Raw genomic sequence first — 56,212 nt, forward strand, 5'->3', positions numbered from 1 at the left:
TTCAGACCAAACTCACCCAAAAACATTATAAAAAAACCATCACTGTATGAAAACCCCTAACTCACCCATGCCACTATCTAAGTATCTAACTAATCAAAATTTGTTTGTTTTAACATTTGACGTTTCTTAAAAAACCGCTGGTCAGTTTTTATGTTTTCCAGCCCAGAACAATCTCACTTGTTGTTGGGCCTCTTCGTCTCATAACTTTTGGTTATTATTATCTTTATGTTTACATGAATAATAAAAACGATATGATTCTTCAATTTATAAACTCTTAGGATCTGTTTGGTATGAAGTAATGGAATAAGTGGAGGAATGAAATGGATGAGGTAATGGAATGAAATGGATCATTACCATTCAATTGTCTTGTTTGGTTTTCATATGGGAATGAAATGATTCATCACTTTGTTAATACTATTATTAATAGTAATAATAATAAATAATAATACAAATATTAATAATAACTAGTTTTTGGATTTATGCATTGTGGTGATATTACCGAACCAAACAAAAATAATCGTAAAAACGTGATTCACGTATGCACGTTATGAAATGTTTTTAATTCACCAAAGTAAATTAATAATAATAATGTTGATAATATAATAATATTACATTGTATTATACAAATTAATAATATTAAAGATACAACGGTAATAATAATAATAATAATAATAATAATAATAATAATAATAATAATTGTTGTTGTTGTTGACATTTCCATTCCTTGAAGGAATGAAAAAAAACCTTTTACCAAGGAATGAAAATGCTTAAAGAAGGAAAGAATTTCATTCCTTAGAAATAATCAATTCCATTACTTCATGACAACCAAACATGTTTAATTTCATTCCCTTGAAATGATCTATTCCATTTCACCTTCCATTTCTTCATACCAAACACTATCTTATTTTAAAAACGATATATGTAGTATATTAGTATTAGACGGGTTAAATTATGTTCGTGGATAATAATCTTTCATTTGATCGTTTAATTTTGCTCGTGAATAAATAATATTTGGTTTCACTACTAGAAAAATAGATGTTTTGATCTACAACCGAATTGTAGGAAATTTGTTGGAAAAATTTAGTTTCTAACAGTTTTTCAACAAAAAAGTTGTTGGAAAAACACATGCTTGAAAATCGTTTTCAACCATTTTTCAACAACTTTTCTTACAAAATTGCTACAAAAATGTGGTTGTAAACTTCTTACAACTTTCCTACAAAAACTATTTTAACTTATTATTATATAATATTGTAGTAAAGTTGGAGTTTATTTTTTTTGTTGGAAATATGTTGGAACTATTTTTCGTAGGAAATTTTTGTGAAAAAATGACTTGTTTTCTAGTAGTGTTTGATCGTTTTAATTTTGTATTCTTAGTGTTAATTCGTAAAATACACAATATGCATTATAACCAACTACATATAGGAAACCCTACATAACCTCATTTAACTTTTGAAGAAAATAAAAAGATACCATAACAAATTGGACCAGCTACTCACAGTGTCACATCTCAGAATGGGCCTTGTTGAGTTCAAACATACAAGACCCATTGGCCCATCATGCAATTTACATTTTTGTAGACGATTTTTTAGATGCAATAAATTTATCTATATCGTTGGTACTTGTATAGCTAGCTACATGTAATTAGTAATTTGTTTACGTGCATACACAATTTCGCAATTCATTCCATGTGGTATAATCTACAAGAATGATAATGTGTTCCTTTTGTTAGAATTACTTTGCCTATTAGAAGTCAGGCTACTTAACAAGTGAGCTAGCTAGCATTAGGGAAGTTAAACGAGCCAGCTTAGCTTGGCTCGCTTGCCATCAAGGTGAAATTTGAGCTCAAACTTGATTCGTAGAAAGCTCAAGTTGGATTGTTTTAGATTAAAATTTAGCATTCAAACAAATTTAATATTATGGTGTGTCTCTAGTAAGTCCATGAACCATATATATTATATGTACTTGTTTAAAAAGGAAGCTGGCACCCTAGCACAGTTAGCTAGGGTGTGTGTGCTCAAACCTGGTCCGGCCATCAAGCGCGGGTTCGAGTCCTGCTATCCGTTTTTTAGCCCTGCTTGCGGTGCGCACATATGATGTATATATGTGTGAACCCTCGGGTGGGCAAAAGTGAAATTGCACTAATTTTGACGTTATTTTACTAATCTCGTGAAAATAACGTTAAAAGTGACGGACGGTTAATCAGGCATCATGTAGTGGCGTTGATAGCCGAAAGACAAGGGTACATGCACCGATCAGCCGGTGTCCCGATGATTGAGTGCTATGTGCCTTATGTCCAAGGCTTGATGCAAAACTACTATCGAGCCGGGGGTCTCACCGGAAGCAGCCTCTCTATCCTTATGGGGTAGAGGTAAGGCTGTCTACATCTTACCCTCCTCAGACCCTACTATAGCTTTGCTATTGGTGGGATATACTGAGTACGATGATGATGATGATGACGACGACTTGTTTAAAAAGGAATCGAGTTATAAGTTATAACATATAAATATTATAATTTGGGTTTAACTGAAATAATCAAGACAAGCAAGACAACGAGCAAGCTTACTTTGACACGAGCCTGGCTTGTTTACAAACTGAGCAACATGGCTCAACTTGTTTATAAATGAGCCGACTTTGTGAGAACTTCGAGTTACAAGCTTTTTGTATAAACCTAGAGTCCCTTACGACATCATCACCTTGATAAGGATCTCCAAGCTTAATTTTGTGACTCAAATGGTTAAATGACGTTTTCAGGCCTTTTTTTTGGTCATTTTTTGTCACATACACATACACATACACATACACGTGTATGTGTTCATGTGATGGATTATGTAGACTTCGGTCTACTTATTTATGGGCAGCTAGCCTGTTTACTTATTTTATGGGCAGCTCTAATTGTATCTCTATATAATGTTGTCTTGTATATGTAATATGAATTCCTCAACAACAAAGATAACCCTAGTTGTAGCTTGTTGACGTGGGTTAGATTAGATCGAACCACCTTAAATCCCCGTGTTCTTTAATTTTCATATTTGTGATCGTGTGTATACCTAACACATATGTGTATGTACACACACGGATCACATCACAACACATTTTGAATTGTGAGTACATTAGTAACCAAAATAGTCACCTTAAAATGCCTACATAAATGGTATCTATTTCTCCATCTGTCTTTTCAACTTGAACCTTATATAGTTCTTCCAACTTTTAAGCATACGGAAACATGTTTTCCAATTGAATGGTGTGCAGTACTGAATCTAAATTACACTGTACAAGATTATATATATTATTCTCTCTTTTTTGTTTCTTTAATCTTTTTTTTTTTGTTAAAGAAAAGAGAAGTATTTTTGTAATTTAAAACAAGAAAAGTGGTGAAGAATTTCAGGAATATAAGTTGGTTTAAACGCAACACATGGAATAAACAACTTTTAGGAAAAGAAATGAATAATTTGATTAGTCTCCTTTATTATTAAGGAAGGCTGTCATGTCAAAATTTGAGCAACTTTTCTGCAGTTTTAACCTTTAAAACTTTAAAGCTTTACCCTTTTCTCTTTATGGGAATTTAACTTAATCTCACTAATTTGATTAGTCTTCTTTATTAACAAGGTTGTGATGACATCCTCCCATTGATGCTCTAATAGCATCTCCTTCATGGACGGATTGGACGCTCTCTTTCTACTCCGGAAAGTTGGTGCTATCCGCCTCGGATTTCTTCTAATCCATGAATGTTTGTATTTGAAACTTTCCAAATGATTTCCTTTATGCAGGGGTCAAGCCACTATGCTGATTGGGATGATGCGTTGTAACTCTTTGTGAAAGAGTACATCCATTTTCATTTATAATTTTTGAAAATGTTAATCTTGAATTTTGAAGATAAAGATCAAACATGGTGTAGATAATTCTTGGTGAATTATTTATTAAGTATGTTATATTTAAAGTAGAGATAATTATTAGTTTTAACTAATAAGGTTTATCTAGGAGTTTATTTGTTTATTAAAATAGAGTTTGTGTTGGGCTAGGATTAGAATGAGTTTAGTATAAATAGATGGTTAGAGGTATTGTAATTTGTGTGCTTGGTCTTATAATTATTTAAAAAGAGTCGAACAAGTTTGTTCAATCTCGAGTTTGTGTGTTCGATCAAGGGCCTGATTTCCAACAATTGGTATCAGAGCTTGGCGTTGGCGGTTTTGAGAGTCGACCTTCTAGCAGTGGAGCAGCCCCTGTAACGTCGGGGGCTGGGGAGAGACATTTAGTCAACAACGGACGGTTTTGGTGGTAATCTACGGCGTGGTGTGGCTTTGTTTTTATGTTTATTTTTGTTTAATGATATGGTGGTGAATGGCAAAGTGGACACCGTTCATGATCTCAGTTTGTGAAATTAGTCGGTGAAAGCTACTTTTAATAGAGCTTCAAGTCGGTGAAAAATGCAGGTGGCATATTTTATTTTTTGTATGGAATACTAACCAATTCATATGGTGGTTCCACTGATCATGCATAAAAGGAAATTGTGTTCTGGGAAAAGCAAAAAGAAAAGGTGATTTTTATTTCATGGAAACGAACCAATACCACGGGTTGTTAGGTGTTGTAAAGCGAGAGTTTCAAACCCGGTTGTTTGATCGTGTTTTATTGTGTCGGACACTCTTTCTGGTCAAGGAAAAAAGTCGCATCGAGGAGTTCGATTTTTATGGCGGAAAAACCAACGGGCGTGTCGCGGAAGAAACGAAAGAGCGGGGAGCTAAGGAATTCGTTTGACGACTGAAAAGACGGAATAGTGGGGTGCTATTGTTTTTGTTGGTGGTTGATATTAGTGTGTGCATATCAAGGAAGAGTGTGACAGGGTGGTAAAATTGCGATCAAATAAGGTTTGAATTTATTTAGCAGCGAATGGCGGGTAGGCAGACGGAAGAAGATTCGTCAAAGCGGGAGGCTTTGAATCTTGTCGTGTCTAGCAAGGGAAGAAGAAAACGGTAGAAGCGGGGAGCTTGTTTTTTCTTTGTTCGGTGGTCAAGAACGGTGTAGTTCTAGGACATGAAAGAGGGATTGAATTTGTTGATCATGGTATGGGTGAAACGGGTCCAATTCAAGATTAAGGGGGAGAATGAAGATGTTAATATTGAATTTGGAGATAAAGATCAAACGTGTTGTAGATAATTCTTGATGAATTAATTATTAAGTATTTTATATTTAAAGTAGAGATAATTATTAGTTTTAACTAATAAGGTTTATCTAGGAGTTTATTTGTTTATTAAAATAGAGTTTGTGTTGGGCTATGATTAGAATGAGTTTAGTATAAATAGATGGTTAGAGGTATTGTAATTTGTGTGCTTGGTCTTATAATTATTTAAAAAGAGTCGAACAAGTTTGTTCAATCTCGAGTTTGTGTGTTCGATCAAGGGCCTGATTTCCAACAATTTTTACAAATTATCTGTTATATCATTGGAAAATACCTATAAAAATAGGTTACCGCTATGTAATTATCCTTCAACCCTTTGGAATGCGGCCCTAGGCCCCACAAAGGGGGTTGGTGTCCCATGGAACCCCATGGGTCAGGATGTTGCATGTCTCTTAAAACTATTAAGGTTATAGTGCCTGAAATTAAACTAGACTTGATCGAACGTGTACTGTGTACTGGACACACGCTGAAATTAACTCGAGTAATTGTTTATTTCAGTTTTTTATTGGATTTAATTAAATTCAATAATATATTATAAAATAACATACCGATAACATTAAAATCACCATCACATGTTGAATCACTTGGAACAAATAAAGAAGTGGTTGAAGCTAATTAAAATCGGTTGAAACATTTGACTACTTATTATGGAATAGTAAATAGTTGGTATACATAAACTAATATTTAAACAAAGGAGGAACCCTATTGTGAAGCAAGATGGTAATTTTGATCAATATTACATATCATGTTGTCACCATAAAGTATTCCGATACGCTTGTGGGCAAGTGTTAAACTCACGAGTTTATTTTCTTATTTTCTTCATGTCTTTTTACTAACGAACTAACAAAATTGCAGGTTTACAAGAAATTTAAAGAAGCTTATGCTAATAGTATTAATACGATCGATGTTTCCACTAAGATCTGTTTGTAACATGTGAAGTAGCAAACTCGTTTTGGCGATAATAAGTCAATGGTGTAACATCAAACCATTTTTCATTTTTTCTGTTAAAGACATCCACAACTATCATAATTTCATATCCAGAAGTAAGGAAATGAAAAAGGCGTTAAGTGCGGTATTTAGAGTTGCATGTTAACAATACGATAATAAAAACTAGTCTACTCAAAATTTATAAAATTGTTACTATATATAATTACCTAGAGTCGAGGCCCTAATTAACTTCAAAACATTATTCCTTAATGACAAAAACACCTTTTTAAAATATAGTTTCTGGTTTTTCCTAAAAAAAGAGTAGTATGTTTGATTTTTCACATAACTATGGTTGAGAGTACGTACTTTGCTTTATGCAAAAGCAAATGAAGACTAATTATTAGACACTTGATAAACAGCAACAAAAGAAAGAAAGCTTCACTTTGATGCAGATATATGTAATATAGTCAGGGTTATATTTCCATTTATATGAGAAAGAGAGGGTGCATGTTTGTTTCATTCAAACACTCCTTTTGTAGCATTGGCCAGAAACACTTTGCATTCAAATTATTTGCTACTCTTTTTCTGTGTGTGTATGTCTTTTTAGGCCATCATCATATAAAATAAATTAAAGATTCATTCGTCTTTTTGACTAGATATGTATTGAGTAATCATATCATATCTAGAGACTTAGTATAAAGTTAGAAAAAATATCTGGTGGCCACTTGTAGGATCGATCGAACACAATTAAAATAAGAACGAATTGTATTATTGCTTGTGTTTGGTTCAGGTGAATTACAATGGTGGCACGTGGTGGTATTATCAGTCACGAAACTTGAACTTTTAAATTTTGTGTGTGTGGTGGTTTTTTTTTTTTTTTTTTTTTTTTGGGGGGGGGGGGGGGGGGTTGGGGATAAGTTTTCACGAGGCATCAAAATTTCCGGCTAAACATATACATACCCTATATACCCACGACATGTCATCGCTATAGGGATGCTAATTAATTCGATGAAAAAATGTCGTCGTGTCATATTGTCATAACAATTTTCTTGTAGTATTAATACCCACAGGAAAGGCACGCGACACTCTACCAAGAAACACGTCGCATCGATTCAATTTTATTAGTTACGAGTTTCCATACCTACCATATTAATTACATTGCATAAATGACATAAAGGGCACTAGCTACACTGACAAATTTTCTAAGTTAAACTAATGAGATAGCCAGATTGGGATTAATTCCAGCAAAATCTGTGGAGAACCTAGCTAGGCATCTAATGAAGCATATTATATCTCACACAATCAAATAATTAAAATGATAAGTTGATACTTTCACATAAATTTGTTTTGTTTATTATGAGGAGTAGATTATAAAGGTTCAAAAGAGTAGTCAGCTGCAAGAATTTGGTACAAATATTAATTGTTCCTGATTCCTTTCAAAGCTGAGTTGCCTTTGGGACTGATGAATTCTTCCTGCTTGTCAGCACATGCATTCTGCTTTCCACTACAAAATCCACTTTGGCCCTCTAAATCTTACCCCACCCCCATCTCTCTTCTTCACCATTTCAATATTGAACTTAAATCTTTATGTTATAGCCATTGATAAACTATCAATTTCTTCAAGAAAGTAACCATGAGAGCTGGTGGATTCACTATCCAACAAGCTTTAAGTTCAGATGCAGCAAATATTATTAAACAAGCCATCACACTCGCACACCGCCGTGGTCATGCTCAAGTGACCCCTCTTCATGTTGCTAACACCATGCTCTCATCCGCCACAGGCCATCTTAGAATCGCTTGTGTTCGGTCACAATCCAACTCGCACCCTCTTCAATGTAAAGCTTTAGAGCTTTGCTTTAATGTCGCCCTAAATCGTCTACCAACTTCTTCATCTAGCCCTATGCAAACCCCTAATCACTTATCACAACACCCGTCCATCTCGAACGCTCTAGTGGCGGCTTTCAAGCGTGCACAAGCCCACCAGCGGCGTGGATCGATTGAAAACCAGATTTAACATTGGTTTTACATATAATCTTGCTTCGTTTTAAACTTACATCATTGCGCAAAGAAAACAGGGCTGAGCGGGGCCACCCCTAGCCCTCACAATCCTTCGCCAACAGAACCTTACGGTTTAACATTGGTTTTTCATGTGATAAAAATCAAACCGATTCTTCATATCTTAATTTTTCCTTTTAATTATTTTTTAAGAATTTAACAATACTCTTTTTTATGCCCATATTTTAAAGCTTAAATGACAAAATTTAAATTTCGAAAACAATAGTTTTGGTTTTTAGCTTAAAACCGACCCAAACTAATATGTGCACATATAAATTTTGCTACATTTTGACTAGGTTTCGAATTGGTTCATCAATGCTCGAGTGAGACTATGGAAGCCAATGGTAGAAGAAATGTATCTCGAAGAAACTAAAAACACCCAAAACCAAAACACTTCATCTTCGCCGGAAAATCAAAACCCAGCATTCCGCCCACCCAAACACGAGCAATCCGTCCATCCACCACCGCCACTCACATCTCCGACCACCGTCACACCCACCACCATCAATTTCCAAAACTCCTCTAATTTTGGCCTTGACGGAACCTTAGAACTCGCCGGAATCGCCCAATTCAGCCCCAAAAAGCCCAGAAACGACGCGCAAGACGGTGGTTTTACAATCACCGGTAACAATTCAACCGATTTCATCGGTGGGTACCCGATCGGAGAGATCGGAAGGTTCTCCGGAGATCAGTTTCAACAACATTATTCCGGCAACGTCGTCTCGTTGACTTTGGGTCTGCCGGACGGTCAAAATTTAGCAATTTCCGGTAGCCATCAGATTTTGCCGGATTTTGTCGCGTGAATATAATCAAAAAAAATATGAAATTGAAGAAGAATGATTAGGGTTTTATATAGATTTAGAGTTTTAAGTTTTAATGAAATTGGTTAAGGACTTTTGTATCATTAGATACATAGTTGGATTGTATGTATCATGTATGTATGTAAAACTAGTTATATGTATATTTGGATTGGGGGTATACAAAAAAAACTATATTTATAATCATATATCATTTTCCTTGTTTGCATCAAAGTCTAAATTAGAGGTGTACATATCTATTTGTGGGTTCAAACTGATTCGGGTTATGAACTGAATCGGTTTGATTGACTTTGGTCAAAAATGGTCCAGGTTGGAAACAAGTTTTAGGAGAAAATAGTTGAACCCATGGGAACCGATTTGGGTCCGAAGAAAGCTGGTTTTTCTAAAGCCGATCGGGTCTTGGAACGGTTTGCGTCTCCGAGTTACAACAGGTATATGAAAAATCGGGTTGGGTTGTTTGACACCTATTTGGTTCGAACCGGTTTTGGTGTGTTATCGAGGCAGCTCTTAAACCAGTTTATCGGTCTAAAACCGTTTTTTCCCCCAATTCATCAACGGAAGAGCATATAATGAGTTGGCTACAAACCCATTTCCCAGAATTGAACAAACCGGATACCGACACGAGGCCGGAATAGGTCGTCCATGATGTGTTCTCCAGCCCATCTTATCGCAGACGATATGTTATACAAGTTCTTGTTCACGACGTCAACTCCGGGTTGCCATACTTGACACTCGTGTTCACATCGCCGGCGACGACTTCCCGGATATCATGGTTGGTGACTTGTTGACATAACATAGGGTTGACGATGTGTTTCTGGTGCTAACGCAGGGCAAACGATGTGTTAGGTATTAATGTGACATTCGTCATTTTCGGTTTAACTTTTATTTGTTTTTGTATTGGAAGCTCGAACCGTTTTAGTCTTTCGGGTCCTTCGTTATTAAAAAATGTTGGGTTTTATGTTCGTATATGATACACAAATGTCGGATCAAGAAAACATAATTTTCGGTACGTTAAAACACCACTTTATGGCTAAAAATGACTTAAAACAAACTTAAAGGACTTATTGTGTCAAACACCTCTTGTTGTTTTGTGTATTGTTTGACCATTTTTAACCAATGAAATGCAACTTCTCCAAACTCTCTCAATTTGATCCAAGTATTTCATTCTTCAAGTTCTTGATAGTTTGACTCTTCAAGGTCAAACTAATACTAATATTTGTTTCTAACTAATTCTTGTTAATTAAAGTTTGTTATTATAACTTGTCTAAAACATACTCCCCTTATTTCCTTGGCTTTCCCTTCTCCGGCCATGTCAGTTTAGGTGTATTGCTAGGCAAGACTTCATAGAGGACTATTATAGTCCTTGTTAAACACTTTAATTTATGTTTTAATTTATGCAAGCTTACTAATGTTGTCTAGTTTCTAATTACTTTAGTTTATAAATAATTTTAATGAGTTCTATGGTATTTGGTATGTGGCCACCATTCTCGGTTTCATCCCGAGTTAAGAGCCGAACCAAAACCGAACTATTGTTTAAATACTTTATTGTTAACATATTGTATGTAAGACTTGACTATTATCATTTTTAAGTTTGCTCTAATGAGCTCTATGGTATTGGATATGTGGTAACCATCCTCGGTCTTATTCTGAGTTAAGGACCGAACCAAGACCGAACTCTCGTTTAGATGCTTTATTTTTAAAATGATTTAATAATATGCTACATGTAAGATTTGTATATTATAAATTCTAAGTTCATTTTAATAAGTTCTATGGTATTGGGTATGTGGTAACCATCCTCAGTCTTATTCCGAGTCAAGGAACGAACCAAGACCGATCTAAACCGATATCACTCGCTTAAGACACACTAGTTGTGTTTTGGGCCACCAAATCTCGTATTTTTCTCTTAAACTATATTATAAACTAATTTTAATTATTTTCTCAAAATACTTGGCATGTCAGATCCAACTTGATCTCATAACAAGTTTTGGACCGACAAAACCAAACACTCTCTTAACGGACGTCGAGGTTCTCCTTAACAGAACTACACACTTGGTTAAGTTTCTTTTGATTTCATTGAGTTATCTCATAACATTTATTACTTTGGAATTTTGGCTTCGAGCTTGACCAATTATCAAGACTCGAACCGACAAATCCGAACACTCGTAAAATCTCGTTTTGATATCTATCTAACAAAGGATCTTGCAATATTGCAACCTTACCCAAATATTTACTTAACAAAGGTTAAGAAAACTAATTAATAGAATACCGAGACCCGATTTCGAGTAAGCTTACTTTTCTAAAACCATTACTTTAATTCTTATATATTTACACTTTAACTCTCAAACTTTAATTATTTATTTTACTTGGAAAGTTATTTTACTTTAAAGCTTTTAAAACCATCTACTAACTCAAGACCCTTTTTAATCTAGGTCTTGCCCGTTGAACTTACCCTTCCCCGTTTTATCGCAAACTATCTTTCAAGTTACTAATTTCACGTGAGTACATTCCATCCTCATTTTCTTTTTATACTTTGGGAGTAACATGCATACTTATTCAAAACAAGAATGATTTATAACACTCTATCCACAAACCACAAACTCTAGAGTGTATGATACTTAGAATACTTGCTCTTTTGTGTGTTATATGTTTCATATGCTTTACGTGCATGAGTGTTTATTTTTATGTTGTTGTGGAGCCTCAATAAGTATGATCATACGCACCCCTAACTACTTTAGCCTTGTGCTAGTAGAATAAGGCCTCATTATCCGAGTATGTCGGTTGTTACTGATTAGAAAGGATCATCATTTACTTATGATTTATATACCGCAATTGTTGCTTTTATTTATAGTCTCATATACGTTTGTGGATTTCGCCTCATATTATATATACTCAAAACTATGAATTGCTCACCAACATTCATGTTGACAAATATTATTTTATGCATTGTTACAGGTTTAATTATTGGTTGATTGGAGTTTGAAGATGCTATCTTATTTGAGACCGTTTAGGTTACTAGAAGAATAAACAATTAAATTCTTATATTTTGTGTTATTTGTATGAACAAAATGTGTACTTTTGGTGATTGAATGAAATTAATGAGTTTTTTAAATATTGTCACTTTAATACTGTCTTGTGCTCATGGGCAATCCGTTTCACCCCGGCATGTTTCGCCGCCTTTAGTCAGGGTGTGACAATTAAAACCGGGTTCAACTAATGCGTTTAGTATTATCAAGATTTGAAAGTTCATACTCGTATTTTGAGTTGAACCCAATTTTAACACGTAACGCATCCTCTACCCTGCGTCAAAACCAAAAATGTATCGTCTACCTTGTGGTAGCACCAGAAACGCATCTTTATGTTATGTCAACAAGTCGCCGACCACCGAGGAGTCGTTGCCGGCGATGCGAAGATGGGTGCCAGGTATAGCAGCCCGGCGTTGACGTCGTGAACAAGAACTTGTATAACATATCGTCTGTGATGAAATGGATTGGAGAACACATCGTGGACGACCTATTCTGGCCGGATTCCGACCATGTGTCAGTATCCGGTTTGTTTAGTAACACGCCGTCGGTGTTCGCTATCATGCCGTCGAAGACGAGATACCAAGGGACAAAGTTGGAAACATAAATTATAGGAAATAAATTTGAAATCACACTTAATAAATGGGTCATTTTAAGAATTATCCCTTTAAAAAATATCCAACGTTAGAGTAGCCAACTAACTTGGTATTTTATATTTTTGAAAGTTACATAACATGTGTACTACAAAGATAATGAAATGTGTGTTAGTACCATGACTTGTAACTTGTTAGTGCATACACAAGGAAAACAATATTGGGTCACATATAACTAGGAGCATAGGAGGTTACATCAATGTCCCACTTACACTTAAATTGTGGTACTTCAAGACCAATAGTTTCTTCATCATTTACTTTTGGATAATGGATCGTTTTGAAACCTTTATTCAAGAATTTTTCTTTAAATAATTTTCTCATAATAAAGTAGTGTTTACATCGAAATAGTAGTTGAAAGGTCAACAAATTGTGTTACCATCCATTTTTAAATAGCAAAACTAAGTCGTCTTAAATAACATTCATAGATCGTGTGATCATAACATTACTATTCATGATGTGACCTGTTGGACACAAGTAAGTAGTTTCACAGCTTGGGCGTTAGGAAATCAAATGTATCAAATGCAATTATGCAAATAGTATAAACACATGTTGGTTGTCAATACACACTTTCTCATGTTTGGTTACTTTGCATGAAATAACTTTAACGCAGCTTGACATGCCGTGAAAACATTACTCCTCAAGCTCATAAGAGGGGAAACCTCTATCACACTTTCTTGTGTTTGGTTACTTTGCAAGAAACAACTTTAACGCGGCTTGACATGTCGTGAAAACATCAAGCTAACAAAAGGAGAAACCTCTATCAAATCTATACACATGTACTTCCCATTCATCCAGCCAAAAACCAAAATGTCAGTTGATCTGACTATTGACCTTCCATCTAACGGGTCGGTCAAGAAACTTGCACGTGCTTCATTTTCGAAATTTGATGGCTTTCTTCGATAAACAAGACAATTGTTCCGTTATGCATCTAGAATATATGAGTCCATATAATCGTTGAATCTGACGCTATAAGGTTCTCATAATTTGCTCACTAATGAAGTAGTTAGGCCCGGCTTATAGGTAGAACAAGGTTTAGTCATGGCTTAGGGCCCACTAAATTAGGGGCTTCAAATTATGGGAGATGTCATGCGAGAAGTTAATTTATATAACAAGTGTAAGAACTAAATAATAACCATTAATTGTATTTAATGTCTTATAGCCTACATTCAAGATGGTACTTTTGTGATTCTAAGATTCTTATCTTAATGGATTTAAATGTTAGAGAATATTGTAGAAAATATATTATTAGAATTTTAGTATAATAGTGTTACCATAGTTAGGATATTGTATTTGAGTATGTTTCTTTGTATTTATCTAATTGTACATCTATATATAGTTGTTCAATAATACATTACACCTTACGGGGTTTTTCATTATTCTACATGGTATCAAAGCCCTTAGGGTTTTAGCCTGTTCATTTATTTTTTTTTCCTCTGTTCTTGTTCTCGTCCTGCCCCGGGGACGTCTTAACACACAAATATAGTTTACTAGCATTACCAAACCGTCACCGCTTTCGGATTATCCACAGTAGATTGTGGCATGTCTCTTTCACGTGGATTACGATCTATCGTTGCGATTTTTATAACTATCTATTTCTTTTTCTTTTATCTCTTTGTTTTGGTCCATGTTTAACTACAGTTGTCTTTTAGTGCTCAATTTTTGAATTTTTATAGTATTCTTTTATTTTCTCTCTATTTATTTTTGTTTTGGTCGTGAAATTTCTTACCCCATGGTGAAAGCTTTTATATATTTTGTTTATTTTCCTTTTACGAAAGGTTTTGCCTTCATAATTCTTGTAGCTTTTGTTTTTTTCCTCATCATTAGTTTCGATAAGAGGAAATTTTGTAGTTTCTATTTATTTATTTAGTTTTATTCTTCGGAAGAAATAAATGGCCGTCATGGGTTGCCAAGTCGTTGCTTCGGCCGACTCAATCATAGCTCCTGTTGCTGCAGTGGAAGCTCTTGTCATCAAAGTTTACCGTCCTCTGGCCACGGTCAAGACGCCGCTGATCTTCTTAGGTCTTACAACCGATCGAGTTTCTACTCTACGTGACAGCTGGTCGTATATCTTCACAAGCTTTGCGCTCCAGTCGAGCGTCCGATTTCCTACCGCTGTGACTACGAGGGAATGTTAGAGAATATTATAGAAGAATATATTATTAGAGTTTTAGTATAATAGTGTTACCATAATTAAGATATTGTACTTGAGTATGTTTCTTTATATTTATCTAATTATACATCTATATATAGTTGGTCAATAATAAATTACACCTTACGGGGTTTTCATTATTCTACATTAATATGGCGAGAGTATTCCGATATTTTATTGTTTATATTAATTTTAGAAACCCAAGTGTGTTAATCATCTAAATCTCGCATGCATCATAAATCAATTTCAAACTTTCTAGAAATAAAAGGATTGTTAAATAAGATATCTATGCATATGTATGGGATGTTTTGATGTGTATATACTAACGATAGCTCCTAATTAAAAGCTTAAAAACATATCTGATTTGACATCAACTAGGGGTGAGTAGGGTCTTACTCGCAATACCCGACTCGGACCCAGTTTAGGGTATTCTCGGGACCCAAGAACCGACCATGTTGTATATAATCGGGTTAATCGCTTCGAGGCTCGCGAGCATTACCTGATTTATGCTCACTTTTATAGGAGGAACAGACGGGTCTTGCCCGCTATACTCGGCCTGGACCCGATTAATAGTATTCTTTATACATGGGAAACAACTCTACTAAAATATGATTGGGTTTGATCAGTTCGGGTATCGTGAGCCTTGGGGGTCTTACTTGGTTTATTTTCACCCCTAACATTAACAGCTACGCCTAAAAGTCAAGTTTAGGCGCTGCATACAAATATTGGCCACATTAGCAAATGGTTAAGTGAAAGAGGTCTATTGTCCAGCATATAGAAGCGTCACTCACCTAAAAGGGTAAAGTCTCGCTTACAACTGAGGAAATGAGAGAAGCGTCGTACCCTTTGAGCATAGGAGCAATCCACAAGGAGCCGACTTGGTCAATGAGACCCATCATATAAGGATGTTTTTGGCATCCCAGTTATTCTCATTCTAAACCCGTCTCTCTTACTCACTACTCTCTTACTTCGATTATACTTCCTTAAGAACAACTAGCTTATTCTAACGCCAAAGATTAATTACATGAGATCACATCGTGCAGTGAGCTAACGCTTTGTTTATCTGCGCAGTTCCATTTAAGCAATTAAGCCATGGAGCCGTCTATATCATCCTTACCATTATGTGTTGTAACCACATTATGATGTATTATGTATATATTCTTACTACAAGTTTATTGTATTACGTATATATTTTTATTTCATGTAAAATGATTATGATGTACATTACCCGCTTCTTTAATTTGATCGACCTATCCGATATGTATGTCCAGTGAATCAGTAAGTTGTTGGGTTAGATATCTGGTCTGCTATCGTAAACATCGACTAAAACCATGCCTCTATCAGAAATGTTGAAGATGATAATTAATCCTCCATGTGTTAATAATAATAATAATAATAATAATAATAATAATAATAATAATAATAATAATAAATCAAGATGCTTTCATGGGAAAGCCGAAAGAAACTTGTAATGGTAAGGTACAATTCCGTAAATTAGTGGGGATAATAAAATATATAAACTTTTAAAGTGAACAACACTATATAAAAACAAAGAAAACCACAACAGCGTTTTATTTTTTTTACTTTAACTTCTTCTTCTTTCAATTTTTCGCTTTTTGAACCGAAAGTAAGCATTACCATTTCAAAGATAATAAATTTACATCTATACTTTTTAAAATCTAAGATGTGTTGTCAATTATCAGTTTATTACTTCTATTTTAATCTTTACAATTTTAAACTAATTAAATTTCAAAAATTCTTAATTACCATTTATTTGTTAATCGATAACACTATTAATACTAATCAAAAAGACGAAAACAACCAAACAAATAGTTAAATTGTTGTTTTGCATAATAATTGTCTCTTATTAATGTATTATAAATTTATTCTTTTCGTATTTCATTTAGTTATAAATATTATTTTTCATCAGTTACTTGTATAGTATACGTGTCTCAAGTTGACATATTTTATAATTTACTTATAATATATACAAGCAGTTTAAATAAACAAAGAAACTCTGATTTTTGGATTTTCCATAAAATTCATTCATAGCATTAGAGAAAAGTTTATACTGTAAACTGCAGATTTTGTGGTTATGGACCGTTCAAATTTGTTATTCAAACAAAATTTAAAGTGTGTCTTTTTGGTCCAGCAGAGTTTAATTTTTGTTGCAATTTCCGTCCATCTCGTTAACATATTTTAGACTAAAATAACTAATTTTAACAAATCATATAAACGAAAATTGCAATGAAAATGAAACTCTGAGGATAAAAATTGCAAATCTTAAGTTTTTTTTATTAAAATAACAAATTTAAACAATCCACCAAGATGAAAACTGCACTTTACTCAAGTTTATAATCTAAGAATTTTAAAGATATATATATTGTAACATAAACATAGACTCGTTTTGCTCTCAAAGCATTTACGCCCTGTTCTTGAGTTTTTTTTTAGGATTGAAAGGAAAGGAGTAAGAGGAGTTAGGAGAGATTAAATTGATGTTTTTTCCCAATAAGTTATCCTCTCAAAAATAAGATGATTACTAAGGATAACATTGTTATCCTTTCATTTCCTCTAATTTCTTCCAACTCAAGAACACACCTAATTAAAAAAAATTTCCTTCATTTCTTTTCCCTTTCTTATTCTTCCCTCTCACTTCTTTTTCTTTCCTTGATTCAAAAACTCAGAACAAGACGTGCATCCAATCGACCTAATTCATTTATCTATCGACAAACGTCGGTAGCCAGCCAGACTTCAAAATTTAAGGAGTATTACTTGGGTTTTAAAAGCAAAAGTTGACATTTAAAGTCAATAATTCAATTAGAAACAGGTCATTGTTGTGACTATTTACTAATATGCCTTCAAAGGTTTCTTTTTTTTCAAACTTGTCACTTTGTTTTTGGTTTTTTCAGTTTTAGTCTTTCAATTAAAGCTGGTTAGTTAATCATGATATTTTATACATTTTCAAGTTTTCATTTGTTCTATTAATGTAATTTTTATTAACACAAGTCCTTTTTTTGTGGTGAAAATAACATCAAGTTGACTTTAAGTTATTTATTTATATTTTAAAATGGCTAAAACCCCCTAATAATTTACACAATTTGTCTGACTTGGGTTAGAACACAAGATTTTCCAGAGTTTCAGTAAAAGGTAACAGTCTATATTGAGTGAGTTAGTTCCGCACTTACAACTTAAAGTGATGTATTTAAGATCGTTTTTAAAACTTTTTAAAATTTATAGACCATAATTTAGGTTCATTTATATGGAATTCACTTTAGGGCTTTAGAAAATTGAGCAGTCCCTCATTTAGAATCTTAAGGATTCTAGGACTTGTCTTGAATCTTCCATGACTACCATTTTCGTCTAGACTTATATAGTTATTTGTAGAGTGTTCTTAAGCCTTGACTTTAGTATTGCCCAAAAACTTATAGATTCCAAGAATTATAATCTAAATTTTGACGGGTTGACACCCAACTTGCCTCTTCTTTCATTTTTGTTGTGTGTTCCATACACATTATGAATTAAGAATCTGATCATCGTTTAATGTATCTCGTCTCTTCATCTCAATTTTATCATGTTCTATAAACACCAAAGAGGTATACGCTAGCAAAAAATGTCATGTAGTGATTAATTCTATCGCGAAAAATGTCATGTGGATCAAGAACGAGAAAACGCTGAAGGTAAACACACACCAAAAAAGAAGAATACACCGACAACAATATAAATAAAGTACGTAAAATAAAAACTTTTTGACGGCGGGATTAAACCAACGCAACAGCAATAAGTTGCAACGGTGGTTTGGAGTTATATAGTAGGTGGTGTAACATTCCAACAATTGTTGTTAATTCGATTCAAGACATCTTCGAGTTACATAAGCAAGTTTAGGAGATCGAGCATAAGAGGAGCATGGTGAAGTCGATAATAATAGTGGTCTGTTGGTGTAATTGGAAAACTTGAAACGAGTTGATTTTTGAAGACAAGCCCATAAAGATTGACAACATGTTTGGAGATGTTAATGTGCTAAGTTATTTGTGGATTAAAAACATATCGAACAAAGTGTTTAAATATATGTTGGGATAGACGAAAATGTTTGGCTATGTAATTTCGGTAGTTTGTTTGTCCAGTCCGGCTACCTTCTCGGTAGAAGGGATCGATGTTTCTTTCCTGATATGAAATTTGCAGTTAAAAAAGAGCAAGTTTATAAATATCACTCACTAAATGCAAAAATGACAAACTTGAATGACCTAAAGTTGCAATTTCTTAACAATGAAGTCTTATCCTTCAAAGTTCACACTTTGCCACCGCACTCTCACACATCCATTAATTAATAACTAACTAAAGTTGTCTACATCTCGAGCCTCACAACATCTTTGAAAAGTCAAAGCTCCTCTCTGTTTGACCAACAACTTGCCATTTTTTTCTTTATTTTGACTTTCAACCCAAAAAAATATTCCATTTTCTCACTTATTATATATTCCTCACCATATATATATTAAACCCACACATTACCATTTCATTTCCTCATAACACAAAAAAAAACACACAACTTTCATTCATTCATACCTCAAAAAAAGGCCCTTAAAGGCTTAAAGTTAAACCTTCATATATTCATTCATTTATTTTCCAATGGGTGACCCTAAAAATATTGAAGTACCAACCTTTTTCATATGCCCAATCTCTTTAGAACTCATGAAAGACCCCGTAACACTTCCAACCGGTATCACATACGATCGCGAAAGCATCGAGAAATGGCTATACACCAAAAAAAATAACACGTGCCCGGTCACGAAACAAGTCATTCTAGATAATATAGAGCTCACCCCAAACCACACCCTTCGTCGATTAATCAAATCTTGGTCCACAATTAACCCGATATCTGGTGTTGACCGACTCCCAACCCCTAGGATCCCGGTCTCCAAACCCGAGATCCTCAGACTGTTAAAAGATTTAAAGCACCCAAGCACACAAATGACAAGTTTAAAAAGGTTGAAAGTTATTGTTTTGGAGAGTGAAACAAATAAGAAGTCAATGGAAGCAGTGGGAGCAGTTGATTACTTAGCTAAATATGTTTTAAATGATGAGTCATGTTATATTAATCAAGATTTAGGGTTTGAGTTCATGAACACACCGGTCGATGAAGCGATAAATATTATTCATCACATGAATGTTTCAAAACCTTTGTTACAAAGTTTGTTCATCAAGACTGGTGACTTTGTTGAGACGTTAACACACGTGTTGCAACGCGCGGGTAATTATGAAACTCGTACCTACACCATCATGTTGTTGAAACTAATGTTTGAAGCCGCGGAAGCCATGCACATGCACGTAATATTAAAACCCGAGTTCTTTGAAGAGTTGGTTAAAGTATTGAATGATAATATTTCACAAAAGGTGACTAAAGCTACATTGAAGCTATTGATCATTGTTTGTTTATCGGGTAGGAATCGAATAAGAGAGGCTGAGGGGGGTGCGGTTTTGTGTTTGATTGATATGTTATTAGATACTATGGACAAAAGAATATGTGAAATGGTGTTAATGGCATTGGATCTTCTTTGTCAATGTGCTGAAGGAAGGAGTGAGTTGTTGAAACATGGTGCGGGTTTAGCGGTTGTTTCGAAAAGGATTTTTAGGGTTTCGCCTTTGGCGAGTGAGAGGGCGGTGAGGATTGTGCATTCGGTGGCGAAGTTTTCGGGTAATGGTGGTGTGGTGGTGGAGATGTTGCAATTAGGGGTGGTGGGAAAGCTTTGTTTGGTGTTGCAAGTGGATTGTGGGAGTAAAATGAAGGAAAAGGCTATTGAGATACTTAAGATGCATGCTAGGGTTTGGAACAATTCTTCTTGTATACCACATACTTTGATTGCTTCATATCCATCATGAAATTGAAATTTTTGAAGGTTTAGGTTAGATGATTTTAAGAGTACAATATATACATGATTTGATTGATTTTGTAAAAAGATATACTTTGTGATTGTAGTTTGTTTAGAATTAACTTGAGTAAAAATTATATATGTATATCATAGTTTTGAACACACAAATTTGGTGCTCTATTAATTTCCATCAATTTGTTATGATTAAATTGTTGATTTTGATCAAGTTATTTTTTTTAATGTAAGCCATAAAGTTATATTAGAGGATTGTTTTAGGTTGACGGGATAAATTGTTCAACTCGAAGGAGTTTATATATTTATTTGTATTGTGTCGTGTTTGACGTACTGAAAATCGTGACAAGCTTTGAACCGGTCTATTTATTGGTGTATGCGAATATTAGTAATATATAATGGCATTGTAACAAACTAAACAACTAATTACTCTTGATCATATGAAACATTTTTGTAATTGGTGTCTTTTAAATTGTTTTTGTCTTCTTATCTATAATTTCCAGTTACAAACTTAGTTATATACATTAAGCACTAGATTAAAGGAAATGGATGATAGTGAATAGATAATTAATAAATTAGTAAACAAAGTTGTTGAAAGTTAGAAAGTGATAAAGATTTAAACACGGAAAATTACTATTGACTTCAAAAATTATTTAATAGTTAGAAAAACAAAAAATCTAAGTATTAAATTCACTTAAGTGTGAACATTGATCAGGTATTAGAAGCCGAAATTGATGGCCGCATTCAAAACCCAAGAGAATGGCGCCAGTGCTACCGATTAAGCCGAATGGCTTTGTTGATGACGCCTCAGATAGCCTTATATAGGTAAGCGTACATAATCCATTCTTTGCAAATTAGTGTAGCCCTATATAGGTAAGCGTACATAATCCCTATATTAATTGCCCATTTTAGTGTATCTGTAAAGGTTATACAATCTAGCAATATCAAGTAATTGGATAAGACTTTGCCGCTTTCATTGGGAGAGTCTTGTCGTCAAAAAAAACTTTAATTTTGGAATAATATTAAGAGTGTATGAATTGTTATTTAAAAGAAAAACAAATTTGTTAAAGTATCATAATAGAGTTATTAGTTAGGTAGGTTTCTCTTTATGTGACCCCATTATATCAATTTAGTTATTAGAATATACAAGTTCTTGTTAGCATGTTTATAATGTTTAGTTTGTTTTTAGGTTATTGCTTGTAACTTTTCCCTTAGAATAAATTAATAGAAAATGGTTCAAATAAGAATAAGGAGTTTCCTAGGAATGTTAAGAACCAATCAATTTTTGACATTTGGTATTACAAATGATGATGAAAGAATAATTCTAGGAAACTATGTCGGTTATAATGATTAAAGAGTAATCCTAGGAAACTATGTCGGTTATTGATGATTTCAAATCTCAACTATTGATTAACATGATCCAATGGCTATGATTTATTTTTAGTCTTCCTAAGAAACTCTCTCTTTTTATTTTAACCTACCCCTAAATTAATATTATTACATTTAATATTAATAAATAATAGTTGGGGGGTCGGGCCATGCCGTGTCGGAAGGACCAGAAATCGGATCTTGAAAACCTTACAACTAAGATTTTTCGGTGGTGTATGAACACATATTATTATATAATAAAGTGTTATATATGCGTGTGTTCTTTTGATCTGTAAGATGCATTTGTAACAACTTAAAAACAACAAATATAAAAATGTTTCCTAACATGACAAATTTAAACCATCATACAATTGGTTTCCTCCTTATTGAGAGGTATTGACAAATTTCTCCTCGTCATGGTCGAATCCGGGTCATCCCTATATAGGCATGTAAACGAACCGAACGTTCGGCGTATTGTTTGTGAACTGTTTGACGGGAAGTTTGTTTATGTTTCTTTATTATTAAATAAACGAACATGAACAAATTTATTGTGTAACATGAATACATGTTTCAATCGTTCATTTATGTTCGTGAATATTCGTTTATGTTTGTTTATTTATGTTCATTTATGTTTGTTTTGCATATTAATAGAAAATATTAAATGTTATCTTGAAGAGACATCTACATAATATTGGTTTTATGTTTGTTCATTTGTGTTCATTTAAGTGTGCTCATTTATATTCGTTTATGTTTGTTTGTGTTCATTTACATTTGCTAATATATGTTCAGTTATGTTCATGAATTGTTCGTTTAAACTCAAACAAATGAACATAAACGAATATTAACATGTACATTTTTTAAATAAACGAACACGAACATGAAATATGTGTTCGATCAAGTGTTTGTGTTCGTGTTCGTGTTCGTGTTCTTTTAAGTTAAATGAATGAACATGAACTGATGAGCATTCCCTAATTCGTTTTCATTCGGTTCATTTACAGGCTTAATAAGTGAAAAATTTTACAGAAACACCCCTAACTACAAGACTATATAGCCTGCTGATTCACATTGCAACTTCCTGATTGATGTATATAAATTAATATAATTTACACTTATATATCTAAGAGTCAAGATGAAGGCTAAAATTTAGGTAAAAGATAAGGAAAAAGGGTATGAATTTTTTTATATTATGAGTTTATGATTTATAATAATACCCAATTACGTACGTACCCATGGGTTGAATGTGAGCTTATTTATGAGTGTTCGTATTAAATGGTTGTTCATAATAAATATAAAATAGATAAATGGATGCTAAAGTCCGCCTGCCACCTAAATAATTTATTATTCAATTTTTGTGTTTAAATTAAAGAAAAACAGGTGGTTAGCCGCAATGTTGGAACAAGAAATTTCATTTCTAAAATACCAAACTCAGACTAACATTTAATAAATTTTAAATGTAGTTAACAGATTATAATTCTTATATACTTTCTAAATAAATATCAGGTTAATTTTCTAGCCAAGTTTCCACAAAATAAATATTGTAATTTTTTTATAATAGTGATCAAATATTTGGTAAACATATATTAGTAAGCATTTTTTACTAATATTAATAATTGTGAAATATTATTAGTAATGGGCCGGATTAAACCCTTGATTTCTACTTCAGTTTCACCAAAGGTTGAGTTAACCATTAATAACTTAAGAAGTAATTCCATCACCATTGCCTAGATGAATATGATAATTTGGAGAAATACGTTATTTTACACATATCATGGCTTTATTTTTTGAATTTTCTATTTAGAGTCGGCATGACATCAATATCATAATGAACCAAATAGATACATACTTGCTTTGGGTAAAGTTAAAATACAAAAAGAGACAAAAATGAGAAGTGTGAAAATGATTTGTGACCACACAAAAAACTCTTTAAAAATAAATTCAAAATAAACAATAAAAAATCATAACTCAAAATATAAATAAAAAACGAAAAAAAATAAAAAACTAAAATGTTTCCGCCATCATTCCCGTTTAAAAAATATAAAAAAATAAAAATAAATTTACGAAAAGACACAATGCAGAGATCAAAGACACAATGACAAAAATGAACAAAAGACACAATTATAACTAAAAATGACAAAATAGATCGCAAAATTTAACACAATGCCGACCAAAATATAGTGCGGTGTTGAGTAACATAAACACAATATAAAGAAAAAAAGACACAATATCAAGGAAAAAAAGACACAATCAATGACGAAAATAAACACAAAACACAATGATAAACAAAAAGATACGACGACTTTTTCACTTACCATTGTGTTTTTTTATGAGAACGAGAAAGACGTTGAAAACATTTTTGTGTTTTTACTTTTTTCGTTTTTTATTAAATTTTGAGTTATGATTTTTTTATTCATTTTTTTTTTAATTTTTTGAGAGGTTTTCTTGTGTGACTTACGAATTCTTCTCATCCTTCTCATTTTTGTTTTCATTTGTAGAATAATATGACCTACTTTTTTATGTTTTATTTGATAATCGATACAAAGCAAATTATAATATTATATATGAAGATTATTAAACTAAGAACAATCATATAATACACTCGAGTTCGTCTTCAAGATTTCGAGTGCCCAAGACAAGTATGAAAAATGAGTCTTAAATATACTTATTTTTTTCTCAAAAGATCGGGATAAGGACCCAATTTATCAATAATCTATTAGAACTTAGAAGTTCAAATCAATTATTTTGTTTATATTTTGACTTTTGAATAATCATAGACCCTTTATATAAACCCAAGGCCTTTATTAAAAATATTTTACATATTTTTTTTAAAAAAGTCTCCATAAATGGGTTCGTCATAATAGCCTAGCCTTGTATGGGGTGAGAGCTTGGCCTGAATACACTCAGAAGTTTTGCTTCAAATTCGATATATATGACGATTATGTAACCGCTTATCAAGCTCCATCGAATAAGTTATACTTACGGGATAAAAACACCATATTAGATTGGTTGATAGCTAATGCAGCTAATGCAAATGAAGAAAACCTCTGGCGTAAATAATTAAATTATTTCAAAGTCACAGATTTTCTTACATTACATAAAACTTTCATATTCAAAAATCATTTAATAAATCTTGTGTTCATTGGATTTTCAAATATTTCTTGAAGTTTCGAAGGAAGTCGAAAGTCTTGTGAGTTTATTAAAAGTCCAACCAAAGAATATTAAAGCCAAAAAATAATTAATAATTCATCACCTGGGCAATTCCAGCTACAAAATTTCGAGAATGTGTCATGTGTGTGACAGACGTTATATACTTAAATTTAATTATATATTTTTAAATGAAAAATATAACTATGAATTACTGATGCAAAGCAAGTGGAAAAAAATAACAAAAATGCAAACACCATGCCAAAATTACAATTTACAACAAAGTATACATCATCATATTAATGCTCATAAAAAGTTGAAACATTAAAGAAAAAAGCTAAAATAACTTTTTTCTAAAAAAATAATCACTGCAAGCAGTATTTTTAATCTTTTGAGACGTCACCCATGTAGTTTATCCTGCATATTCACAAATACAAAAATAGAACAAGTCAAAATCTACGAAAAATAATAATAGAATTCAAATTAACAAAAATGGCTACATAAAATAATTGAGTCAAGTCTACTGATAATAACGTATTAGAAATGTTTGCGAAAAAAAAAAGATATGGTTATAAATAAGCGAACACCTCATTCGGCCCGTTTGACCTTTTAATCTGTTTGACTTGTCTCACTTTAAGTTGAATGTTTTAGCTTTAGCCCGTTAGAGATAAAACATAACCCGAATCGACCCATATTTATGTAAACGGGTCAAAATTGATATATAGAATATGAAAAACATCATACCTGAAGCATTTGCATCAATTTCGGGTGCTGTTCTAGAAGTTGGACAAGTTTTTCACGGTCACCTAACAGTTCCTACATATAAGAAACAGCAAGAGGATATATTAAAATAAAATCTGCATATTAATAAAAAGTTCCTACAATTATATAAAAAGAGTATAGAGCTGGCAGCTTCAACCAGTTTATTTATTAAAGGGTGGTTGATGTCAAAATATTAAAAATAATATATTAATAATATATAATTAAAAAAAACAATTACAAGAACATGTCAAATGGTTCGCATAGGTTGGTCTTGGGCTCAAATTGAACCAAAAACCGAAACCAAAAATTCAACTTTTAGGTTTTGAAAACCGTTTGGTTTTGGTTTGAACTCAATTCGGTTTAGTTTTTTCGGCTTTATCATATGGACTTGAAATCAATTTGGCCCAATATAATGAATTTGGGCCTAACTCTTCTTGTTAATTAATGCTTAACTGATTATTATACATGTGATGTAAAATACTTTATTACACTACTTATTAAATTCTTACAAATAACTTAAGATTCAAAATTAAAAATAAAAATTCAAAAATTAAGTTCAGAACTTTCGGTTTTCGTTACATGCAAAATTGGAACTAAACCGGGTTTTTATGAACACATAAAACCAAGCTGTCGGTTTTTGTTTGGCTTCGGTTATTTTGGTTCGTTTTTTTGGGTTTTTGGTTACAGGTCGGTTTTTTAGTCCCATGTGCACCAAAGTGTATTATTTAACGTATCCAAGTTATTTAGTTTAAATTAACATGTTACCATTGCAATAATATATGTTCACTACGGACATTATTTACACACTAGTTATGTAGCAAAATCTGAAATCTTTCCAAGAAAGTGTTTCAGATAGACCAATTTGACCTCTTACGGCCTCTTAATGAAGCGTTACTCATTTTAGACTCATTCTTGGTTTCCCAGCGCACCCATTTTGCACCACTACGAAAAGACATCCACTTTGTATGTAGATTATGTAAAAAAAATAAAAATACCTGAATAGCTTCAGGAGAACTGAAAACATGCTGCAGTGACAGTGCAGTCGCATCTTGCTGTTGAAAATTACTACTTTGCCCTTGCTGATGCTGAGCTTGTGATTGAGAATCAAATCGCTGCTGCTGCTGCTGCTGCTGTTGCTGAGTATGTGAAAAGTTCTCTTGATGCATGGTTTGATAATACATGTTACTCGGTTGAACCATATGCAACATCGCTTGATCGGGATGTGAAGAAATGGGAATCTGCTGTCTAAGATGCTGAGATGGTGGTTGGGGCGGCTGAGGTAGTTGAGGTCGTTGCAATGGCTGCAGCTGAGCAATCGGTTGTACAGCAGACAACCCGATTGAAAAACTTTGTGATTGGTTTTCTGGGGTGTTGCCATAAACGTTATATGGCATTGTGGGCCGGTTGAACATCATTGGCGCCATTAATGGCGCTGTCGGGTATGACATATTTGCCATGTTTGAAGGAGCAAAACCTTGCATTAAATCAGAAGACTGATTGTATACTGAAGATTGGGGTGTTGATGCTCTTATAGATGATAACGAGGGCGCGGAGGTGTAAGGTGGTGGGGTTGGCGGCAGTGGCGGCTGAGACCTCACCATTCCGCCGGAGTGAACCTGCTAAAATTATACAAAAAAGTTAGCTACCAAAACATTTCATGATTAAATAAAACGTTTATTTTACAGTTTTACTTACATGAAAACCAGGCTGATTTGAATCCAAATTTCTAGGGACTACAGGTGCAATGGTGTGCGGTGGCGGCATTGGCGGAAGCGGCGGTTGAGCCATTGAGAACTTTTGTTCATAACCACCAGCCGGGCCATATGAAGTTTGTGATGATGATTTAGGATTCTTCATATTACCGGAAGATGAAAACCCTAATGGTCTATCAGGTGTACCGTTTCTCCCGTCATCAGACGGGTCAAAAAACTTTTTCTCAGAAGAAATACTCGGTTCACGGGTCAATGTCATCTCGGGTCTTGAAACCGACACCCGTGATGAAAAGTCGCTTTGATTATTATTGTTGTTACTGTCATCAAAACTGGATTTTAAAGGTGTACCCAAACGGGTATCACTTTCGGTCTCTTCGACAATTGAATGAGGCGAGTTTTGGTCATCAATGCCAGCTGGCTGTGGCTGTAAATTATCATCAGGTTGAGGAAACGGAAGCCCGTCATCAGACCCGGAATCTTCACCTCCAAAAACTATGTTTAATCCTTGAAGATCGTCATCTAAATCGGGTTTCAAATTCTTGGACTTATTCGATTTTTCAGCATCGAGGTCATTACCGGACGGTGCATTTTTCATTTGTGGGCTTCCAGCCAGGCCTGCTGGATTGTGCCGTTCTCGTTCACGGGCCATAAACTCATCCACGTGAATAGACGGTGGTCTGCCACTACTGGATCCGATCCGCAGGACTGCAATAACATTTGAACTAGTGGTCCCATCGTTTCTCTCTCTAGCAACATAATCATCCACATGCATAGAAGGAGGCCTGCTAGTATTGGGCTTCCGGAGCCTAAACGTGTCCCTACGGGTCGGGCCCGACGGGGCTGTAAACGGGGTCGAACCACGGGAAAACGCACTTTGACTAGGGTTCTCACCGAGTGGGTTATCGACTCGGGGACGTCTGTTTGCACCTTCCAATGGGGTGAGCTTTCTTCTGAGTGATTGTCCGTTTTGAGAAAACGGATCGCGCATGTTTTCAGGGCACTCCCACATGAACTTGTCCCCGTAACTTTGTAAACTCAAAAGATCAACACGGTCAACGCTGAAATTTGATATCTTTTGTATCTTTGACGGACGCTGACTTTCACTCGGCAATGACTTAAAAACGCTAGCAATGGCATCATTGTCCTTTGCTGAGGCATCAGGCGTTTGCAACAAAAGCAACAATGAGTTTGCATGTTCTTTAGCCTGCTTGTTATTTACAACAATGCAAAATTAAACAAAGAGGATAAATAATTACAAATTAAACAAATTAAAAAAATAAAATAAATTACACACCTGACTGGAACCTAGTAAGGATGTCAACTTAATTATGTACTTGATGTTCTCCTCTGAAGAGTTATTTGGATTACTTGTACCACAAGGAAGTCCAAACAAGTATTTCATTGCATCAACCATCTTTAAATTCAAGCTGCAAATGAAAGTGTTTGTTTAGTTTAGTCAATAATCATGGTCAAATCTTGCATAAAATAAAGTCAAACTGACCTTTTATCCATGCAAAAAGTCAAAGCTCCTAATGACAGTGCGTCAACGGCTTCAACGGTTGATGTAGACGCAACATCATCAATTTCAATTGAGTTCAATAAAGTTCTCCAGCAAAATAGCAACAGGGGTGACTTTTTTAATTCAATTAGGTCAAAACTATCATTTATTGATTGTCTGTTATCAAGGTCAGATTCTTCATTATACGAGGACTGAATACGTGATAATATTGAGAGCAGACCACTTCGACCTTCAGATGAAGAACCTATCTCTTTAAAGGCTGATAAACATGCAACTAGCTCTTTTCCAACAGGTAAAAGCTGAAAACAGGAACAGATCAATATACGGTTCATATTAGAAAAACACTTGTGAGAGTGAGGGAATGGAACCTACCTTGACAAGTGTGAAAAGCTGGAATAGTAGCAGTGAACAATCTTCGGCCATCAATTTCTTTGTATTGAGCCTAAATCAAAATACATATTTTTTATTTCTTAAAATATTATCAATAGATAAATTGAAGTGAAAATATGACCCAAAAAAGAGGGGTTCAATACTCACCTATCATGCCTAGAATCAGATAACAGAGAAATTGACGTAAATACAGGGATGCACCAACTAAGTTGAGGAATTTTAATACTACTTTTAAGCGCTTTAGATAACAATTGTATAATGCCTTCACTCAACAATATTGGCTGTCAATAAAAGATAAATATCAAGCCATAATTCATAAATTAAACAGATATGTGGATAATACATGTAAAAATATTTTTTTAACAAATTATAAATAGAAGAAACCTTTCCATGTGGATGCTCGAGTAAGCTAGCAATAAAATCGAGTGATCTGCAAACCTGAAACCAACCAAACTTATCATGACACGCAGATCTAGAAGTTACAATTTCAACCCATTTATACAAAAAAGATATAACCTTATAAGCGTCTGTATCAATTAATGTAGATGAGTCAGATAACCGTTCATCAATCCAGACTATTATAGGCCTCAAGAGTATAGCAGCACTCTCAGCATGTATACAGGCCACACGGATAATAAATATCCTCAGCAAATCTTGTATGACAACCAACGCCTGCTCAAACAAGATATTAGTATTATAACAGAACTCAAGATTTTGAAAAATAATACTCACAATTATTGGAAAATGTGTACACTTACACTAACAGCACAATGTAAAACAATCTCCAAAATCTCGTGGAGGATTGGTGTCAGCTGCCCAATCAGCTTCTCCTTGTGCCCAGCCTGTAAGTACCAGTTGATCTCTTTTTCCTTTGTGGGGCCTAATATTGTTGCAACTGCCAGCTGGCGGAAAACACTCAGCATCGGCATTCCATTCTTCCAAAGCAACACACCTTCATCAGGTAATAAATCATTCTAGAACAAAAAGAAACAAAAAAAGGTAAATACATGACCTATTTGATCAAATAAAGTAAATGAGGTTGATTAAACATATACTTACCAACAGAAAAAGTAAACTGCAAGTTTCTTTTGGACCCATTGCAAGTAATGACGTGGTGTGAAGACATTCGAGTAGAAAATTAAAAAGATTTGGAGTCCAACCATATGCAGGCCAACACGCGAGTGCAGAGACGATCAGATGGCATGCAGCTTCAAGCCCAAGGGCAATATTGGGATAAGGGTAAGATAAATCAACTGCACATGCAGCTAATTTTGGGCTGCAAAAAAGATAATATAAGGAACTAAACTCTCAAATATATCTAAAGTACTCTGCCATTAATAACTCAATAACTCAAAACTACCTCAGTTCTCGATGCAAATGTAGAAGTGCCTTCATGAGTTTTTTATTTCTGTGTTGCTCCTTTGTATCCTACAAAGTATGGGCGTAAATGATATTTATTTTTTCTTTCATTTACATTTTTACTGTTTAATAATCAACAGATGAATGTTAAACTTAAAAGGCAAACCTTTAACTTATGCAACATATTAACGAGAAGAGACAAACAAGGAACTAAAAGATCAACTATGCTCTGTTCACGGTTACGTTCGAGCAATATGTCTGAAGTAGTATTCATTTCTGTACCCTCGTCAACGAGATAATCTGTCAGAAAAGTAAAGATCAGTAAAATAACTGAAAATACATATATTATAAAATAACTAAACTTTCTACTACTAACCATAGCTGTTAGAGGACTTCTCAAGCATCAGCTTACAATTGATAAGAACCGCATGAATAACCATCACAGCCCCTTCATCATATAAAGCACCAGCAACAACCTTCACCGGTTAAATGTTTGTTAGCTTATTAAGATTCTTATTAAGATTCAATAAAAATATAGAAAATGTTTATAATCACGTACAGAATTATCTGAAATGAAGGCTAAAATTCGAAAAGTTGTAGTCAACTGAGCAACTGAGGAATCACGAAGAGTAAAGCCAAGAAATCTTGACTCAGTAATCAGTTTCCCTAACAAACTATCAATTATGTTTCCATCAGAGTTTCCGGAAGCATCTCCGACAACATTATCAACATCCATGTCATCAGATGCTAGAATGTTTGTTGATGCCATGTGTGCATCTCCACCAGAAGCCAACACAGCAGCATATCTCAGAAGACCAATAGCCCCGTTTTTATGATAAACCACACCACCATCTATCAATTCCAAAAGCCGGGTAGGGGCATCTTTCCGGGTTGACCCGGGGGAGGAAGAATGTAGGGCTTTGTGAAGCTCCTTAGCATGCCCGATCCATGAACTCAGCGATGATGACGTTGAATCGAGAACGATGATTTCAAAAATCTCGACAGCAGAGTGAAAAATAGCAAGATTCAGTGGTGATGCGCCTGCATGATCATTATATTGTTGAAATGAAACATGTCTCAGCGGTTAAATTGTCGAATGTAACTAAACATATATTCAAATATTTAACAAGCCATTATTTTTTCTTAAAATATCAAAATTTTAACAATATAGTTACCACTATTCACAGGTACTGATTCCAGTTCTTTAACAGAATGTAATGCAGCAATCAAAACAGAAACAGCCTGAAAACAAAAACAAAAAAAAATATTATGATAATGAACCTATAAATATACGCAATTATAACTTTCATAATATGGTCACCTCTGGAAAATGTCCAATAGCCAACAAAGCCTGGCGTCCGCAATCAGACCTGCAAATCATTTCAACGCTCATTATACTACGAGTTTATTATGAATTTTAAAATCATCCAAAAGGAAATTAAATGTCACACCTGGAAATACAACAAAGCTCCCACAAATTCCATAGAAGCTCATCTAAATGCCCTTGTGAGGTAATCAGACGATCGATCACATTCATCTGAATATAACAGTCATTAGAAGTTTATAACACAAAATATAGAGTGAACACTGTTAAACTGTTTCAACTAATATAGGATACTAACCACCCTTAAATGTGTCTTCATAATTATTCCAATTTCACGTGGATGACAAAAGAAACCCTTGGATATTAAGACCGATGCGTAACGAAGAGGGATAGACTCTTGTGTACTCGAATCAGGTCCCTTTAAGGAATGAATTACAGTAGTTGAGAGCTCAGGGTCAAGCATAAGGAACATTAAACCTGATTAACCAAAAAAATATAACAAACATAATATTAGAGATCGCAAATTGGTGCAACTGATAACAGGTCAAAATGGGTCTGGTCTAATATTAGAGATCGCAAATTGGTGTGGCTGGTAACGGGTCAAAATGGGTTTGGTCAAACACGTAGTTTTGTCTAATATTAGAGATCGCAAATTGGTGTGGCTGGTAACGGGTCAAAATGGGTTTAGTCAAACGCGTTGTTTTGAATAACAAAGAGTTATTTGAACACCCTATGTTCAAAATCATTACGTTTGTTTATAAGCAGTTAACGTCACATTATGGTTACAAAATAATAACACATAATCCAATTCTTCTGATTTAAACAACTTAGAATGTTAACCCGTTTGAGTTCATTTTTAATTTATTATTTTTACCCATTTGAGATTGAAAACCTGAACCGATTAAAGTAAATGGGTTAAAATTGCTACATGTGCATGATAGTAATAACAGCATGAGGTTTGATTTGACAAACCTGACCGACAAAAAACAAGTGAAAGGATTATGGATGCGATGTATGATGTGATATCCATAAAGACATCCCTAACAGGCCCCACTTCAGATCGCAGTGTAGAGGATGATAAAATTGCAGCAGATAAAGGTAGAAACCCTTTTTCCTGTGTAAAACAAAATTAAAATAAAAGGTGTAACCTTGAAATATACAAAATGAACAAAAGAGCATAAAAGTAACAATACCTGAAGAAGAAAAAGTAGGCTTGAGTCAATATCCCAATTTGAAAACCGATAATTTGACGAAGTAATTAGCTTGCTAGTAGCTTTGTATGATAAAGGACCATCTGTTTCTCCAAGAATAAGTGACCTGCTTGTGCTTCCAACTTGAGAAGGATCTTCAACTAATGGGTTGGAAGTTACTAATTTCTGCGGCATTTGGTCAAATAGATGACAGATAATCAACAATTGTGCCACATAAGGTTCATTAAGGTGGATTTTGGATCATGTGATTTATACAATATCAAAATCAAACAACATAAAACTCACCAAGAGCTTCCTGAGTTGAAGTTTAGCACTTGTAAGCATATCGATGGTGACAGGCACAACTTTACCAGCAGTAGATAAACCTCCCAGCGCATGTAGCACAGCAAACTGTAAAATCTTATACTTAAAACAAAACAATCCAAAAAAAGTATTAAAGAAACAAATAAACAAACTCACAACCTCATATCTCGAAGCAACTTCATAAAAGCGTACACGATGAAGAATATAGGTGGCAAGAGAAGCAACATCATGGCGTGGCTTTTGCATCAACAATTTAAGTAACTGATTATAACCATCACTAGTACCAGTTGGAATCTTATCATCTTCACGGGGCCACCAGTTTAAGAACCCTTCACAACCAATAGAGAACCTGGTAGCCTGTTTGATGACTCCTAGAAGAATTAGTGTAGCAGCACTTGAATGCACTTTGGTGCCGAAAATGTCACTCAGTTGCTTCATGCCCCCACCGTTAACAAAGTGAAAACAGCTCTCTTTATACGAACATAATAAAAGTGCAGCACTTAACCACACCATGATAATCTTGCTCTGAGAAACAAAGCAAAGTTTTAGTAAATGGATGCATGTTGCACATGTTGACTTAGATTCTTGGTTAAAGAACGAGTCAAATTCGCTGAAAAAATATTAGTATTTCAAAATTGTAGTTTTAGTAATTGGATTTAATACATAAACAATTTGTTTTAGTGATTGGATGTAATACATAAAACAATTTATGGCACTTTCCTACCTATAATTATGTAGAGAGAGTAGGCCTGTAAACGAACCGAACATTCAATGAACCATTCAGCAGGAAGCTAGTTAATGTGTGTTTATTTAATAAATGACCGAAAATGAACAAAAAGTTTTTCTTCATTTAGTTAAATGGATGATTACATGTCATGTTCGTACATTTAAATTCATTTTAAGTGAATTAATCTGAGTTCTGTTATGTTCGTTACTTTACGTTTGTTTAAGCTTGTTCCTTTACGTGCTTTAATATATTCATTAAAATTTGTTAAACCGATTACCCTTTAGCCTAGTTTTAATAACTTTTTAGGTCCAACACATTGTTGTTCACATATACTTTTAATTGGTTTTAACTCAGTAAATATACTCAGTTATGTTTTACATTTGTGACCCTTTCATTTATACTGCCAACAAACAAAAATACACTTGCACAAACATGTTCATTTTCTTAACAAACGAACACGAAATAAAAAAACCATGTTCGCTTAGTTGTCCATGTGTGATCGTTTTGTTCAGTTAAAATCAAATAAGCACGAGCATTTGTTTACCAGCCTAAGAGAGAGTAAATTACCTGTGAAAGTTGAGCACCGACGACACTCTCACGATTACTGAGATTGTTATAATGTTGTGTCAGAATATCCACCAACTGTTTGGAATTGACTAAATCACCCTCAGACTCAAGAAAAATATCATCGGTCATATTTTCGGTCAGAAGGCTATTAAAGATATTAAGAAGCTCTTTCCTGGCTTGACTAAAGTCAAAACATGATTCTTCATGGTCAATTGACTCTTGATTTCTAGACGTACATTGCAAGCTTTGAGTCGAATACATGGTTGCTGCAGACACAAGAGAATTAACAACCGTGTTCAAAGCATCATATCCTGCATTTGGCATATCTAGAATCTTGAAAGATAACTGTAAGAACTGTTTTATTTCAACTAATATGTCTTTTGCGATAGGTTTAAAAGTCAATGACTTTAACAGAGATATGGGTTCCTCAATGGTTGAATTTATAGGATTTAGTGCAGGTGGGAGGTCATCAAGATTGCCCTCAACAGTTGCCACTGTGTCTGTTAACGAGCTGTCGAGATCAACTTCTATGTTGAATTGACCAAGATCTTCCCCTGTGTTTCCATATACGACCAAACTCAGGCTCCGGTAACTTCCCCTTACAACCAAATGACTTGTTACAATTGCCTGAAACAATAGATGTACTTCTTATAAATAAAAGTATTTTGGGCACAACTGTTAGAAAAATTTTAATTAGGTACCTCAACTTCAAGGACATTTGAAGATGAAGGAGAGTAAAGAAACGGCTGGCATAAACGCCTAAACCGTGTTTCTCCTTCACAATGAACAAAAACCTCTAGAGCAAATGAAGGAGGTGATGTGGCCCTGTATGCAATAAAAAGAGAATCTAGTTTTGAGTTATCAACGGATATGAACGTCTAAATATCATAATTAGTTGAAGCATAACATCACTATTGAGATTTGAAATAAATGTAAAAAGATGGGTCATATCTTATACCCCAAAAGTGTTACTGAGGGTGATGATGACGACGAGCTCTGCTCAAGAAACTCACAAGCAGTCACAACAACAGGTTCAGAAAATACCACCTGCAAAAAAGAGAACAAAAATATGGTTGGAAACTTTGATACAACTCAAATTTAAAAACTCTTAACATGCAAAATTGCATACCGTATTGTAATATTAGATAAAATGAATTATTTAAAACAAAACGAGTGAAAAGTATGAATAGGAGGACAAGACACAAACCTCGTCAACATATTCATCAAGGTGTGCGTGAGCAAATGTCTGGGCAAACAACACAGAAGGTTCAGGCCGGCCCATTGCTTGTTAGTATGAAAGTCCTTTCTCCACTGAAAATCTTCTAACAATAAAGTCCAGTAATAATCTTAAATGAATGCTTAAAATTCTCAACTGTATTCCCTTTGTTCTAAAACAAATATCTCAGTGTAATGTACTGATGTATGGTCGCCAAATAGATTATAGCCTACATTTCCAAACAATATTCATTGGTCAATAGAAACAAGATAGACTTCAATAAGACTTGAATAGATATTTGCACCAAACTATATAAGCATGCTGGCAATATCTAGGTTAACTACTTGCAAACTAAAGCAATCACATTCACACTACATAAAAAGAAAAACAGAAAACTGCAATTCCACAATCGAAGCCAGTGATTTGCTTCTAAATCTATGCTGTAAAAAGCCTTTCGGTCATGCGTCTAGGCCCTCAAGCGAGACGCAGAGAAAGCGCCCCGCTACCATTCAGGCGATCATCAACCTTCGAGCGAGATTCTTGCCAATTTTAGTAAGATTCTGGCCAAATCCTAAAAAATCCACCAAACTTCTGCAATTTGTGGGCAAAATGGTCTAAAACATCCAAAAACGACCTGAAGCCAGCCTAAACTAACCCCAAAACAAGCCTAAAACATGTCAACCCCCCCCCCTTCTCCCTGTAAAAAGCCTTTTGGTCATGCGCCTAGGCCCTCAAGCGAGGTGCAGAGAAAGCGCCCCGCTACCATTCAGGCGATCATCAACCTTCGAGCGAGATTCTGGCCAGATTTTAGTAAGATTCTGACCAAATCCTAAAAAATCCACCACACTTTTTATGTACAAGTTTACAACTTTTAGGGACTAAATGTAAACTTGTGTTAGATAGAAGGTTATATATTAAAATACCGATACTTTGTTAAACCTAAAAGGCCAAAACGCTTCTTCACGCAGCTTCTACTTCTTCCTGCAGCCACTCTTCTTACTTCCGGTAGGTTTCCGGCATGCTTCCGGCGCTGGAATTAACCGTCAGAGTCGAGAAGTGCCTTGTAGCTCCATTAATACCATATTCAACAAAAAAAAGAGTCCAACAAATAAAAAAATTGGCATATTTTACAACTTCTAGTGAGGCTTAAGCCTCACCGCCTCGCCTCGACGCCTTGAACTGCCTCGCAAAGGTCGAGGCCTAGGTTTCGGTATAACCTTATGAGGCTAAGCCTCTTAAGGCGTTTTTCCACCGAGGCTGCCGAAGCGTAAACCTCGAGGCGCGCCTCGGAACGCCTTTTTAAACCATGCTTAATTTATGATACTTTAACGTTAAAAGGAACCAATTCACCTCTAAATTTGACGCTTTGAGTAGAAATAAACTACTTCCAACACACCTTAACCGGTCTATGATCATTTAAACCTAAAAATTGGGCCAAATTTCCGGACTAAATCACGATACATACAAGAGGCAAAGTTATTGTGATTCAAGTAGGATAAATCGAAGACGTTAAACTAAAGGCTTAGGTCAATATGTGCACCAAACTATATAAGCATGCCACCTCTATCTTAGTTAAATTACATACGAACTAAAATAATCACATTCACTCTACATAACACCAATTCCACTGTGGATGCCAATGATTTACTTCTAAACAGTTAATCGTAATGTTTTCATTGCTAACTACATCAAGCATTAACATAGCAAATCAACTTCTAGCATGTAATCCAGTTTCAAAATCCTACATATTCTAAAGCCACGATACTTCAACGTTAAAAGGAACTAAATCACCACTAAATTTGACGCTTCGAGTAGAAATAAACTACTTCTAACACGCCTTAGCCAGTCTATGATCACTTAAACCTAAAAAACTCGACCAATTTCCTGATTAAATCTATGCAGTCGGTATCGCCGATCGGTTATCGGTCCCTTGGTAAAATACCTGTCAGAATATCGGTACCGATAATATCGGCGATATTGACCGATACGTCACCAATATTCCCGATATCAGTGTTTTAAGTCTAATTATGAATTTTTAGTGCTCAATTTTAGTGTGTTAAGTTTTAATCACTTCCTACTTGCTACGATTGTTAGTGTTTTGGAAGTTGCAAAAGGCTAATTTGTTAATAGTATGATACGTACCCACAAAGCAGTCAACACAATTAAACAGTTACCAAAAAATGGGTCAACTCAATTATTCAGTTACCAAAAATAGAGGAGCAAATCATGGGACGGTTTTTACCTTTCTTCTTGTTATAATAGTGCAGAGATTACGGTTAGGGATATCTATGTTTATTGTTAACTAAAATTAGGGTTTATCAACCTTGTATTGGGAGATTTACCATCTCGAATTGGCTAATCGGAGATCAAGCCTATCTCGAATGTGGTTAGTTATCTTAGTTCCGGTAATTTTATTTCTGGTTTCTATCAATGGTTCCATTGCCGGGAAACACGATAGTGCATACCCGGAATAACCAGAAGGAAGGCAGTGATGTTCACCATGATGCAATCGCTACTCAGTTGGCAGTTATAGCGACTCGACTTGAGTCCATGGAAGCACTAAAGGACGATATTGCAACACTCAAATCACAGGGCACGTCTAAGGACAAATCCGGTGGTGGTTATGGAAGATATGAAGTCGGCGATAACTCCTGGAACCACAACCGAAACCATCGTTCATACAACAAAATTGACTTTCCAACCTTCTCCTCTGGCGATCCAAGTGATTGGATTTTGAAGGCTGAAAGGTATTTTCGTTATTACCAAATTCCTTGTGATGAACGGGTTGATATCGCTCTAGCGCATCTCGAGGGGGAAGCTTTGGATTTGTACTCGTGGTTGTCTCCCAAACGAGCAATTATTTTTTGGAATGATTTGGTTCATGTTCTGCAAAAACAATTCGGTTCCGTTGAATTCCAGAACCCTGATGAGCATCTTTGTAGCATTAAACAAACTGGCACCGTTCACGAGTATAGGCTGGAATTCACCAAACGGGCTGCCAGGGTATCTAATTGGCCCGATAATTGCCTGCTTGGGGTATTTTTAAATGGGCTTAAAGAGGAGCTGAAAGTTGAGGTTCGAATTCATAAACCTCAAACGGTTTACAGTGCTATGAGACTTGCTATAGAATATGAATCCAAGTTGGGACAGAACCACTCAAGGCTTTTACCTGATTCTTTTGCACCTTCAACTACGGGTCACCGATGTAAAACGAAAATATTTAGAATGCTAGAGGCTGCAGATGAAAAGGTTAAGACTTGTCCAGCAGAGGAAGAGGAAGAGAATCACAATGACAATTTGGTTGAAATCAGCCTACACGCCATTACAAACAATTTATCAATTCCTTGTGGCAGGTCTGATGGACCTATTACAAGGCCCTCATCGAAGATACCCACCACACTTACGGTTCTTCAGGATATAAATTGGAAAATCTACCTTCAACAACATCCCGTTTCAGCTCATCCATGGGTCTATGAAATCGATAACAATACAATTGAATGGCTTATCGCTTGGCTACCAAATTCAAGCTGGAGTTACAATGATATGCCACACTCTATGAAGCGGGTATATGAAGCGAGCGCGGCTACCATTGAATGGCTTATTGCTTGGCACGCCAAATTCCTTCTTTTCGACTTGAAGACAAGTCGTTTCTCCGGGCGGGAAGCATTGATACGTACCCACAAAGCAGTCAACACAATTAAACAGTTGCCAAAAAATGGGTCAACTCGATTATTCAGTTACCAAAAATAGAGGAGCAAATCATGGGACGGTTTTTACCTTTCTTCTTGTTATAATAGTGCAGAGATTATGGTTAGGGATATCTATGTTTATTGTTAATTAAAATTAGGGTTTATCAACCTTGTATTGGGAGATTTGCCATCTCGAATTGGCTAATCGGAGATCAAGCCTATCTCGAATGTGGCTAGTTATCTTAGTTCCGATAATTTAGATTTCTGGTTTCTATCATAGTAGAAGTAATATACTGATTTATTAGTATTAAAATGCTATATATATAAACTTTACATGATATTAAAATTCCCAATATCCCACTGATATCCTACCGTGATAACCGATATCTCAATTATCGGTCCTTGACCAATATCGATATTTTTCCGCATTAACTGCTTAAAACTAAATCAGAATACAGTTACTGTGGATGTGGCATAACCATAATGTTTTCAACAATAAGTGCTAACTAACTAACTACATCATACATAAACTAAACCCTAGATATTGAAACAGAACATAAACAGCATTATTATTTGCTGAAGCGAACTAATTAACCGCTTTGAGTATTAATCAGCACACCTTAACCAGTCTATGATCACTTAAACCTAATCAGGATGAAATTACTGTGGATGCCATAATCATAATAACTACATTAAACATTTTAGAGTACGTAACAACATCAAACATAAAGTAAACCCTAGATATTAAAATAGAACATTAACATAACAGCATCATACTAATTCACCGTAAAACTTAAACGCTTCGAGAGATAATAACTGCTTCCAACGCACCTTAATTGATTAATAATAATGATTTGAAAGTTAAAGCGAATAATAATATACAAAATAACGGACTGAATCGATAATAATAATAATAATAATAATAATAATAATAATAATAATAATAATAATAATAAGAGGATTGAAGAAGAACAAGTAGTACCTGGTGATGGATTCAAAATCGTTGGCGCACACGCCCTAACTATACTTACTCGGTTCGGAGTGAGTTTTGATCTTCAAATAATCACCGGACTAGACGAGGCTATGTTAGGTTAGGTTAGGTTAGGTCAGGTTATGTATGGAACGACGGTTTTAAGCCCATTATTTTTTTTTTCCGCAAGTCGGTCTCGCACCGAAACCTACTTGTTTTAAACTTGAGTCGTCACCTCAACTCAGGGATGAGCAGAAAATCAAATTAACCGAACTGAAACTAAATTAACCAAAAAAAGTTAAAAAAAAAAAAAACAAACCGAAGTTCATTTTTTGTTTTTTGGAAAAAACGAATTTTCGATTTCAGTTCGGTTTTCCACTTTTAAAATATAAAAAAACACGAATCGAACCGATTGATGGTGATCAAGATTATGAAGATGATGAATAAATATTGAGATTAAACTTTTAGTATTTTTTTTTATCATTAACTTTGTTTAATTTTAAAATCTACCACTGTAGCAACTTTTTATTCGTATGGTTTCATGAAACGCGCGCTTATTTTTGTTTTTTAAATTCAATATGTGTTGTTATAATACGCTCTTAAAAGTTTAAAATCATTATTTTTATTTTTAAAGTTTTTTCGATGTCTACATAGAATTGGGAAAAAACCGACTATAACCAAACCGAACGATTTGTATACCTAAAAAACGATGACTTCGGTTTTTGTTTTGTTCAATAAATGAATCGACCATGCTCAGCCCTGCCTCAACCATTTGGCTGAAGATCATTAGCCAAATATATTATGTGTATCAGAGAGAAAGGGAATATTTGGGACGGAGACCGTAAGGTTTAAGTTTAAACCCGATCCCAACCTGGTTTTACCGTAGCTTATCTTTGAACAACGGTTTTTCTTCTGAACATGATATAGTGGGCCATTATATTTAAGGAGTGAATAAGATAAGTGGGAAAACAATTTTTTAGTTTATATAATTATAGCACGTGACGCAACCAGTTACTAATTTATTAGGGTATAGATTGTTGTCATTGTTAATTCGTGAACATTATTATTCACCTTCTAAAATTTTGTATATCGTATATGATTAATGATATAATCTTCATCATATGTCTCTTTTTTAAAATTTATATTATAATTACTAGTTTTTGTAATATTGCGTACTTGTTGTCTAGTCAATTTTTGTTGTGCTTTTTTTTATCTATATCATTGTCTTTCTATTTCTAGTGACTTTTTAAGACTTTATGAGCTCTAAGGTCGGGTGTTGTGGCTGCCTTTGGCGCCCACCCATGTCACATGTGTTTTTTTTATTGGTCATCTAATTCATTCACCATAAATCCGTGACAAATTTTCTCCTCTCGTTAATAAACGAGCGGAATTTGTTTAAAGTTGAAATCAATTTTTTTTTTGTATTTTGCAAGTTGTAAACCAATATATTATGTATGAGTGAAAGTTAAATTACAAGAAGCAGAAAAAATAAGACGAGTATCACGTTATCATAGCACGTGATACGGAATAATTACTTATTTACCAGGTATTAAAAATCAGCCTCATCCAACTGATAAACCCAATATTTGCATTATAGAAACTGCTTTATTTTATTTTTTATACTTTCAATTCATCTCTTACTCCATAAACAATATACGTTTTTTCTGCACATTTACTTATTAATAAATTTAATTTTTTCTCCAATAACTTATGTTCACTAACATTTAAGGAAAAACCGAATTCACAACTACGTTTCCTCTTTTTCGCTCGCCATTTCCATACAACTTATATTTCAAATCAAGTTGTATATATGCGTACCAATATCTCATATCATACCAATGGTTGTGTTATGCGGTTCGGTTTTTACAGTTTTTATTTACATGAAAAACTTTACAAAAGGCATAAAAACAAACTTTCGGTTCAATTTTTGTTTCGGATTGAATTTTTCGATCTTTTCGGTTTCGAATCAGTTTTTTTGGTTAGCTTTACGAACTTAACCGATTCCGACCGAACAACATCCCGTATCAGTATTTCTGGTTAGGCCAAAGTCCAAACACCCTGCAGTCATCTCTCGAGCTTAATCCATGGCGTCAATTCGAATGATAGGCATGTATCTTCTTCTATTCATTTTATTTATATAAACCCTAACTACTTACTAACAGTTAATATTTATGTATTCATTGTTACAATTCCAATTCAAATCAACCAGACATTGTGGTTAACTTCACAGGTTAGGTTACTACTTCATTTCACACCAAATCACATTAACTTATTTTAATAGTTTTGTTAATTAATTAATTAATCGAATGACTTTGCAATACTTGAAACACAGATGGCATGTTTAAAGGCGTGTATAACGGAAAACAATGTCACTTACCTGATATTGCAGCTGTTTCAGCTAGGGCTTGGACCGCTGGCGTTGACCGAATTATCGTAAGCTTTGTATCTCATTGTTGCAAATTAGCTAGTGTGTGCAAAGTCGGTTCAGTTTGGTTAAGACTTAAGGCCCTTACGAATTGTATAAACTATTTTTTTTAAATGGCGATTAACGTTATAGCAATACGCATAGCAAAATTGTAAGTATTAGTTTTGAGGTTTTAATGTTTTATATATAGGGCGCAATAAGTTTTTCGGTTTTATATTTTTGAATAATAATATAATATGTATGTAACCATCAGTTGCCTGGGGTCGGTTAACCGTCAGTTATAGGTCGGTTTTGGTTAAGCTTGGTTAATTGTCCAATGTACTTTTTTTCTTTTGTTATACTTGAAAATTGTTTGGTTATGGAGTTCAAAACTCAATTATGAAGTTTCGAAGCTGGAATATGCTGGTTTCAAACTTGTTTATGGTGTTGCAAGTTATGTTATAAATAGTTGCAACCTAAAATATAAATGTTCAGCTAGAAATGGAGATGTAAAAGATGGAAAAACTGAAACATACAATGTTCAGTTTGGTTTTGGTTAAAGTTGGTTACGAAGACACATTAACCATAATGGTCGGTTTTATTCGGTTATGGTTTGGTTTTTGCCCACCCTAAATAGGTCTAATTAGTTAAATTGAGGGGATCTGTTTGGTGCAGATCACAGGAGGATCACTTGAGGAGTCAAAGGAAGCTTTAGCTATTTCTGAAACTGATGGTTAGTCAATGTGTGTGCATAAACAAACAAAAAAAGCGAATGAAAACAAGAACCTATGGTTTGGTTTTATGTTTTCCTAAAAAGCGAACCGAACTTATAGATTTTCGTTTTTTACTTTGAATATCATGTTGTTTATAATAATTAACTAACAAAAAAAGCTAGGCTCAAATTCATTATTTTTGCCCAATTTTTATTTCCGGTCCAAAATTTTCAAATCCAAATGGCAAAACCGAACCGAATCCATACCAAAGACCGAAACTGAACTGTTTTTAAAAACTCATAAACTGAAATTTTGATTTTTGATTCCATTTGAGCTTAAAACAGAACCGAACTGGCCCATGGTCTGATTTTAGTATAATTTTACCAATTATATTATTTTGTAGTATTGGATTGGGTTTATTCTCTAAAATACGTGTTCATAAAGTGTAATGTTTGTTGCAGCAAGGCTATTTTGTACAGTTGGAGTGCACCCGACACGATGCAATGTGAGTATATCTTTTTAACATTTGTTGCTAATCTTGTAAAGTTAGTCTTTATGATTGTTTTTTATCTGATATCAGGAGTTTGATGAGAGTGGAGATCCAGATAAGCATTTTCAGGCACTTTTGTCATTGGCTAAAGAAGGAGTTGAGAAAGGGAAGGTAAGATTTATAAAAATACGATGCTGAGTAGTTTTTTTAAGTTATTAAAATTGAAAAAAATTGTTGATGAGTTTTCTTGTTTTTCAAAAGGTAGTGGCAATTGGTGAATGTGGATTGGATTATGACAGGACTCATTTTTGTTCACCGGATATTCAAAAGAAGTACGTGCTGCTTGAAGCGTTTATATATAAAAGTTAGCACGTTTGGGCTATTGTTTGTTTTTTACATATATTGTTATTATTAGGTACTTTGAGAGGCAGTTTGAATTAGCAGATACCTTGAAGCTTCCAATGTTTCTTCATATGCGAGCAGCTGCTGGGGATTTCTGTGACATTCTTGAGCAAAACAAGCACAGGTATTAATGTATGATGCATACATGTGCGTGTTCCTTTTTTTAAGAAGAAGAAAAGGAAATTTATTTACAAGACTACAATAATTACCAATAAGATATGTGTGAAGTTACGAATGATAGTCGACGAATCTCATACATCACGTTGTATAGAAAGCAATTAGTTGGCATTAAACCAGTAAGTGTATTAAGTATTATCTTGGTATTAAAAAGCGTGTGGTGCTCCGATGCATTTTGATCCCAAAAGCCAATGCTTGGTGCGTGTGTGCACATCACGCATAAGGCATTCGTTATTAAAAGTAAGTACAAAAAAAATACAGTTAGTATTTTAACTTGTAACTTTTAAACACTACAATATAAGATATTCTTATCATATGTGGTCTGATTTATTTAGCCGATGGTCTAATTTGTTCAAATACTTAAACCCATTGCTCAATCGATGGTCACATTTGTTCAATCAGATTTGCAAAATTCAGACCCATTGCAATTGACGGTCCAATTTGTTCAAATACTGGTCAACTATATAAGGCGCCACACCATGCATAAGATTGCATCAGAGCGCTTCATGTGTTGCACACATCATGAAACTGCATCGCGTGATGCGATCTCATCTCTCCATCATGTGATGTGCGCATTACGCGCACATTTTAATACCAAGATTAATTCATGCTTTTTCAAAGTCTAATTTGAACAATAAGCACATTCTTTTTTTGCTGATTTGAGGTTGTGTACCACCTCATTGTCAGTTATAACACAATCTATCGTTCATAACTCCATATATTAGTAGTTTATAATTATAATAAAGATATTATCAAGTACATTTTCCACAGTTCTGTTTTTCTATAAATATGCCCCTATGTTCACTGTACCTTATAAGAATTCAGATTTCTTTTGATTTGTTTACTTAGACAAATTCATAGAGTGAAATACCAGAATATTCTTGGTTGGTTCCCTCTTAAACCAAGTAACAAGATGGAAAAAATATTATATGTTATAACTTATAAATTTGGTTATTTTAATAATCGATCATATAAAAATGAGAATTTGGTTAAATATATATTTTTTTGTTACACGACAGGTTCTGTGGTGGAGTTACACACTCATTTACCGGCACTCCTGAAGACTGTGACAAGCTTCTGGCATTTAGTAATCTCTTTATAGGTCAATATCCTTTCATGTAACTTGTAAGTTGTATTATCATTTCCAATAATGTACAATTTCCTAATTTTAATATCTTATAGGTATAAACGGGTGCTCTTTGAAAACTGCTGAAAACCTTGATGCTCTAAAGGGTATCCCGGTTGATAGAATGATGATCGAGGCTGATTCTCCTTATTGTGAGATAAAAAACACTCATGCTGGAAAGAATTTCATAAAATCCACGTGGCCGTCTAAGAAGAAAGAAAAGTATGACCAGGATTGCTTAGTCAAAGGTCGAAACGAACCATGTTTAGTTCGGTAAGTGCATTTCCATATGCTCTTATAATCATAATTAACATATTACAATCTTCAATCATTGTTTTTATTATATTGCTTTTATAATCATAATAAACACATTATTTATTTGTATGTTTATAACATATAATAATCTTCAGGCAAGTACTTGAGGTTGTGGGTGGGTGTAAAGGTGTTGCTGATATAAACCAACTGAGCAAAACACTATACCACAATACATGCAGGTATTTTCGTCTTTTAGCATTAAGGGTATTTTTGTCATTTCACATGTGCCTAGTTGGAAAAAACTAACGCCCGTCCATTCCAAGGACCATCCGTGTTACACTTTAGAAATAGTGGGGAGCATACATGTAAACTTTCAAACTTAAGGACCAAACTTGCAATTTGGTCAAACTACAAGGACCATCCGAGTAATTAAGTCTTTGTATTAGGGCATGCGTAATGGGGCGAGAAGTGAGGGTGATGGGGGCGATTTTGGGGGGGGGACACCGCCCCCCGGGCGATATTGGGGCGATAAGGGGCGGGGGCGGGAGGGTTTTGTCGCCGGAAGGAGTAATAATAATATTATTATTATAATACTATATGTTATATATATATATTATATTACTAGTTGTAGACCCTACACCATTACACCCCAAAAACAAAATTCTACCCTTTGCTGACTGGGTGTCACGTGTCGCAATTCGCCCCAATTTGTAGCCCCTCCACTACGCATAGCCTTATAAAGCATTTGGTTCAATTAGGGATGAGATCCGTACCATACCTGCACCCGAAAGTACCCGTACGAAATTTTATGGTACGGGTACTTTGGGTACGGTACTCGCTTTGGTATCACTTTGTTCTTTTTCTAAAAAATCTCCACTCAACTTGGTATCGGTGTTGATACGATTATCTATAATACCACAACCGTAATACCACAACCAAAACTGTAATAACACGACCAGAACATAATTACCAAAACTAAAAATGAAACAAATCAACTAGTATACAAAATCCATTTATAATCAACTTGAACCAGGGATGAGATTTTTCTTTCGATCGATGGGAAGATTAGAAGATATAAAGCAATTAGGTTTTGAAAAGCTCGCTTGATGACAAAAAGCATGGGTAGTTAAGTCATGAGTGTTGGAAACCCAATAAAAGCCCCCATATATTCTAAATGGGTACTGGGTACCCGTAATACCGTACCTAAAATCAGTAAATCTGGGTACATGCACCCGTACTGAATAGACGGGTACGGGTATTTGGGAAAAAAACCGCATCCCTAGGTTCAATCCTATAATTTTAAGGGTCGAAAATTACTACTTTGTCCCCGGAGTTGAAACCGATTTTAGCAAATTAGTTGCGTTAATTATTAAAACTCGTTTGTTCGTTTACACGCAGGGTTTTCTTTCCTCATGACTTGGATTCTGCAGCAGATGCTATTCTTTCTGGTGCTCAAGTATCCAAGTAATGTGATTTACAGTTGTATTTAAAGATATAATTCCTCATAATTAGGAATGAAACCCACAAATCCATTCCATGTCATCAATAAAATCAAATCATATTTTGTTAAATACACTTTAATGTGCATATAATTATAGAGATTATATGCATGCTAACAAACCATGTAGTGAGTTTCTATTTAGAACCCTTATAATTTTGTAACTTTTTTCTTTTGCAAAGCAACACAAAACCAATTTAAAAAAGTAAGTAAACAGATAGGATTACATTTCAACAAAAAAAATTGAGTTCATAAGTGGATAAACATGCAAACTACCTTTTAGAGGCGGCAATAAAAAAATAGTTAAAAGCGGCACGTTACCATCATGTAGACATGAAGCCATTAACTAACCAGCTAGTTAACCAATGTATTGTGAAGTAACTAAAATTTAAATAAAAAAAAATTTGTTTGATTGTAGCAATGTGGGTGGGCCCTACCTGATTTAGCCCGCTTCTTGGGCATTAACACTAGGGCCGTCTAACCGTCGAACTCGCTCGGAAAATGCTTGCTTGTTTTTTCGCTCGATTGTAAACGAGCCGTTCTGCTCGGTTTGGTTTGTAAACGAGCCAAGCAACGAGCAAAGGTCTGCTCGGTTCGGCTTGAATATTTTTATTTTAAACAAATATATAAATATAGAGACAAAACACATAAATATAAGCTTATAATTATTTTAACCCCTATAAATTTTTCTTATTCCGTCAATTTTATAGTTTTATTTATTCGCTTCAAGTTTTTAGAATACTATAAGTTTGTTTACATGATCATTATATCTCACTTCAAACTTATTGTTAATAAAAATTTACAATTTAGTACACGTTTGTCTAAAAAATACTAATTTTATTTATAAAATATATAATTTACAACCTTCAAACTTGTTTCCTATTGAAAGTTTTAAAGTGAAAAATAAATAAATAATGCTCGAAATCGCTCGATGTTCGATCGAAAAATGCTCGATTTGATTTGGGCTTGTTTCGGTTTTTGTGCTTGGTTCGAATTTTAGTCGTTTGGTTGTAAACGAGCCAAGCGACGAGCAAGTCTTCGCTCGATTCGGCTTGGCTCATGAACAACCCTAATTAACACAATAACAAAGAAAGGGGAAAAGAATCACCCCACCCCCCCCCCCCCCCAACCCACACACCGCCACCCTCCTCCTGGGCCGTGGGTTGGCAACTTGGGGCTGGTTAGCATGGGGCTAAGGTGGAGCGAGTGCTAGCCCACGCCTCACAACACCCAATCAAATTGTTTATTTAACATAAACTTAGGGGTGTTTGTGATTGCTTCTTGAAATTGTTTATGGCTATTTGGAGAGGCAAAATGTCCAAAATGCCCCTCCAAATTCACCTAAAAGCTCCTAGGTGCATTTGGAGGGGCATTTTGGACATTTTGCCTTTCCGAAAAGCCATAAGCAATTTCAAGAAGCAATCCCAAACATGCTCCTACTAAATAAACAAGCTAAACATTCATGATTAACTAATACGTCTAAAGTACATATATGTAGATATTAAAGTGATTACAAAAAACAAACCAAAAACATATTAAATTCAGATTGATTTTATTGATGATTATGTGATTTATCATTTGTGTCTCTGTCCCATTAAAGACAAGATATCCAATGTTTGCTACCACAAAAGTTGCCCCATATTATATGGATGCCAAAACAAAATCCAACAAAAGAAACCCTTTTTTGGTGATTATAATTTGCACTAATAAATTCCCATTAATGAAAGTTAAAGTTACATATAAATAAAATAATTAAAAGGGAAGCCTTGGTGCTAAAAGTTCCACTTGTAAGTTGTACACATCTCCATTTTCTTCCTGGCCACATGTCATATAAGTAAATATTTGTTGCTTTATAGTGTTAGTGGAAGATGATCAAGTTCAACTTTTAATTGCTACAACCAAAACTCAACCTTTGACTTTTAATTACTACTAATACATCTGCCTTGTCCTCTATTAGAGAGCTACTTCCTCTTCCCAAGGAGATTATTTTCTCTTTTTCTTTTAGGATTTTTATCCTTTCTATAGAATCATATATTATATTATAATAGTGCCTTATTATTTTTTCTCTATTATATGGATGAATGGTAAAATCATGTCGTATATTATGGATTCTAGTAATTTGGTCCCTTATAAGTATATTATCTAGGTTTATATCCTATGCTATATTATTGAATGAGATTTTTAAAGGACCTTTGATTTTTCTCCCCATTTATGTATCTACTACAAAGACTGAACACACACAAAATAGGCAAGTGTACATATCATATATGTAGAATAGTATTGGTAAGAACCAAGTATCGATCCGTGGACACAAATGTTTCTAATAATAAATCGTTGTTTTACTTCAATCGGAGGTTTTAGTCATTTTGGGGTTAATTTTTGAACTTTTTATAAAATGTAAATACTTATATATAATATATAGGTGACCAAGACAAGAAATTCTAAATGAGTTGTTCAATTATGCGAAGGTTACCATCTAAGATCAAGAATCCACTCCATTTTAACATTGATAAGTAATATGTAGACATGTGATAAACTTGCCGTAGCAATATATGATAGATAGCTCCTTAAACCTTAAGTGAGCATCTTTGGCACTAAGGAGATTATATGCGCATTTTAAAGTCCACCATTTCCTAATGTCATACCATCTCAATGATGTCAATTTAAGTTGGCAAGTAGTTTCGTAAAGTAGAAAGATTAGGATTGACTTCAATTTCTCGAATACCAATTCTAACAACTTTGGGTGGTTGTAGTTCATCACACAACCTCCCCTTGGTTGATTTAAGTAGGTTATAATTACACATTTTGTTAACATATGGTTTCTTTGGCTAATTTGATATCCTAAGCAAAGCCATTTTCGGATTACCAAGGTTTAGAAAAATACACCATAACTTATATCTCATCATTTCTAAGTACAATATAAGGATCCATGTTTCGATAATATATCAAAGTATTTCTATCTTTCAAGAACATGAATCGATCATGAACGATTGCCAATGATATTGACAACCACCAACTTTGAATTAGTGATTTAAGATGGCGAAACATTTCTCATCAAAAGATAATTGTAATATAACCATGTACTTTACTAGACTACATCACATGTCTTGATTAATTGTCAAGTAAAACAAAGCTTCTTCATAGATTTTAGATGGTAAAAGGAGTTTAGCTCATAATGAGCATGATGATAGACATTAAGATGATTGATAATAACAAATACATGATTAAACTTGGAACAATCTAACCAAATGTAGATGAATCTTTCTTCTTAATGATGGTTGATGATGATGATTAGTGGTGATGACCTCCAAACCTTCAAACTCTTCACTAGATCTTCAAAGTGAGTGTCAGTGTGTGTTTTTATAAGTGAAAACCGGAGAGAATTCTTTTCAAGGCACACTTAATGAATGCAACATGAGCCACTATTTATAGGCAATATGGATGGTGTCACACCCAACCTACGGCGGAAATGTCGGGGCGAACTGATTGCCACAGCTCACAAGGTATTATCATGCAATTGTAAAGCAACAATATCTAATTAATTTATTAATTGTCAACGAACATTTAAGTACAACAAAAGTAGAGAAAATTACAATACAAAACCAACTATTCTTGTTTATGTTTAACATCCTAAGGTCATCTCTACGTGAGCTTCATAAGCAATCCAGTCTATAACCTGCAAATGCGTACAAAATATATATATTTGTCAACAACACGTGTTGAGTGAGTAGATTTACCAGTTTTGACACAAACAAAATGGTAATAATATATAATGATATAAGTGAATAAAAATAGGCAAAACTGTTATCTGTGAGTATAAACAATTAAACCATAGCACATACATAAACAATCAACCAAAAAGAAAGGGCTAAACCGTTGCCATGCGAATGGGCATTGGTTACCAAAAATGAGGTGTCGGTGAAAATGCGATCGGGCTCCGGCCACTACGACGGTCGTATGATCATACTATAATGAGATTATGTTGGACCTCTCCGAATGCGATTCAAGTAAGCAAGTAAGCAAATAGCAAGTAACATGCAATCATTCAATTGATACACAACACAAAGATTACAGTTTGCGTTTGAGAAATAATAAGATAAATAATATGATAAATAGTACGCAAGTGTCTCCAAAACATTTGAAAACAAGTAAAATAGGGGAGTGATTACTCACCTGATCGGATGAACGAAAATATAAATGAGGATGATGATGAGGAAGATAAATCCTTCGGGATATACTGTCAAGGGTTCCTATTTAAATAATAATAAGAATTAATTATAAAAGATATAACACCTTTTACTGAATTAAGATTTCCGTGTGGTTTGAATTATGATTTGGAATTATAATATTATAGATTTGATTGAGTTATTTATATAGTTAGAATCATTAGTTATATTGATTACCAATAATCATAATACACACACACACACACATATATATATATATATATATACTTTGGACTATTTAACGAAAATCTATCTTTATAAATATAATTAATACATTTAAAATGCAATTGTTATAACTTTTAAAGGATGGTACATATACATACATAATATATATTTATATATATATATATAGGTAAAGGATGGAATACGAAAATCGTTTATCGTACAATAGGTACGCGAGTGTCTGGAGCGTCCATCTTCAATAACCATCCTAACCTAAAATCACAATTACGCGATCCGTCCTCCTTCAACCTCTTCTCCCGTCGATTCCGTCCACCTCACCATCGCCGTTCAACGATTCCGTCCCCATCCACCTTCGCGACCACCGTCTTCTTCCGACAAAACCATCGATCGTTGCTCACATGTCAGTTGATTAAATTGCCCAATTGAAATTGTTGAACTAATTGATCAATTAAATTTTGAAATTGGTTCAATTAATCATCAATTTGAAGTTTCAATTAATCAATTTTGAGTTTTTGAAGAAACCCAGTTGCAGACGTTCCATATTTTGTTCATATGGTCGAATCAATGATCAAATTAACAGTCGATTGATGATTGTTTGATGATTATGAGATTATATGAAGTGATTTCAGTGTTCAATTTCATGTTTACATTCTTGATAAGCACGGCCCCATGCTTTTGCTTCCAGATTTTGTCTTTTCTTATGTTAGAAGCATGGGGGCATGTTTCTTGAGGCATGGGGGCGTGTTTCTTCGTTTTCTTCTGTTTTTCTTCGTCTTTTCGCTTGTTTCTTTGTTTGGTGCTTGGTTTCACCTGAAATTATGTTTTATTATGATAAGTAATCTTTTATGCTATGTTTTTAGATAAAAATTGCAGTTTTTAGAGATTATTTGATGCCGAAAAGATGTATATTTATATGTACATCATTAAGCATACCGCGTGAAACGCGTTCGCCATCTGTTTCGGTAATCGGGAGTATTTATGCATTTCTAGTAGATCCCGAACAGAGAACGCAATATAAATACTATATTTATTTGTGAAAACCTATGTAGGACAATATTTTTTACTATACATATTACTACATATATGAAATAAAAATTATATAAAGGCATACGGTAATAAGACTTCAACCCCCCCCCCCCACCCCCCACCCCCAACACCCACCCACCCCGACAACCCCACACGTACACAAAATCATTTTGCTAGTAGATCTATCAAAATAATAGTTGTACCAGATTGAGACTCGCAAGTTCCAGCAACACCAGAATATCGTGTGTTAAGAAAAGAAGTGAGATGTTTTTTTGTGAAATGAAACCAGAGAAGAGTAACTCTATCAATTTTTTAAACATATTTTTATCATTTTCTCTTTGAGTGATGTATGTAGAAGTGCAATCTCAAAGTCAATAGCAACACTTAGTAACATGTCAACATGAAACTAAGCTTATAACAAATTAGAACAATAATAAAGTTCTGACTTATGGTCAATAGCACCGCACCATAGTAGTCTATGAACCGAGAGACAATTCATTGTTTGAAAAGAATTTTAATTAGAATCAAAACTCGATTCTAAAAGTCCTAAATGAGTTAAAAGTGTTGAGTAATATACATTCAAAACAGATATAGAAAAACACATTTTATGTTTAACGGTAATACGAGCTTGCTTAAATACAAATATATATATATCTCATCACATGAGAACCGGAGGTGATTTTTATTTTTACATCATTAAAATTTAGCATGTACCATGTATAATTTTCTTATTGATGATTATTGTGTTGAATGATGTTTGGCCACTTGCAGTAGCTAGTAGGTATGTCCATTTGAAGAAACCATATTACCCAAAAGGGAAGGAGTCATATGATTGATTAACAACATTTGACCTTTTCACCATGATTGGAAACCACATACCTTAAAGAATCCATTTTTTTATATATGGGAGTGTACGGACACTTGTTTTAGAAACAACCGCATTTTCGATAAAAGACATGAGTGATTGGATATATAAAATAGTATACAGAATTAAAAAAGAATATTCCATGTTAATAATAATAATATAGGTCAGAAAAAAAGCAATGTTTTATACCAAAAATAACATCTATTTTCTTTTTGATAATCCACAAATATTGGTGAGCATCAATTTTTAACTTCATAGAGAGAAGATAATATTTCTTAAAGCATTACATATACACTTAAGCACCGCATTCTCGGATTTGAAATACAAGAAAAAAATAGTAAGATTGGATAGGGAAGAAAAGAAAAGAAATCATATACTTAAAAAGGAATTCTCGAGTTAAAAAAAGGAAAAAAGAAAAAGAGAAAAAGAAAGTGTTAATTACATTTTTGAGTTAGATCGGAAAGAAAAGATAGGGAAAAATGTAACTTTACAATTATATTCTCATAGCAACATGGAAAAGAGAATTAAGATATGATAAATTAGTAATATTGTAATGGACTATAAACTTTCCTTTATAATCATGTCATATTTGACAGGAAAATTTTGAAGGAAAAAATGCTTTAGTTTTCTTTCCATTCTCTTTCTTTTCATTTAATATAAAAACTCAAGAATGAAAAAAAAAAAGACAGAATTACAAAATTTGTCCTTTAAAATAAGACGAATTACGGTTCGTGTCCTTTTCTAAGTTTCCTTGCAGGCGGTGTACTTTAAACTTTTTTTTCCTACAAGTTTTGTCCTTTACGCTAACTGGGTTAGAAAAAGTCAGTTAAATGCCCTCACGTGAGACGCATGTGAGGGCATTTTTGTCTTTTCGTCTACCTGCAACTTCTTCTTCCTCTTTTCTTCTTCCCCCCTATCTCTCCTCTCATGTGCATCCACCATCACCACCCACCTTCTTCTTTCAACATCCAAAACCCCACCACCACCTGTTGCCGACTGCCACCACTACCCACCACCTACCGCCGCCACCATCACAACTGGTAATCGATGGCACCGTCCAGAAAGAATCATGGAAGATTAGAACATAAATTTTATTAAAAAAAAAAACTAAAACTGTAAGTCATCCATAAATTGAACTACAAACTCCATTAAATAGGCTTTTGAGCAAACTCAGTCAACAACTTGACCTAATTGACCACCAAATTAGCCCCATTCCTTTAATCCGAATCCGAATTCGGTAATTCCTAATTCCAATTGACTCAAATCCATCCCACATTGAAAGAATTAAACACAGTGAGACTTACCTTGGCCGGATCTACGTCAGAAGTGACGTCATCGAAATTAACCGGAGGAGAATGATCAATCGGAGCTAATATTACCGTCTGTAACAAGCAATTAAACATAAAAACCTAAAATTCGCAAGTAAATAAAATAAAAATCAGGCAGATTCAATTAAACTGACATCGGAGTTAGTAGCACAGGTAACAGTAACAGTAGCGGAAAGGGTGTGGTTTTGGTGTTGTCGGGAAGAAGAGAAAGAGCCGCAAGGATGAAGCAGTTTCCGAGCAACCTCCCGGAGGTTCAGTTTCCGAGCCGCTGCCATGGATAACATGGACGGTGCCATCGATTACCAGTTGTGATGGTGGCGGCGGTAGGTGGTGGGTAGTGGTGGCAGTCGGCAACAGGTGGTGGTGGGGTTTTGGATGTTGAAAGAAGAAGGTGGGTGGTGATGGTGGATGCACATGAGAGGAGAGATAGGGGGAAGAAGAAAAGAGGAAGAAGAAGTTGCAGGTAGACGAAAAGACAAAAATGCCCTCACATGCGTCTCACGTGAGGGCATTTAACTGACTTTTTCTAACCCAGTTAGCGTAAAGAACAAAACTTGTAGGAAAAAAAAGTTTAAAGTACACCGCCTGCA

The 56,212-nt window shown here is 34.3% G+C and overlaps 2 protein-coding genes and 1 pseudogene across 4 annotated transcripts; 2 read left to right on the top strand and 1 right to left on the bottom strand.

The window, feature by feature from the left end:
- The first annotated feature begins 19,404 nt into the window (after positions 1-19,404).
- Positions 19,405-20,784, top strand: LOC143590221 (E3 ubiquitin-protein ligase PUB23 pseudogene; annotated as a pseudogene).
- Positions 20,785-25,417: 4,633 nt separating this feature from the next.
- On the bottom strand, positions 25,418-41,025 carry LOC143590211 (protein virilizer homolog). Of its 3 annotated transcripts, XM_077070763.1 has the most exons (29): positions 40,942-41,025; positions 36,262-36,499; positions 36,013-36,101; positions 35,756-35,879; positions 35,055-35,681; positions 33,920-34,285; positions 33,743-33,847; positions 33,440-33,622; positions 33,219-33,360; positions 32,545-32,723; positions 32,374-32,459; positions 32,244-32,292; positions 32,098-32,164; positions 31,482-31,963; positions 31,299-31,398; positions 31,089-31,222; positions 30,924-30,991; positions 30,623-30,839; positions 30,322-30,537; positions 30,080-30,235; positions 29,948-30,001; positions 29,711-29,844; positions 29,546-29,615; positions 29,156-29,472; positions 28,949-29,081; positions 27,638-28,858; positions 26,938-27,561; positions 25,925-25,996; positions 25,419-25,597 (listed from the first exon to the last, which is right to left on the bottom strand). In XM_077070763.1, exons 2-29 carry the CDS (start codon positions 36,334-36,336, stop codon positions 25,580-25,582), a joined length of 6,108 nt encoding a protein of 2,035 aa, XP_076926878.1. In that variant the 5' UTR covers positions 36,337-36,499; positions 40,942-41,025; the 3' UTR covers positions 25,419-25,579. The 3 variants fall into 3 exon arrangements, with proteins under 3 accessions (XP_076926877.1, XP_076926876.1, XP_076926878.1); XM_077070762.1 differs by having other exon boundaries at positions 25,418-25,597; positions 26,938-27,558; positions 33,743-34,285; XM_077070761.1 differs by having other exon boundaries at positions 25,418-25,597; positions 33,743-34,285.
- Positions 41,026-43,240: 2,215 nt separating this feature from the next.
- On the top strand, positions 43,241-48,087 carry LOC143590222 (uncharacterized). Its single transcript, XM_077070770.1, has 10 exons — positions 43,241-43,362; positions 44,009-44,066; positions 44,508-44,551; positions 44,627-44,707; positions 44,798-44,868; positions 44,952-45,062; positions 46,135-46,217; positions 46,298-46,514; positions 46,652-46,735; positions 47,895-48,087. Exons 1-10 carry the CDS (start codon positions 43,267-43,269, stop codon positions 47,962-47,964), a joined length of 915 nt encoding a protein of 304 aa, XP_076926885.1. The 5' UTR covers positions 43,241-43,266; the 3' UTR covers positions 47,965-48,087.
- Positions 48,088-56,212: the final 8,125 nt, after the last annotated feature.

This window comes from Bidens hawaiensis, unplaced genomic scaffold (genome assembly GCF_021521415.1).
Source record: "Bidens hawaiensis isolate Kalapana, Puna unplaced genomic scaffold, B.hawaiensis_p1.1 tig00038211_1, whole genome shotgun sequence".
Taxonomy (NCBI): domain Eukaryota; kingdom Viridiplantae; phylum Streptophyta; class Magnoliopsida; order Asterales; family Asteraceae; genus Bidens; species Bidens hawaiensis.

Coding starts and splice junctions, on each gene's coding strand:
- LOC143590211 (XM_077070761.1), bottom strand. CDS start 36,336: ATGGGCCGGCCTGAACCTTCTGTGTTGTTTGCCCAGACATTTGCTCAC. Junction 35,880..36,012: donor CCCTCAGTAACACTTTTGGG/GTATAAGATATG, acceptor TATTGCATACAG/GGCCACATCACCTCCTTCAT. Junction 33,361..33,439: donor GCCTACTTTTTCTTCTTCAG/GTATTGTTACTT, acceptor TGTTTTACACAG/GAAAAAGGGTTTCTACCTTT.
- LOC143590222 (XM_077070770.1), top strand. CDS start 43,267: ATGTTTAAAGGCGTGTATAACGGAAAACAATGTCACTTACCTGATATT. Junction 43,363..44,008: donor CTGGCGTTGACCGAATTATC/GTAAGCTTTGTA, acceptor TGTTTGGTGCAG/ATCACAGGAGGATCACTTGA. Junction 46,218..46,297: donor ATTTAGTAATCTCTTTATAG/GTCAATATCCTT, acceptor AATATCTTATAG/GTATAAACGGGTGCTCTTTG.